General features: G+C 41.5%; 1 protein-coding gene across 1 annotated transcript; it reads right to left on the minus strand.

Annotated features, from left to right (window-relative positions):
- Positions 1-3,102: 3,102 nt before the first annotated feature.
- GRB2 (growth factor receptor bound protein 2) lies at positions 3,103-52,752 on the minus strand. Its single transcript, XM_081850911.1, has 6 exons — positions 52,599-52,752; positions 46,114-46,358; positions 12,914-13,011; positions 9,076-9,198; positions 6,935-7,103; positions 3,103-5,318 (listed from the first exon to the last, which is right to left on the minus strand). The coding sequence occupies exons 2-6, from the start codon at positions 46,324-46,326 to the stop codon at positions 5,133-5,135; spliced, it is 789 nt and encodes a 262-aa protein (XP_081707037.1). The 5' UTR covers positions 46,327-46,358; positions 52,599-52,752; the 3' UTR covers positions 3,103-5,132.
- Positions 52,753-54,034: the final 1,282 nt, after the last annotated feature.

The raw sequence follows: 54,034 nt of genomic DNA on the forward strand, positions 1-54,034 counted from the left end.
CGTAAAAATCCATATAAACTAATTTTTGCTCTCTGGTGCTATCTGGTATTATAACACATTCGAAACGTATTATTGTGACAAATATAGCTGAGTCCCTAATCTTTTTAGTATGGCAATCAACAAATCCAAAATTACCCAGTACGGTGACCCATCAATTTATTGTCAAATGAATTTTGGACCTTAGGCAGCCACATATTTCATGCATTTTAACTGCAAATGTTTGCCTGTTTTATAAGTGTCACTTGCATCCCTATTAATCTGTACTTGCATCCCTATTAATCTGTAATTTGGTGAAGTATTTATGCTACTTATAAAGTTGGTTTACAATTTTGTTTATGCAGTGGTTGCTGCTTTAGAGGCAAATATCCATCAAGGACAGCAATTTGAAAGTACCAATCCCTTCTCTAAATGGAGACAAAAAGATAAAATGCAAAGGATTTAATTTGTTCAGTAGTTATGCCGAGTGGTATCGTAGTCCTTTCGCCTAATCCTCAACCCCAACCAGCATGGCCAGTGGTGATAGCGGCATGAGGACAAATTCCCCTATCTCTGCTCTAATGTACATCCTCTCCCATTTTCAGTGCTTGTGCATTGTGAAAAACAACAACTTTGTGTTTAAAAATTTGTGATGTAGTAGTTAGTTTAGGTCCCTGCTGAACAGAAGCAGGATTTGTTACCTCCTAGTTATGTCAGTTTTCTATATGCCAATGTCATATTTTCCCAGAGCTCGTTAGATAGACATGTCCCCAGATACAGTAAATGATGTGGGTGGGGAGACTGCATATGGGAAAGTATAAAAAGGAACTAAAATGGAGTGTCAGCAATTCTGATCTGCGAAATGAAGAAGGTCTTATTCCCAGAGATTATTTCGTAAACACAGTATCTAAACAGGCATCAAACTGCATTTTAAATGCATAGCCCACGCAAGAAAGGTTAGCCCTCTGTGAGGGAACCTGTGTGTTTTAATACTGGATAAGGATATATAGCAAGTTTGTTGCTGTGGTTACTCGTTGGCTAAATTTAGAGCTTTTGAAGCGGAGGCTAACCGACAGCCAAGATTTAAAATTTGAGCCATATGTCTTCTGATGGCTGATGGTTTGCCAGCAATCAGCACAGCAGGCAAGTATGCAGATTTTCTTTCTTAAATAAAAGCTTGGATAGAATGTGACATCTAGAGAAATTGTATTTGCCTCAAAAAGGAGTTTTGAATGCAAAATTGAGCACCATTTACGAACGGAACAGAGGCAAAGATTACATCAGTAATAGGCGGGGGCAGGGGGAAGAGACAGGAAAAATGTGGTCAGACTATTTTTCTCTCTTCATCTGAGATCTTCTTCTTCTACCTTAGTGAACTTAGGTGGTCAGTAGCTCTGCTGGCTTTGGGTCAAATGTCCCTTGCAAAATTTCCTGAAGTTTTGGGGTTTTTTTAAAGACTGAAGTACAATACTAATTGTATCTACTCAGAAGTAGATCTTGTTGAATTCAATGGCACCTACGCTCAGGTAAGTGGGGTTAAGATTGCAGCCTAAATCAGAATACTTCTAAAAATAAACAATCCAAACTCAGTTTTGCAACACCAGCTTAAGTAGTCCAGGCTGTAACTCATACACTGCTCTGAGGATTTTTTTTACCGTCAGCAAAATGTGTGAAAAGTCTCCAAAAAAAAGTGCAAAAATGATTAAGACCCATACCATCCTGCCAAAGAACTTTTAACCCAACTTACAGGGGGAAAGCAGCCCCCAGGCAGTGGGATAGATAGAACATAATATTGTGTCGTACTTTGAAGACCTACAAGCAGGCAATACCGACATTGTACAAGCCTAGCCACTTTCTCCCCAACATGGCTCTTTGTGGCACATCCAGACTTCTGCTTGTCTGGCTGCGTTTCCCTGGGAAAACCCAATCTTTTAAGGTTTTCCATGGATTGACATTTGCTCCGATTCAGCACCAAGAGCGGGTTTTTCCAGGGGAAATAGAAAAACGCTCAACCCCATGCCTAGAAAGTACAGGACAAGCAGAAAACCGCTCAGACAAGCAGAAGTGTGGACCAGCCCTTAGGCAGGATGGTCTCGGTTCTGATAAACTCCATGCAGACAGCAGAACTGCCAAGTGCCCTCTTTCCAAAAGCAGCCCTCCCAGCTTTTGCACCCAAGTTATGCAAATACTAACGGAATTCCAGAATCAGCCTTTGACAGAGGAACTGTTCCAAATGAGAGCAAGAAGACTGCAGTACCAAGTGCCTAAGCACCAACACGAGTCCAAAAACCATGGCCTTACGAGATAAGTGGTTTATGTATTATTTTGTTACCAATGTTAGAGTCAGAAGTTCACGTGAATATGTAGATGATCTGGTTTGCTTTTAGCCTATAGGAAGTTTCAAATGGCGCACTGTCAAATTCTGAGTTCTTTCAGCTTGGCCCAGTCCAGGGGCAGTCTTGGCTGTCAGGGTTTCTCTGGCAAATCTTCTACAGTAAATATTGAACTAAACATTAAATGTTAAAATATTTGGCTGAATATAGCATTAAAAAAATTGCACCAGATGGTGAGTCAGAAAGTGTGCGGGCACATTTGGAGTGGGAGGGTTTGTGGTGTCCACCAGCTGAAACCATTATAAACAGAATACACATAGGCTCTGCAACTTGCATGTCTAGGATACAGCATCCTTCTCCTTTCCCCGTGCCCTATCTCAGTCTGAAGAATCTCACCTCAACCTCTTTAATACCTTCCCATCCATTATGACATATCAGCCCAGGATACAGTTTGAAAGTGTTACACGTGACTGTTTCTTCAGTAAGTGATGTGAGATTTAAGGTCCGTACTGTATGGTTCAAGGGAAGTATTGTGTTATTTTATGTTTCGTTTGTGGCGGATATTGAGCTTTTAGCTGTCACCAACCTTTGACCTCTAGTGTAACAGATATCTATGCTGAACAGGTGAGATTTTGGGTGGGTAGCAAATTATCTGAAGATGCAGAACCTTCCGTGGATCACTTTTTCAGGGTGCAATCCTAACCCCACTTACCTGCAGGAGTAGAGATGGTTAGGAGAACTGCAGCCCTAAATTAGCTGATGGTTCATTAAATGAACAGAAAAGACACTGATATTCAAGTGAAGAATTTGTTGTATATTTATTATTCACAGTTAATTACTAACTACCAAATGCTGCTGCTGAGTTAAAGGATTAAGTACATAGGCCTTTTTTTATTTAAACACTGATTTTTTTTAATATATATATACACACAAGACATTATGTCTGCAAGGCTGCATGATATACACCGATTCCAAAATAAGAAAACAATCAAATGGTCCAAGTGTAGAATGCCATAGATTCCTTTTCCAATCATTTTAGAAAGAAGAAAGTATGGGGGAGAGGGAAAGAAAAAGTCAGCTAGCAAGGAATGGGTGAGAAATCAATACGCTACAGGGTAGCTTTTTCTTTCATCTGCTGGGAGAAATGGAAGTGTAAGGCAGAGTCCATCTCAGGAGTAACACACTTGTAACACTTAGTATAAAAAGGCACCTGCCAACACAGGAATTTTCCCCATTTGGGCGGAAAAGAAGATATCTGTGGTAGCTTTGGGATCTGTTGTTGGGATGAAAGTTTCAGCCATGTGGCTCAGCAAAAGGAAATAAGGTGTGTATTGGCACAAAGAGCTCTGCAGGTTGCTCTTTCATGTCCAAGTCCATTCATAAAACTATGAATGGCTTTAGTGAATCTTATCTGGGGCCGCAAGATTGAAATACAACCCCCAACAGCCTGCTGTAAGTTGGAAGAAACACAACTCCTCCAACTATGGTAACACTGGCATGTGGAGACAGGGAAAATCTGAAGCATGAAGATACCAGATTCCTCTTTTCGAGAACAAGTCAACGACTCTAATCGAGACCCAGTCTCTCTCATATATATATATATAGTATGTATGTTTATAAAGGGGAACTGAACTGCTTATCACTAAGCATCATCTTTAATTATATACTTGGAAAGCACCCAATGTGTAATTAAGCACAATTTCTTGATGCCTCCCTGTAATATTTTTTTGGGGAAATGACAGTTTCACAGGACATCCCAGAATATTCAGTCTCCACCACATGGCAGTGTCATACAACATGCCACATTCTTCATAATGGTGCAATCTCTCTTTTCTCTCAAGGGCCCCTGGCTGCAGGTCCTAGCCCTGCCTCTTGTAAAACACTTTTATGTCTTTCCCCACCTGGTAATAAAGAATATCAGGTGCTTATACACATTTTAAAGCTCCATCTGGTTTATGGAAGGCTTCGTATTTAATAATAAAGCTACATCCCTCCCATTCAACCCCTTAAATATTTACATAAAAGCGGGGGGGGGGGGAATCTGAAAGCTCTGGACTGTCCTTTTAACTTAAAAAAGAATAAGGAAATGAGGGAAAGGCACTAATGGAAAAATAGAAGAATGTGCTCAACCACACACTTAAACAAATTTTAAAAGCTGTCATGGTTAATGAGAGCATGATCTAGCTGTAGCAGAAAATTTGTCATGACAGCCTGCAACCTGTGGTGGTAAAAGCCCCACCTTCTTCCCTTTGCTCTGAAGCAGCTGGGTTTTCAGATGGGAGGGTATGTAGGCGGAATTAAGACCCTATCTTACCCAGGCAAAATACTGAAGGCAAAAGTAAAGTTGGCATATGGCATGTGTGTGTTTTGCTTTTAAACTGGGTAGTGGATTTGGTTCCTTTCTCGGTCCCTTCATAAAGGCCGTTTGCATAAGTAGCAAACACCAGCAGAGCTTCTCCATCTTATCTTCCTTGAGTGGCATGGCATGGACTTCATATAGCATTAAAACTTCATGCACTGATGAACTGGTGTGTCAGCGTTGGGGGAGAAAGGACAAGCGAACGAAAGGGGCCACCCGGAAGTAACCGAAGAAATCTGTTAATATCTATTTAATTTAAAAGGTAAGTTTTGGCGCACAAGTTGGACCCTTCTCCTGTCCCCTCCCCACAAAGTTCCATACTGAGTGGGGGGAATAAAGTGTTCCCTCTCCGGCAGAGAGGTGACTCAGATTTATGGCCTGATGACTGGAGATCACTGGCTGCACTTAGATTCTGAATGTGTACTGTTTCTCCTGTTTCCTTAAATAATCTTTAATAATTTGCTCTAGATGTTCCGGTTCACTGGGGTCACGTAGTTGCGTGGAAACATGCCTGTTTGGTCGTGGCAGGCTCCCTTCCACCAGTTGGGATCAGAATTGTCAAGGACCCGGATAAAGTCTCCACGGCGAAAGCCCAGCTCACCTTCCTCTTGAGGGTCAAAATCAAAGAGAGCCTGAACATATGTGGGTTGCTGCAGACCAAAGAAAAGAAGGGTGAGTTATTATTGCTCTACACATCTCCAATTTTCATTTTCTGCTAATGGTGAGCCAGTTCTGGATCCGGCCCTGCCTAGATGCAGTTGCTCACCCCTTTGGTAAAGCTACCAATTTGGCTTCTACTGATTTTAAAAAATAGAGTACACCACATAAAATTAATATACACTTACGTTAATGCAAAAACTGTTTTGTTTTTCTTGAGTCCTGTTTTTTGCCTACCAATGAACCTGCATTGAAAGGGTACAGTGCTCACTAAAGAATCAGGTAAAAAGTCTGGCAGGTGTTGCCAAATCTGCATTGTCACTGGAGGACCAAGAAAAGTCTGTGGCATGCAGGGCCTTTCACTAGTTAAGCTTAATGGACTAGCTGTGAACCTTCATTGGCCGAGGCTCTAGCTAGTAGTGTTACCCATGTACTGGCAAGCTTGAGATTAGACTCCTGAAATACAACCCCCGTTATATTTGACCAATGGATTGGTGAGAGTTGCAGTTCAATGTCTGGAGGGTACCCTATTGGATTATTGCAATGCACTGTTGAGAGGCTGCCTTTGCAAACTTTTCAGAAACTGCAAACGGCAGATCTCAGTAGTACCAAGAGCAAGCTATACACAATTCCAAACCCTGGCTGTTTAAAGCCCTAAGTGACTTGAGAGCTGGTTATCTGAAGGACAACCTTCTACTTCCATGTGAGATTGTCCATATCCTGTGTTCACCTTCAGAGATGCAACTTTGCTTCCTACCATTCAGTTAGGTGGGTGGCGATACCACCTTATCGGCTGCAGCACTGCCTATTTGGAACAGCCTCCCCCCAGGAAGTTCACCTTGTGTCAACTTTTGATAATATGTGGTGGTGGTGGTTGTTTTTTCTTTTATTCATCCAAACATTTGAGCAAACTGAATTGTAGCCAGTGCTAATGAGAGCAAAATGAAGCCTCACATAAGGAAATTCTCTGCCCAGTTCTCACTACTGCAGCCTCTACCGTGGCAGAAGGCCATAGGCAATTGTGTGGGATGGGATATGGGGCACCCCACCACCCCATGGATCTTTTTATTTCAGTCTTCTGCTTGACAGTATTGACTGTGTTGTTGCTGCTAATTATTTTTAAAATTGAGTCTCTGTGTGCGTGTGTGTAATATGCACAACAGCCTGGAAGCCTTATATCAAAGGGAGGCTTGTACATTTTCTAAGTGTGGTATCCTTAGCCATGAAAGAAAGGCACTGTAGTAACAAACATTATAAACCGGCAGCCTCATACCCGGCCTTGCTCAGGAATTCTAAGAAACCAAAGTATCAGCGCAGTTTTGAAAAGTGGAGTCTACCATCTTGATTCAGAATGGTGCCCATTTGTATCCCAAAAGAGGTGCTCCTTGATCTCAGGAACCATCGTGCAAAATTTGCTTACAATATCTTAAGAGGTGGCTAAATACACAGTGGACAAAGAATGCTCCAAAATATATAGCAGGTATTAGAATTGCGCTTATACTCCAAACTGTAAAATCCCCTAAAACACAGATTTGCGTAAGGTTATTATTGAATAATATAGAACATTTGAAGATGGAAATGAGGCAGAACTCCACTCATGCTCCTTTACCTGAGGCACCTGCTCAATGTCTCGAAGAAATATCTGCTGATTCCTGGAGACAGAGGTCGATCTGTGATAGTCTACCAACTCATTCAGAGAATTGAACTTTACCACCCAGAGGAAATACTTGCCAGCCCCATCTCGAAGCACCTTGAAGTGCTGCACATCATTTCCAAATCTAAATAGAAAGAGAAGAACATGCCCAGGCTTTTATTTATTCTTCTAATGTGTATGCAAATGCATGACAGGTACTATTGTCTGCTGTTGCTAAAGCAAACATTTATTTGTACGTACACAGGCTAACAGTCAGAGAATTTAGTCTCAGACAAGGCACGAGTCCAAGGAAAGGACTCAGTTCCTTGGAGATATTTGGCCTGCTTCAGAATTCCAAGACAGACTGGATCAGAGATGGTCCAAGGTGAAGCAGGCTAGCTCCAAGGCTCTGGAATGTTGGGAGGGCTCCTAAGGCGTTCTTAATAACCTCGCTTAAGCCTTCCATAAATGGTAAACTCCAGGCGGAGAATAGAATAGGAGAGGAGGCAGAAGAGGAAGGGTGTCTGTAAGTGACAGTTCTAGCTTCAAGCAGGGAATGGCTTTACCAGGACTCTGCTCTTGTTTTCAATCTATATCCTTTTGATATAGGATACCAAAAGAACATAATAAACTTTGCACTTTCTGTAGCCTTGGTGCAAACTGAGAAGATTAAAAAAATAATAATATTGTTTTTCATTTGTAACTCCCTAACCCCTGCATCTATCCTTCTGAAATTTTGCAGGGAACGTATCTGGGGGCATTTCTACATTGTATATTATGTTCTTCCAAACACAAGCATATCAAACTCTTAACAAAAATTTCACACTTTAAAGGCATTTCTTATAGAAAGCCTTGCAGCTATGCCTGAAATTTGGCAGGATTTATCTTCTCAGAAGTGACCACTATGCCTGCAAATAATTCTGCTCAATAATAACTACAGGTTATAGGCGTTTGTTGCTTTCACCCTAATAGTCAAAAGACATCTGAGGCTTCAGATAATGAGGTGAGTTAGCTATTTTCCTTTGACATGAAGTGAGGCACAATGTTAATCCATGCCAGCGAGGCAGGTACTGAGTATTTTCTTTCTCTCTAAGCTAACAGGACCTATTGTTGGTTCTAGGCAAATATGGATTTCAGTGATCCTTGAACGATAGGTGGCAGTACTGTGCTATGAGAAGTCAGCATGTGTCACTGATTACCACTGCTAATAAATACATATGCTGGTTTTATAGTAAAGGTGTAATAAACTATTAGAATGAACATTCTATTAATATCTTGGTTTGATTATTCCCAACAGGTTTTCATTTGTACCAAAGCTGATCTATTACAATGTAGGAGAAGAAGACTGAAAGAAACACTTGAGGACTATTCACAGAGTCAAGAACAAAAACACCAAACTTCTACATACTTGGATAGTCAAGAAAGCCTCTCCCTTACAATATGAGCCTATCTGGGAGACTGCATGGTAGCATTTGGAAGGGCAAAGCTATGCAGAAGGACTCAGCAAGGTACACATGGTTTTCTATTTGTACAGTATCAATTCATGTAGCTAGAGTTTAATAATTATTTTTATTTGATTTAAAGGAAACAACAGAACCTATTTACAAAAGGCGATTAGCGCCAATGTGGCAACAGCACCTTATCTGGAAACATGCAAGTTGCTGAAGGATACCTTCAGAGATGAGAGATTCGGGTGATAAATCAATGAACACAAAGACCCTTAAAAAGTGTAGAATCCTGGAGTTAACAGTGATTTCCCTAGGGTATTATGAAGGATTCTATATATTTGAAAAGCATTTTACAACTTTACCAGCCCTAATTGCAAAATGCCTGAGATTTGAGAAGGAAAGCACTAAAAAGCAAGATGGGCAGGGGTGGAGGGAGAGACGAGAAAGCAGGACAACCAATAAGCGTCCCCATATATCACTTGCAGACAAGTGGTAGCCCACTTTTTAAAAAAACCATAGTCAAGTTACTGCACCAACATTTCCAAGTTTTGTAGTCAGGGAAACAAGGACTAGATTTTATGGCAGAAGTAAGAATAATTCAAATAGGCTTATTTCACCTGCAGTTTAAGTGCAGAACGTGTTTATCCACCAACTATCATGCACACTTACTTGACGGAGAGAGAAAAGTCCCCGGGAGCACTCTCACTCTCTCTTATGAGGAAGGCACCATCATGTCTCTGTTTGCCCAACATCTCCTCAGCTTTTGCTCGGGGGATCTTCCCAAAAAACCACCTGTGCAAACACAGTTGAAAATTAAGCATAATTCAAACTCCAAAAAGGCAAGTTTGGATATGTTCATAGCTGGGAAGTAATCTGACAGGCATAATCAATTGAACTGTTCCACGAGGCTGCACTTAAATAATGTTTTTAAAAAGTAATTTAAAAGATTGAAGTGATATAAAACTAGGGATTCCATAAATAACATCAAGTTCCAGTAAGTAATAGATACCACTTCATTTTTTAAAGAAGTCAATTTCCTCAACATCTCTTGATTTAGCAGTTTTTGCCATTTCCAAGGCTTTTAACCACTGCATTATAGGAACAGAGGCAAGAGAATTTGGCTGAAACAATGAGATTCAGGATTAACAAGTTATAGATTCTTAAGGAACTTCTCCCGTCCTTTAAAATTATTTGTAGTGATTTAATTTCTTTACTTCAGATTCCCAATAGCAAGCATTCCCATTAAAATAAACCACACACACTCTACTCCTAGCAAAACCAGAATAGTGACTATTAGGGCAGATAGGATTTTGCACCATTTTGCAACTCTGCTTTATGGGTGCCCACTGTAGTTGCTACCTAGGAAAGCTTTGTTTTGCATGTACTGAATCTAAGCCCCATGATTAACGGCATTTGGGGGAACATGGTTTAAGTTTACAAGTGCCTTAGGGCTATTCACACTAAAAACCATTTTGGAAGGTAGATCACACAAATCCATCTCAAACACTTAGAGACAATGTGGTATAGTGGCTAAAGGAGACTCTGCTACAAGTAAGGAAGTTTGAAATCAGAAAGGTTTGCCTCCATCATGAAGTCATTACTTGGATTTAGGCAAGCCTCTTTCTCAGCCTCAGTCCTCTGCCCCCCAAATGCAATATGGGGGATAATACTGACTATACAGAATTGTAAGGATTACTAGATAGCGCACGTTAAGTGCCTCAAACACTAGAAAGCACTTCACAAATGTTGCATTAATGCCTCTCTGTGCTTTCCATTGCAAGATCTGTCAATAACTTAAACATTTGTCACTGATACTTCTTAGTAGTTAGAAAAATCTGGCTCTTGCCAGAAGCAATGGGAAACACACAAGGTTGGTGGATTGATTATGTCATGAGAGCTGCATCTGTTCATCTTCTGATTCCAATTTCACATGTCAGATATAGTATTGGAATTGCCACAAAACCGACTTTGGTTTTATATTGGGGCTGCGTTATATGGCTTATTCTTCCAGAACTAGACAGAACTTTTCTGTAAGCATAGTAGTGATTCATACAAAAGAAGCATGATCTATAAGTTTACATTATGTGCAGATCTCTGCATGCATTCTAGACTGGCTGCATTGTCGGGTTTGGTCAGAAAACTACATCCCAAACAGTTAGCAACTTCTACAAGAAAACAAAAGCTGAGGTGCACTTGCAGGTCTGCGGGTCATGGCCAGTGTCTTAGGAAGGTTTCATTTCTCCCTTTCCATGTACGTACACGTTGCCCTGGGTTTCTGCCTCAGAAACTCAGCAACCACAATTTTGGCCTCTGAAAACATTTGCGGCCAGTCACCATGGAGCCATGTTATTGAGAGCTCAATTTGTTTCACATTCACATGTGAAACGTATCAATAGAATGTAATTGAAGCATGCTTCCTTATTACAGCAGTCAACCAATTCAAAACCAAACACTGCTGTTTACTAATGGACAAAGTAACCTGCACTGATTGTGTAATGTGTTCAGCTTCTTTTAACAGGGCAACTCTCTTTGCCAACTTGTAATGCCTAAAGGCCATTCCTCCTGATTACCAGAGCTATCCTGAGGTAAGGTGTTGGGGATCTGTAGCCCTTAAAAATATCAAGAGGCAATTGTTATAGATAACCATATAGATAACCATAAGAGGGGGAAACACAACTTCCAAAACAGAATAAATCCAGCAACAGCTTAACACCAAGGTGGAATCTACACACATATTAAAACACAGTGAAAATGGTTTTTTAAACTGTCGCTATCTAGTGACACATTTGTATAATGCACTTTACAACATATTTAAAACATTTTATTTGCAGCTGTGTAGCTGAGTCCCAAGATAAAATGAATGACGTTAAAACAAGTTTTTTTTTTAAAAAAAAGCAACCCAAAAATAAAACACTCAAATATTTTAAGATGAAAAGCAAGGGCAAATAAGGTCTTCACCTAGTGCCAATAGGAATACCAAAAAGGTGCCCAGTGAGCCTTTACAGAAAAGGCATTCTACAACTGGAGCACCAGCAGTGAAAAGGGCCTTAGAATATGACCCTAAAGTCTTGTTAGTTAGCAAAACTATGTGACCATGTGAATTCCTAGAGAGGAGCTTGCAGTCGCTTCACTCTTTTCCAGTTCTTTTTATTGATGCCCAATGCTGAGCTAAGCCAAGGTTTGGTGAAGCATGTTGTCCAAACTGGGACTCATGGTTAAGCTCTCTTGCTCACCAACCACAAGTTGTAGCCAAGATTTATTCTTGCTTGTTTGCTTCCTACATTTGTGAAATATCATTCAGTGTCTCAAAGGGACACCTGTACTGAAGTTTTGGAAAACATAAAAAAGTTCAAATCCAACCAATTAACTGCTTGAAACAGTGATGAGTAATAGAGTAAAATTCTTTAATTGGCTGGCAGCCTTAGAATGACCCTATATTGAAATTAAGCCTAAGTAACTATGACTAGTTTCGCACAAAGTCCTCTCCTATAAACCTTGCCCCTGTTTAGATTGTAAGCTCTTTAGGACAGGTTTTTGCTTATGTTATCTCTCTTCAAGAAGGCAGCAAGTGACAAAGTAGAAATGAGGGGAAAGGTCTGCATGGAAAGGACGACTAGAAGAATTAGAAGTATTTGTTGAGATGGAGCAAAACTGGAAAACTATAAGCAGCAAAACCTGAGAATGAATGGCAAAGGTGGGTTTCAAAATTAGATTTCAACTGGAATTATTGTTTAGTGAAAGGGTTTCAGGACTGAGATTTTACAAAGAATACTGTGTAAGTTTCTCGGCACCGGCCTTGTGCTGCTGGCAACAGAATGTGTATACACAGCTTAGTGAACAGGAATTGTCTTCCTTACATATCCTCAGTATTGAGACCATGTAGTACTTAATATAGTGAACGATTGCCTGATATCAATGGAAAGAAAGAACTAAACATTTAATAAGCTGTCAGCGGTAATATTTTACAGGAAATACTGACTAGTAAGGACCACACATCTAGTATAGAATATACAAAGATTTTTAGTAGGTTCACGAAGAAAAAGAGTATTTTTGGTGACAGGGAAAACAGGCAGGAAATAATTTTACACTAATGAAGTGTGTACCATTCGCAAAGGTTTCCTTTTGAACAGTTAAAGCCTGACCATTACTACAGCAGAATCAAATGTTATGTTGGGTGAAGCCTGTCTAGTTCAAACTGCAACAAAAGCCAACAACCTGGGCTTTACTGTTGATTTTGCAAGACTCACAGTGAGTGTACTGAGTGGGAATGCAGTTCACATGATCCACTTTGTTGCTGCCAATGTCAACAACTGGCACTACAACCCCTGCATTGATGGCATCCCTGCCATCCAAAATATGGTCAGAGGATTGATGGCTCTCATGGGAATGAAAAAGTTTTCCAGAGATATCCTTCCTGCATTGACAACTACCAGAACTGCAAGTGAGCTTGGCCAGAATTTGGCCCTAAGCATAATGTCACACACAGAAGTCATGGTACTTTACTTACGGATGTGGTTTCATTTCAATATAATTTTTGGGAATGAAGCCATCTTTGCCATTGAGTTCCGCCTTGTACCAATTTTGATCACATTCTTCGTTCAAAACCTGGGGGAGAGGGGATTAAAGAAACACAAATTTACATTTCAGGATAGCATGATGTTGATATACTCTGATTTAAGCCTACTTTATGAAAAGCCAGATAGTTTCAAAGCACTCTTACCCTACTGCAGTAGCTGAAAAGTAAATTAGACCAAGTCAAACTACATTCTGTAGACATTTCAAAGTCAAGCCATATTCTGACACTCACTCTGAAATATGGAATTAATTGTGTTAAACAGAGCATGTATTTTGTCTCCTAGGAGGACCAGGCAGTGGTATGTCAGTCCAATACCAAGCTCTATTACATTTAAAAATCCATCACATGATCTACATAAAGCTATTTTATAGCCTATTACAGCCATTGTTGAATCGTACTGTGTACTTCAAATCTGAAAGCCTATAACTGGTTTCTTTTTAAATTTACCCTTCAATCAGCTTTGTATTTGATCCCCTTCTTCCATTAAGATTGTCTTAGAGCTCTTTCAAGTCTTAAAGCAGCTCACACTTCTGCTTTTCATTGGGGGTCTGTATCATCCAAAAAGGAACATGGGCGTTTCCGCAGATGAAGCAGAACTCCACACACATTTGTGGCCCTCATCTCATCCCCATGAAGTCCAACCTTGACTCTATACCTGTGGCAAGCTCTTCCCAAATCAATGTACTCCAGCTGAAGGGATAGTGACATCCAATTAAGATGCTTTGTTTATCAGCTAATTTGCTTCCATGGAGTAAGAAACACAATATATTTCTATGAAAATTTAAAGAGGGCCTTTTTATTGAACAGCCACATAATAAGAGTAGCGATGAACACAGATAGTAAACTATTAAGACATAAACCCTAAATGCAACTTCACAGGGCACAACTCTAAAGTCCTCTTAATATGCTCATTTTAAATCTGGTAAGTTTAGCTGATTGCAGTAATTTATTAATGATTTCAGACCTCCTGTTAACATTCACGTGGTATAGCAAACACTGGTGTCCACACATGCCATACTCTATACCATTTCTCCCTATATAAGCTTCCCTATATAAAAATGCACTGCATCAAAAGAAATCTGGAAGCCAAACATTTTCATCAATCTAGGAAGAGAACTTCTCTTTGTAGACACTAGACGTGAAGTGAAAATTCCTACAGAGCTGAAAGCCAAGTCAGTAATTAATCTAACCAAATTGATGGGAAGTAAAGCAACTGTTTCTTTTATGCTAGAACATTTGTGCTTGAGAGGAAGGATATTTTTAGCAGCCACACATGAACCAATGGCCTTAAGTCTGTATCTAGCCTCCTATTACAGTAATAGTAAGGGAGTTCTGGACTGCAGCCTGTCAGATTCCTAGTTTGATAAGAGAACTCTTATCAATTCACACCCAGCTGTCTCCATGGAAACAGAAAAGACAGCTTTTTCTGCAATAGCTTGAAAATTCACAAGAGGTTCTCAGGCCAAACTAGACAATGGCCCAATTTCCACACCACATTAAATAACAGTTTTACACTAACTATGGTTTCATGTAAACAAGCACTGTGCTGGTGCACCCTACTAAAGGGTTCTGAGAGCATTCTTCCCCTGTTCCTGCATAACCAAGTGGTGGCTTGTTCTTCAAATCAACCTTTTTGCTGCAAAGATCACCAAAACCTCCAAAGCATAATATATTTTCTGCATTGACCAGATTCACCACATTGAGATCATCTGATTAAATGTGTTATCATTCAGACAACATCAAAAACACACTAATTCAGTTAATTTTAGGCCCAAAGGCTTTGATTATGTAGTGTTGCTCGTGTGAACATGAAGGCTGGCAATATCAACCCCAATCCCCGCTGTGTGGGAACCCCTTGCAGACCACCACAGCACCTGGAGAGACAGACAGGTTGTGCATCCATAGCAACAACCAGAGGAGGACTGACTGCTGGGAGGAGCACAGAGAGAAGAAATGCCATGGTGCACTTGCAGCAGCACAACTGGATGCCTTCCTCTGCCCCAGCTGCAACAAAACATGTTGCTCCCGTATTGGTCTCTACAGCCATAGCAGGCACTTAACCTTTCAACAAATAGTTTGACTTCACCTCCAAAGAAGCACTCCTCTATTGTCTCCTGAGACAGACGGGTGTGAACATATAATATTTTTCCTACATGGAAATATTACCAACGCTGAAAATATTTAGGGAATCTCAAAGCTGCCTCTGAAACATCACAATAACGTTTAATGGTGTACACTATATTCTGTCAGTAGTTTCTCTACTTCATTAACGATCAGAGTAAATGGTTTGTTGGGACTAAGCTAGACAAAAAGCTGAAATGCACAGAATATCCTTGCTTACACTACAGAACTTGAGAATGTATTAGGGGATAGTAACAGAAAAGAAATTTACAATTAAATATTTAGCTACTACCCCTTGGGGAAAATCAGAACCAGTCATTTAGCTTCTGACTGCTTCTCTTTAGAGTCATGCATTGTCCTGGATATTACAAACCAAACCAAAAAGCCATTCACTGTTTCATTTCTGTCTGCTCCTTTCACTCACATGTGCCACTTTATTAATCTTTTAGTGCAGCCAGTCGTTCTTTTAAGCAGCTCAGCCCTCATCATAGATGCATGCTAACTCCCATGAGCTTCCACCCCAAAAGAAAAAAAAAATTCTTAAAAAGAGGAAGCAGAACATTCTAAGAGACAAAGAGCTGAGTTTACTGTGAGTGCAGTGAGCAGTCTGAGAGCACCATCCTCTTCTAACTAGCTACAGCACTCAGGATGTTATCAAGGAAACAGAAGACTGAACATCCTTCCTTATTTGCAGCTCAATCTACATTTAACAGTGAAACTGAGGAATACAGCATTTATTCAGGGAACATACATATCAGTCCATACTTAGGTACATCCTAGTAATATATATACAGCAGCTCTACATTTCCAATTCTGAATGTCTGCTCAGGGCCCAAACTTGCAACTACCTTACAGCTTAGTAAGTACATACTGTATTTTTGAGTTATTTACTGATACGGAAAGGGGGGGGGCATGTCTTCTTCACCTTCTTCTTCGCTACAATATATCCATTTATTTCCAATTGTCAATGTAAATAGGGACTAAAATCTATATAATTCATAGAAAACCAACGTGCCAATTTGCTCAATTTCTCTAGGACTCCATGACACCTCCCCTGTCCTCCATAATCCCTCAAGCAAGGTGTCAAGACCCTAATCCTGTCAAATCACTCTGCCAAGCCTTTCCTCCGGGCAATGCCAGGTGGCAGACTATGCGTGGCAGACTATGCAATGCCTGGTGACAGACTATGCATAACCCCCTCCCTCCTCCATATGTTAATCCTGTGTAACCCAACCTCTTCTTAATGTATTCATGATGTAACTGGGATGTATTTTGCACTGTATTGTGGGACATGGAGGGAAGTTTCAAAAGTTCATGTCACCCCTTTCTCGCTGTTCAATCTCGCCTTGAACCTGTTGCGCAATAAACTTGGATCTTCTGCAGTTTGCTCCTGTCTCCGGCTGAGCTCATTTTCCTCCGCAGGGACCCACGGACTTAGTCCGACGAGCTGGGTGGCAGAGCAGCCTCGCACCCAGATTTTACCATAACATTTACCATGGGTAGTTTTTCTTTACTCTTCAAATTGTACGTGTTATATCCTGGTATATTCTTGTTCCCTCCCACCTCTGAGCACCATTTAGCAGCAAACTGCCGCTACTTATACAGTGGTACCTTGGGTTAAGAACTTAATGTGTTCTGGAGGTCTGTTCTTAACCTGAAATTGTTCTTAACCTGAAGCACCACTTTAGCTAATGGGGCCTCCTGCTGCCACTGCACAATTTCTGTTCTCATCATGAAGCAAAGTTCTTAACCCAAGGTACTATTTCTGGGTTAGCAGAGTCTGTAACCTGAAGCGTCTGTAACCCGAGGTACCACTGTATTAAAAACCCAACAGCCTGCCTTTTTGTTTACATCAACCTAAGATGTGTGCACAAGCTTCCAGTCTATTTTGTAAAAACCTCAAGAACTTTCTCATGACACAAAATTAGGCCAGAGGTGGTCTAAATTTAATCGAAACCTAACTTGTGCTTACATTGGTATCTGCTAAAAGCATTCCAAGTGTCAGAGTGAGAGGTTTAAAGTAGAAGTGTTAGCCCCTTTCCTTTTCACCTGGGTGGCTGGCCTGGCATATCTTCTTGTTCACCTCAATCTCTTACTGCTGCTCTTCCTAAGTTCCTGCTGGGAAAATAAATGAACATGCCAGACCACTGTGATTGTCAATTGTTTGGTTGCTAGAAACTTAACAAAGTCTGCAGCTGGGATGTACAAAGCTGGTGCTTTCCCCCCAGGCAGCTGACTTACAGACCACATAAATTCATTATAATGTAGAATGGCACAGCCCCTTCATAAACCAAGGTGATGTGGACCCCCCGGCCCTGCAGAACATGCTTCTATTATGCTTTCTACGCAATATAGTGAGAGCTGGACCATAAAGAAGGCTGATCGCCAAATAATTGATGCTTTTGAATTATGGTGCTGGAGGAGACTCTTGAGAATCCCATGGACTGCAAGAAGATCAAACCTATCCATTCTTAAGGAAATCAGCCCTGAGTGCTCACTGGAAGGACAGATCCTGAAGCTGAGGCTCCAATACTTTGGCCACCTCATGAGAAGACTCCCTGGAAAAGACCCTGATGTTGGGAAAGATTGAGGGCACAAGGAGAAGGGGACGACAGAGGATGAGATGGCTGGACAGTGTTCTCAAAGCTACCAGCATAAGTTTGACCAAACTGCAGGAGGCAGTGGAAGACAGGAGTGCCGGGCGTGCTCTGGTCCATGGGGTCACGAAGAGTCGGACATGACACAACAACAACAACAACAACAACAACAACAACAACAACAACAACGCAATGTAAGTGTTAGCCATGCATTACAAATGGACCCAACTAGAACTTAAGGATAAATACAGGTATTAAGAAAGTCATCAGTTTCTATTATCTTTAAAGTTCTTAAACCTTTGTTTTAAACTCAGTACACAAATTCTTAAAATTCATTCCCACCACTGCCTTCTCCCCCTTCCCTTTCCTTCCTACTAGAATTACTATCATAGTATTGCATTAGGGGGATTACCACTTCTGCTCAACATTAATGAGGTTGAGAATTCTCAGCAAAAACACCGTGCACTTAAAACCAAGATACCATCACCACACTCGGCTTCCTGTAACCGAATCAGGAATTGACACTGATCAAATATCTAAGAATGTGATAATGGAACTAATGTAGCTCTACCTACCTTCTCAGCACCTTCAGAACTCTTAGGTGGGGTTGGGAACTGGATCTGGCCAACGGACTGATACTTGCCTTCCCCATCAATATGGGTCAACTTTGATTGGGGCGGGGAGCACCATGGTTGAGGATTTATAGAAGCTGTATTTAGTGGACACATGTAGAAAAGAGTAAAGATATACATTAACTGACATCATGTGCCACCTTCAAAGAGGCGAGCTGCAACTGCTGATCAGCTGATACACTGAACCTCTATGAAGAAGGTGTGCTGTCAATGCTAATCAGTTGAGAAGGAAGCTTCAAAAGGTGCTTGTTTGGCTCTTTTGGAGCTGTGTTCTGTCCCACACCCAGTGTCACATATTCTGGGACCTGGGCCAGGACTAATTGGGCCCACAGGCCAGAGGTTCCCCATCCCTGCTCTTATGTCTTTTCCATATGCTTTGGCACATCTTTTGAAATTGGTCATGCCAATATAAGTGACTTTGATCTGAATAGTCTTTCAGATGACATTGATGATAATCTTCTTTGCACAACCACGTGAAGAGCTTGTTTATCCATCGACTAATTTATGTGTTCTTTCTATATCCATGCCTCTTTCCAGCCATTTCCCCTTAATGTCACCAAGCAACTACCAAAGACAATTCATGCTTTGCCACTAAATGCAGCTTCTGTAAACCCTCAAATATGGCTCTAAAGAGCCATTGCTCAAGAGGCATGGGACTATATTGCTGACCTAGTTTTAACTGTGAAACAAAACTGTATGAAGTAAACAACTCTTTGGTCATGAAAATGACTTACATGTAACGCTTCAAAGACATGCATGCGGAAAAAACTACTGATGCTTCTGTTTTCTCCTTTGATCTTTTTTTTTTTTTAAGACAAGGGTGGCAAATCCACAAGCAAGAGCAAACTCACCAAGCCATTTTAAATGGACCACCAAACCAACTGATACCTTCTGAAAGGCATCTCTTCCTGACCTTGCAAAAAGCTCCTCTTCTTCCCGTTGTGTGCTGATGTGCTAGTGCACAAAAAGGGAAGGAACACATTTGCAAGGAAAGGAAGAAGGAAGTATCTTCCTCCCTACTGCAACAATGCAATGGAGAGGAGTGGAAATGCTGCCTTTTACTCTTCACCAAAAGATCTGTGAACAACAAAATACAGTGCCCTTCATCACACCACTGCAATGGTCGGAAGCAGGGAGCTGTTTTTGTGACAGAGGGCATAAGTCCCTCATTGGAGTGGTCAACTTTCAATGCGGTCCTCAGGCTGAAAAAAAGTTCACCTTCCCTGCTTTATAAGGGCTCAGTCAAAATACTGCATTTTACAAACTTAGGAAAATCTAAAGATTTGTATATTTGACCAAGACAGACTAATAATAATACTAATGATAATATTTTTATTGTTTATACCCTGTCCACCTGGCTGGGTTTCCCCAGCCACTCTGGGCAGCTTCTGGCAAAACATAAAAAATAATAAAATGTCAGACATTTAAAACTTCCCTGACCTGAACAGGACTGCCTTCAGATGTCTTCTAAAAGTTGTGTAATTCTTTATTTCCCTGACCTCTGATGAGAGGACATTCCACAGAGAGGGCACCACTGCTGAGAAGGCCTCTGCCTGGCTCCCTGTAACTTTACTTCTTGCAGTGAGGGAACCACCAGAAGACCCTTAGAAGTGGACCTCTGTGTTCGGGCCAAATGATGGAGGTGGAGACGCTCCTTCAGGTATACTGGGCCGAAACCAGTAATAAAAAGAGTATGCTCAAGCTTCCTCCCTACTCTTCAAAAATCAGGACACATACTTGAGCTCAAACATTTTGGCTTACATAGTCTTATGATTTAGAAAGCAATATAAAATGCTCCATCGGAACTGCATTAACAGAATATTCCAACAGATATCCAACATCGCTCAATATGAGGTTTCTCCATATTAACTGTTAGATTTCTTTTAGCTAACACAACTTACAAAGGACGTAAAAAAGAGCTTACCAAAAAAGGGAGACTGGCTTACCAGTCTGTATTTTGAAAAAGCAAGCGTACCCTAATTTTGTTATTTCCAGCTATCACTATTTTCACAGCTATTGAAGAAGGGGTTAAAGCAGGGAGTTCTCTCTAAACCTAGAACACTTAACTGAATGAGATGAGAATAATACGATTACCATAATCTACCTCACACATATACAGCTGGGGTCTTGCCTAATCACTCCATTCCAAGACAACTGGAGAAGCTTGACAGGGATAACAGGCCAATTTCCGAGAATAAGCAGCTTTTCAAGGTTTACTGCCCCCCACCCGACCCGCAAAAGCAAGTAAACATGTTTTGCCAGCTCCTTGGTCAAAAAGGCAATCTGCAACAGCGTGCATTGTCTGACATTAAACTAGGAGGACCCCACTGACACTGATAAATCTTACAATGTTTAAACAACATAAATTTACATTTCTTCTTGGCCGAATATCATATCATATATTTCAATGCAGACTTTCCTTCCGGAAATCAAGCAGAAGTGGTATTCATTACAAGTGACTGGCTGATACACCCAACCCTAAGCTTGCATCCAAGCACAAAATCATGCCATATGGTCATCAACAAAGATCAAGTATGCCATGGAATTGCAGCTCAAGGAAAGGAGTCTAAATACTGCTTTATGTAAATCCTTTTTTTTCAGAGGTTTGCTATACTGTAGCTAAACAAGAGGACAGAGAATTCTTTGGTGGGGGGGGGAGGAAAGGGGGAATGGGGTTCTTATATGTAGTGAAAAGATGGCTGAACTACGTTTGGCATTGTTTATTTAACAAACAGCTACAAAACAGTGTTAACTGTACAAGTGCAAAGCCAACAAGGAAGAATTCATGAACGTGATTAATCTGTTACTTTTCCAAAGGGACAGACAAAAACCTCAATTTTATTGCAAATCCACCTGCACAACTGGATCAGTACAGAAGGCCAAGATACTCACCATGTGTAAGTTTTGTCTCTTCCCATTTTATTACATGAAGAGCAGTTGCAATGAGATTTCTACATATACAGTGGTGCCTCGCAAGACGAAATTAATTCGTTCCGCAAGTTTTTTCTTCTTGCGAGTTTTTCGTCTTGCGAAGCACGGTTTCCCATAGGAATGCATTGAAAATCAATTAATGTGTTCCTATGGAGACCGCTTGCCAGGCTGGCAGTGCGGAGAAGGGCTTTTCTCCCCACCGCAAGCCTTCAGGACAGGTACGGGAACAGAGGGGAAGGCGCGCAGAGCTTCTCCTCTGTTCCCGGGGCTTGCGGTGGGAGGACGGTTTTTCCTCCCCACGCCAACATTCAGAACAGCATTCTGGAAGTTGGCGGTGGGAAGGAAAACCCAAGTCTTCAGGACAGCCACCCGAAGGCTGGCGGCGGGAGGAGGTCTCTCCGCCCCACCGCCAGCCTTCGGAGCAGCCTTCCGAAGGCTGCCGGTGGGGCGGAGAGACCTCCTCCCGCCGCCAGCCTTCGGAGCAGCCTTCTGAAGGCTGCCGGTGGGGCGGAGAGACCTCCTCCCGCTGCCAGCCTTCGGAGCAGCCTTCTGAAGGCTGCCGGTGGGGCGGAGAGACCTCCTCCCGCCACCAGCCTTCGGAGCAGCCTTTGGAGGAGGTCCGAGGACAGTGGGGAAGACGCACTGCGCTTCCCCGCTGTCCCGGAGATTTCCCTATGGGCTTTCGTCTTGCGAAGGAAGCCCATAGGGAAATTCGTTTTGCGAAGCGCCTCCAAAATGGAAAACCCTTTCGTCTAGCGGGTTTTCCGTCTTGCGAGGCGTTCGTCTTGCGGGGCACCACTGTAGCCGTATAAAGTAGGATCTCACTTATGTTGCAGGTATAAAAGTCTGTGGCACACAAAATTAACTACCTGCCTATACTCCAGCACTAAGAAAAGAATTATTATCAGTCTTCTATTCTTTGGAGCCAAAATATAAACTAAGCTTTTTCTTAGTTTAAAAGAGCAATGCTATCTGTATTCTGATGAAAATTAATTTTCATTTTAAAGCCACATTAATCATTTACTAATTGACTTGTCACACAAATATCAATGAGTAACTTGGGCCTATCTATTTAAATGGGCCTACTCTGAGTAGGACTTGGTTGGAGAAAACATTTGATTATTATTATTTTTGTTCTGTTTTTGTGTGTGTTGATTTTGTTGCCCCACAGGGAAATAAGTGCCGTAATATTGTTTCTATTTTCTTCAAAGTTACTCCTAAGAAAAGTTGTCTTATACATTAAAATTATATTGCCATCATTTTACAACCCAGTAGTAAATTCAGAACTGTAGTTCACGCAATCTAAATATGAATCCTAATATTAGATGCTATAAAATCATATTAAATAAAGGACCATGCATATAGAAGCAAATCAGACCACAAGTAAGAGAAGATTACATATACCCACTTTACCAAAGTGTAGAATTTGCATATCCACTTCTAATTGAAGTTCATTACTGTATTTTAAAATAATTGTTGCTAAAGCCCACCAATGCTTTAGTCTGCATCTCAGCTTCTTCACTTTTTCTCTGACCTTCTCCAGCTACCTCTTCCACCACATGGACAACACCAAGCCAACAATTAACTGGGGATGTAAACAAATCAGAGAAGTTCATTTCTTGCTCAAGGGCTTAAACAAATGGGACTGATGGCTATCCACAACACTGCAGCAAAGGAGGCTTTCAAAGCAGCCAGCGACAGCTTTCTCTATTAAAATGCATGTGAAATGTAGGTCAACAGCAGCACTAGCCCATTTTCAGCCAAGGACAGGCTGCATTCTGTTTTGAGATTTGTGGCTCATCATAACATGCAGAGGCACTTTACATCTATAATGGACAATAAGATGGACACAGTAAGATTTTTTTAATTCCCTCAAGAAATGGAAGGAAGGATGATGATGGGTAGCTGAATAAACTGTTCCAAAAGTATGACAAAAACAAGGATACAACTTAAAGAGATTTATAGTAAACAGATATGTCCAGAGCAAGCAATTTCTATCACAAGACTCCTTCTTTGCCCACAAAGCCCTTGTTCATATTATCTCTACAACCATTATGGTACATCAGTTGATTAAAAGGATGGTCACAAGTAATATGATTTTGTATGCCCCCTCACAGGAGTTTCTTTATTACAATTTTATCATTGCATCTTTATGTCCATGCTATCCAGCTTCCTAGAACTTACAGTTCTACTTACTTTTAAGGACCACCTCCTTCTATTCAGAGTCACTGAGTACTCCTATGTGGAAACTGCTTGATGCGGCAAACTACTTCCGATGTACTAAGATAAAATGCAGTGAGGCTCCCACTGTGAAGTTCTGTCATGCTGCAGGCCAATTCAGGGGACATGGAACAGCTAACAGTTGGAAGGTAGTTTTAAATAGCTGCCATGGGGAGGCTGCATTATGAAAGGCATTCGGGACTGGGAAAGTGTTTTTTTTGGGGGGGGGGGTTATGGAAAATCAGAATAAGCCCCTCTCAACGCCAGCAGTGCTTTTACAATGAGAACCATCTGACAAGCAGAACTGGCCTTACCAAGAGGAAAACGCAAGACTCAGTTTCCATTTATTTAGAAATGCTACTTGGGATATGATCCATCAAAGGCTGCAGGAGAAAAAGCACACAGGTGTGGGAAGAGGAGAGTGGGAGTGAGAAAAGGAAATGGTGCTTTAACAGCTCCAGACATGGTCAGGTTGCAAAGGAACTGTCTAAGAACAAACGCAGACCTCTAGATTTACAGTTCTAGGCAAATTTACCAAATTCTTCCTCTAAGCAGCAGAGAACACCTTGTATATGGTTCCCATGTGATTCCCCAACCAGGAAGCTTAAAGTGTCAGTCCTGCAGCAGTCCTGTGTGTGTTCAGGCCATTTTCTGGGCAACCATCTTAATTTTATGCTGGGTATCTGTGCTGTGCAATCCACTTTATAACTTGCCTTCATTCTATTATGATTTTATATAAGGTGAGAAGCATGACAGCCAGTCAAACTTTATAAAAGCTCATATAGAAACTTTTCACACATTGCAAGAGAAGTAAAAAAAATACAGATATAGAAAGTTGACCAAGTTGCTGGCTTGATTTCTTACACTCTTGGAACAGTGTCAAGCCAAGAAACTTTCCTCGTATAGGATTTTATTTTTTAACCCTACTTTTTTAAAAAAGCATATATTTATGAACCTTCTATCATTCTGGTATACCACGGTGCTTTTCCTTCCAAAGTTGGTAAGAAATAATTTAGCATTCTTCAAATGTTATGAATTTTTATTCATATGTTATGAATGTTTCAAAGTAAAGTCTTGTTATACATGTGCTAATGCCCAAAAGCAACCCAGATTTTTTTACTAACACGACATTCCTAGCTGGTGCATGGCAGCTCACAGGAACTGCCTGAAGCACGAATGCCTCAAAAGTAGCTCTCTGGTGACTTATGTCTGGGCTGCAATAACTCAAGCTACAGAAAGAATTTAGTAACTAACGCAATCAACTTTGACACGATAATAGCTAAGATTCACTGTCTATTTTGCCCATATTATAGGTGCATTCCCAATTTCACTATAACGGGAAGAACACAAAGAATTTATTCCAAAGTTGTCCAACAGATTTGTATTACTACAGATGGCGCAGAAGCTTCTAATACTACTGAGAAGTTTTTTAAAAGACACCTTTCGGGCCTTGTGAGAAGCAGGATTATAATGATTCAAGGAAGAGTTATTTTCTGATCTTATTTGTGTCCTCCTCTCTCTAGCTCTCCCTTAAATCATAAAGCGCCGCCCAGAAACTTGTCCTTCACATTGGTCTTGAAAGTGCCCATCATGAATTTTACGTGAATTATGCAATAACTTAGTTTTCAGGGTTGAATTAATATATGCCACAGTAACCTTTCCTGGGTTGGGTACATCTTCACTCATTCCACTCTATTTGTTATCAACATTTGATCAAAATACCATCTCCAGCCAACCCGTTATATACACATCTGCTCTGCAAAGTACTTCTGCAATAAATAAAAATGCCCTGTGTGTACAAGCACACAAGTGGCGCTCACTGTCAAGCCTATCCTGTGTAGGCTTTAACGGCTGCTCATATTTTGTTAGGGCCAACACAAAGAAACACCAACATGCTTTTCTTATGCTATTCCAAAACTTTTTCCAGCTCTTTCAACTCAATCATTTCCCAAAATTAGTGTTTTTCCCTCCTTAGTTATGGAAATGCTGTAATGCTCTAAGTGAGGTAGCCCATTTTTTCCTTTAATTCCATAGTGCTGCTTTGGCAGAGAAACTGGATTATTAAAGGAACTTTCGTATTCAAATATGGATACAACTGCCAAATAACAAACTAGTACAATATGAATTGGCAGGTTACTAACCCTGCAGATCAACAGTGCGGTTCAATGTAGTGCAGTTCAATGTAGCACTACGGAGATCGTTCTGTCAGCACTAGGATTTCTGCTTGCCCAATGGAAAAATCTCCCCTCCCCTCTCTGTGTATGCAGAATGGGCAGTTGAATCTGGCCCTATATATTGCTACTCACAAGCCTCCAAGGATGAAACCCTAGCTAAACATTTTTGTGTTCTAGGTCAAGTATCAACTCAGCATACAGAATTCTGGTGTGCTAATGAAGGGAGCAGTAATTATGCATTTTCAAGTGTTTGAAATAAATGAATGTTTCCTGAAGGGAACCAGCAAAAATAAAGCATGTACCTTTACCAAGAAAGATTAGCATTATTGAGAAATGGAACTATTTTGATAAGGCACCATCAGTATAAATACTGCACTACAGAATTAATCTAAGCAGAAGGCAGGCCTGTGTCCTAAGAAGCCTATAATCTAAATTCATTTTGGAAAGGGAGAAAGGAAAGGAGAGACATGTAATAAGAGATCAATGCAAGTGAATGTGTTGTCCATAACTATTTGCACCAGGGAGAGGGCTATGAATGCCCTAGATTATGTATAACAGAACGAGCCTGTTGGTTATTTTCTTTTTTAATCACAGGTATGGAAAGCTACATGCAACATTATGCTATTGCTTATGGACTACAGCAGGTGCTTGCACTAGAAAACTATCACGAAGACTCTAAAACAGTAAACACTCCTAATAAGAGAACAAATGTATAGGCAATAGCAGCTTTTAAACATATTTTTAAAAATCTCTCATTCTGAAATCACACACATCAATTTACTCTTAAACTCAGTGAAGCTGTACTACCAACTGGTGTGCAGCTAGAATCAGGCTATGAGATCATGTCACTTTTTTAAAAAAAGTAAAACATATAACCCACATTTTCCTCTTCAAGTTGAGACATACAAAGCAGCTAAGAAAATCATAGAAAAAAGTGTAACAATGCACATTCTGCTGTTCCCTAGCTCCTCCGCTTACTTGTGAATTTCCACTTAAACCCATGTTCAGCATTGTATGCCATAATTTCTAGTCCACTTACCGGTTTATCTGTAGCAGGCCTTAAAAGTCAGAAAGACCCCTGTCTTTCACCACACCCCCATAATACAGGGAATAGTAAAAATTACTGATGTGATTCATATCCCCAGTATCTAGTTCTGAACACCAAGCTGATCTCCAGATTTTATGCTTTTAAAAATTAATCTTGCAAGTTAATGAGTGTGAAGAAAAGCTGAGGATCTAAATTAAGCATAAATTAACTGAACATTTATCAACAAACAGCATGAGGAAGGCAGCCCCAAGTGAGAAGTGCTTAATTAATCTCACGCTGCCAACTCAAAAGCTAAAGGGGGAAATACTGTTGATATTTTAGCATAACTAATGTCCTTATCCTAGCTTACTACTTGCCTAGCCAGTAGCCAAAATATATCTTCATATTGTCAACAGCTTTGAAGATGTAGCTGTATATTAATAAGTCTTTCAAGTGATTGAAATGCATAGTACAAATTATTAATTTAAAATATGCATCAAGGCTATTACAGTGGTCTATCTTAACATAGTCATTAAGAGATATCTTACTTTTAAATGAAGCTGAAATAAAAGTTTCTGGACCATAAAAAACAGGGTTCTATAAAAGATTTCAGCTTGCCCTGGTTTTCTATACCTCTATCCCAAACAGAAGTCAGATGTAAGATTCTGCTGCTATTCCTGGTATTTGCAGGTATTAGAATAAAGGACCATCGTTAGAAACTACACCCTGCTTCCTGCCTGCAAGCACTCCAGTGTGTTTTGTATTTCTTTTAGAACATTTATGGTGCATACTATGATCCATGGTTGAGCCTACATACATGAAGAAAGAAATTGGGAGTGGAGAGACACAACCAAATTGCTTATGTAGCTTGCTAAGATGGCACAGTGAAATATTTTGTTTTCCATGAGGAAAAAAGCCTGGAAACTTTAAGTTAGAATTCCAATGTTGACAGGAAAGTTGACCTTTATACTTTGAATAAGTTACTCATAAGGCTAATTCACAAGATGCTCATATAAATGTCCATATACTTCTTTCTCAGTCCTGTGCAAAGTGCTATTTACATCTGCACTCTAGCACTGATACTTTTAGTTACATGGTATGATAGTTATACATTTTGTTGAGACTTCCCCGGCATGTGAAGACAGGCTGAGACCAGTAATGGGTCCAACGGTCAAGAAGGCGGTTTCTGCACCTGCTGTCGAGGGAACTGAGAGGCAAATGGGTCTTGCCAACCTAAGAGGGTAGCCCATCCGGGAGAAGGAAAGCTCTGGTCCTAAACCGTCACTGCCTTGTGGGATATCGTTGGGAGAAGATAAGGCTAAGTAGTAAACCCTACACATATCTGGAGCAGAGTCCCTAAGATGGTTGGATGGCACCTTGCATGAGTCCTCCTTCCAACAAATCTTGCAGCCAAGCTGGCATTGCTCTGGTTCCTCTTGGACCACATCAGTGAGGCCGAAAGGGTGTCTTGTCATCTTCGCAGCCCAGGATCTCCATACACAATGCCCAGGCGTGAGCCTTGGGGAGCTCACTTCGGTGTTGCTAACACAGCAGTTTGACTTCACCCTATTGTCTCTTGAGACAGATGGATGCTAACAACATGTACATGTGAAATGATGGCCAGAAGATTGCCTGATACCAAATTAGTTCCCCTTTCAGGACTCTTTTACCCAACCCAGGCTTTCCAGCTAGTTTGAGTCTACTGCTACTGCTCTCCCACACCACTCTGCTTATAAGTTTACTTTTTCCTGTTTTACCTTCTCTCTCAATCTTGGTAGAATTTTTATGACCATTGTGAGCTGTCCTGGTAACTCTGTTAAATTAAATGGGGGCATAAAATGTTTAAATTAATAAATAAAGCAACCACTACCAGAGCAAAGTGGCAGTGCTTCTTTTCAATGTAAGTCTGCACTGTTCTGTTTGTCATTAAAAACAACAACAATGTAGCTGCTCTTCCTTTTACTACCTGCTTGCAGTGCACTTCTGCCCACACTACGGGACTTCCATTTTTATTTCTTCTCCCATGTAGCACTCCAAAATCTGCTCTAAGGAGTTGAGAGTAATGTCCCATTACATAACCAGAAGTCCAGCTGGAATCCTTTCCTTGTTCTGGGCATGGTGTGCATATAATTAGCATTCATTATATTAAGATGGGGACGCGGGTTAAACCAGAGAGCCTAGGGCTTGCTGATCAGAAGGTCGCGGTTCGAATCCCTGCGATGGGGTGAGCTCCCATTGCTTGGTCCCTGCTCCTGCCAACCTAGCCGTTCGAAAGCACATCAAAGTGCAAGTAGATAAATAGGTACCGCTCCAGTGGGAAGGTAAACGGCGTTTCTGTGTGCTGCTCTGGTTCGCCAGAAGTGGCTTAGTCATGCTGGCCACATGACCCGGAGGCTGTATGCCGGCTCCCTCGGCCAGTAAAGCGAGATGAGTGCTGCAACCCCAGAGCCGTCTGCGACTGGACCTAATGGTCAGGGGTCCCTTTACCTTTATATTAAGATGCATTGTCAGGTAAGATATTTAAATAGATTTAAAAGTCAAGGTTTAGCACTGTGAAATGTCAGAGATTTTCTGGGTAACTATTTTGTATAATTGGGACACTTTTGCAACCCTCCTTCTATGGATCTCCAGGAAGTGCCTATGTGATATCTTATTTGACTCCTACAACCACTATTTGAAGTAAAAGGTAAAGGTAAAGGACCCCTAGACGGTTAAGTCCAGTCAATGGCGACTATGGGGTTGAGGCGCTCATCTTGCTTTCAGGCCGAGGGAACCGGCGTTTGTCCACAGACAGCTTTCCAGGTCATGTGGCCAGCATGACTAATCCACTTCTGGAGCAATGGGACACCGTGACGGAAATCAGAGTGCACAGAAACGCCATTTACCTTCCCACCATAGCAGTACCTATTTTTCTACTTGCACTGGGGTGCTTTCGAACTGCTAGGTTGGCAGGAGCTCGGACAGAGCAAAGGGAGCTCACCCCGTCGCAGGATTCACACCGCCAACCTTCCGATCGACAAGCCCAAGAGGCACAGTGGTTTAGACCACAGCACCACCCGCATTTGAAGTAGGCGAAACTGAATGACAAGAGGCTCACCCAAAGCAGGTCAGCAAGATTTATGACTGAATGTGAATTAAAATGCAAGTATTCCCTGTCTAAAAACAGCACTTTATCTACTATAGTACCCTGACTCGTGTCTAATCAGAAACATGACTGAAAGAAGCAAAGATTAGCACATGATCTAGTTACCGTATTTTTCGTTCTATAGGACGCACATTTTCCCCTCCAAAAATTAAGGGGAAATGTGTGTGCGTCCTATAGAGCAAATGCAGGCTGCGCCGCTAAGCCCAAAGCCAGAACAGGAAGACGGAGCACTGCGGAGCGCTCCGTCTTGCTGCTCTAGCTTGGGGACGGCTGCGCGCACAGCCTCTCCAGGGCAGCGGGGTGCCTTCACCCCGCTGTCCTGTAGAAGCTAGCAAGGCTGTTCCCAAGCCAGAACAGCGAGACTGAGGGCTCCATCTTGCTGCTCTAGCTTGGGGACGGCTGCGTGCACAGCCTCTCCAGGGCAGCGGGGTGCCTTCACCCCGCTGTCCTGCAGAAGCTAGCAAGGCTGTTCCCAAGCCAGAACAGCGAGATGGAGGGCTCCGTCTTGCTGCTCTAGCTTGGGGACGGCTCCGCGCAAAGCCTCTGCAGGGCAGCGGGGCGCTGCGCTCCAAAGGCTTCAGGGATCTTTGAGGCTGGCGGCCCCACAAGCTCTGGTGAATGTACCTTGAACGCACCTTGTTTTAGAGGGGGAGAACAAGAAAAAAAATTTTCCCCTGTTCTCCCCCTCCTATGGTCCTGTGCGTCCTATGGTCCGGTGCGTCCAATGGAGCGAAAAATAAGGTAGTCAAAAGCTACTTTCCTGCATAACACCTTCATTTTTCATGTCACCAAAACTGTCCCAGACAGAGACGAAGCAGTAAATCCGCTGGCAATGTAAATTTTCAAGTACAAGAGTGTCGTACGCTAAATACTAGAAACAAAAAGCACTGGATCTAAAACAGTGACATATTACAATATGAAAACTTGCAAAACTAAGTAAGATTACTTTGACCCTATGGGTAAGAGAAGGGATACAAAATATTAATAGATTTGAACAAGAATGGAAATTTCAGATTTTTTGGAACAAGTATGGGTTGTTTGAGCAACCCCTTTTCTATAAGATTTAGCACTAAGATGATTAACAATTAATATGGCATTTATTTTAATCAAGGCCCACTCTAGTCTTGTTTTCCTTTCTCTGGGTTTTTATTTGTACTGGCATGTTATTGTTAAGGTACACTTCACTTGCCTGTTTACTTACTGAGTGACTATTTCTTTACTTTACAGCTTTATTTATGTTTTAATGTTTGCTTGTTTTTTTAAAAAAAGAATACTAAATACAGCAGAAGCTTCTGACCCAATGTTTCCTGCACATTGAGTTCCTCTTTCACTGTAACAAGCAATGGAATAAAAAGGTAGACAAACAGCCTATCAGGAAGTTCATATTCATATGCAACATACCCACACACTGAGCTTACATTAAAAGCACACAGCTATTTACTGAACCAATCATCATCACCACTGACTTTGTGAGGCTAAGTAAAATCACCTCCAAGAGATACTGTTTCCATGACACAAGCTAGAAGAGTAAATAACACAAGGAAGCATAATGTAAGAGGGTGCGGTAAAGATCTAAAATTAAAAAGCCACACTCTCTCAGTGTTAGGGGAACAATGAAATTAATTGCAGGCAAGAGCTAATACATAAGGTATTAGCTGTCATACATGCATATACTATATATCGTATATGCTGTCATGTCCCACAAAACCTTTAGGGAACCTACTATTTTGCTAAACCTTCAAATTCCAAAAATACAGGAGAATGCTCTCAGATGAATGATATAGTAACACAGGCACTAAATACACAATAGAAATGACAAGGCACAGACTATGCAATCATACATAGGATCAAGAAAATTCTTGCAGAATATAGTCTTAGACACATCCCTGATATTTCAATGAATTAGGTACCAACTCTCTGGAACCTGTCAGAGGGGTGTGACTGCTTGCTGTGGGCACTGATGGTGGTCAAATGCTTAAACTTCAGTTCTGGAAGGAGAGATCATATCCCCCAATTGTGCACTGGGACATGATGCAACTCGTCACCTACAAGGAAGTGCCTTTTTGATAAGTATAAAAAGGATGTAAAAGTCAATGCTATATGGGCCCCCTATGCTGACTTGTTTGTGTAAATAATGAATACCTAACTATTTTGGGCAACCAACTGAATCTTGTACTCTATACCCTGCGTCCTCCACCCCCTTCAGTCTCCTCCATACACACAAGTACACAGTGATCGTTTGTTGCCATTCTTTATTGCTATCTTTTTTATTTCTGTATAAAACATCAAATAGCCAATTTTTGAAAGTTCTTGGAGACTAAGTCAATGCAACATCTATGCAGCAGTAGGATATTTCACTCTCCTTGGTGGAACATTCTAATCAGGAGACCACCACAATTCCTTCACTCATATTTTCATGCAAAGGTCAAGACAGGTTCACAGTAGCAGTCCAACAAAGTACCAGTAAATATTCTAGGTAAGTAGTGGCAAATCTATTGTCTACAGACTGTAGCTCACATGAATGGCCGAAGAGATGCATTTTCTCAATCCCAAGACTCTAAATCAGGGTCAGCAAACTTTTTCAGCAGGGGGCCAGTCCAATGTCCCTCAGACTTTGGGGGGGGGGGCTGGACTATATTTTTGTTGGGGGGGGGATGAACGAATTCCAATGCCCCACAAATAACTCAGAGATGCATTTTAAATAAAAGGGCACATTCTACTCATGTAAAAACACGCTGATTCCCGGACCATCCGCAGGCCAGATTTAGAAGGCGACTGGGCCAGATCCAGCCCCCGGGCCTTAGTTTGCCTACCCATGCCCTAAATGCTCCTTGATACACATACTCTCCCCACCTCCTGGCGTATAAATCTCATGGCCCCCACTACTTTAGAATCATAGAATTGGAAGGGACCATGAGGGTCATCCAGACCAACCCCCTGCAATGCAGGAATTTTTTGCCCAATGTGGGGCTCAAACCCGCAACCCTGAGATTAAAAGTCTCATGCTCTACTGACTGAGCTATCCCTCAGTCCTGGTCAGGAAATCATGAAAAAATATATGCACAGAACGGCATTAACTTAAGCATGTGTAATATGGAAAAGTAATTAATGAACAATGGCTTCTACTGCCAATTTAAGCAACAACTGGATGCTTGCTTTTAACCATCCCACTACCACGAAGCCAACATTCTGTCTAACCTAGTGTAAAGGATCAGATATACCTAAAAAGCTCTCCCAAGGTTTTTAAGAGTAAGCATTTGTTTCATATCACTGTAGCTTTGTAATGAAGTGATATCACCTTATCTGAAAGTGTTAAAAAAGGCATTTATATTTGGCATTATGACAAGACACCAGTTGGGCCCAGCTGGTTTATCACAACACTGCTAATATATAACCATAAAGCCTCATTAGAAGTACAGCTATTCAATTAACAGAGCGTCAAACAGCTGTCTGGAAGCCAGTTACTCTAGTACAGCTTCATTTCAAGTGCTTAATCACCAATTCTTTTCTGTAACAGTTAGCTTTATGCAAAAAACAAAACCTTTAGGTAAGCAAGGCATTTAACACCAGCTTCCCATATTTAAAATATGCTAGTGATGTCAGACCACTAGTCTATCTAATCTACTAGTATTCCACCTCCAGCAGTAAATTTATAGAGATTTTTCAGGTTTTAAGAATGATCTATATAACGCAGGTAAGTCCTAATGTGTGGAGACTGGGAGGGGGAAGGGGTGGCAGAAGCCTAAGGCTTTCTGATCCATTTTGTATACAAATGTGCTGATTTTTCAACGGCATATGCATTTTAACAGGACAAGATCTTGCTGGAAAAACAGCCTTTTAAAAGTAGTCCAGAGGAAACAAAGCCTGTATAGTTCTGCACTACAGAACCAAGCAGGACACATTTTCCTGCACATATTGAGTCTGACGTGTAAGAGGAAAGACAGAATTATCTTATAATCTTTACCTTCTCATGGGAAAATGTAATACATGGGGGGGTAGAAATCTTAATTTATAGACTTACCATTGGGAGAATACATAATGGATTCAGTAGCTTTTTGCTATATCATCATAAGCCTTAAACTATCTACACTGTGGTATTTTTTGAAGAAGATAAATGTTTAAGAATATCTTTTAAAACCCAAGTCTACACATACATTCTTGGAGACTGCATGAAGTCTATTTGTGCTTTAATGAAGAGCAACAAGAGACTGGTTAGTATTCCGTGTTTCAAATACATGGATCAAAGTTTTGTGACTTAGCACTATGAGCCACGAGGCACCAGAGGCTAGAGAGGAACACGGAGAAGTACACAGAAGATATAGTATAGAAATTCTGTTTGCGCCTGGAGGAGAACAGTAGGGCTTGTGTGTATGCATTTGGACTCGATTCCATCTTAAGTACTGCTGGATAATGAAGTACTGGATGTGTACGGTAGCTGTTTTTAATGGTCATGCTACAAGATGCAAAATAGCATATAAAAAATTCACAGATTACATGGCTCATCCATATACGGACTTCCTTCCTCAGTGATTCCAGAGGTTGGGGGAGGGGAGCAGAAAGAAAGTAAAGAAATAACTAAAGGGAGGACCACTTTTGCTTGCAGCATCAGACATGATATGCCATCTGTAGTTTGCCTACACACTGTTACATTTAAAGGCGGTCATGTTCAAAGCAGCACAATGAATTGATACAGCTAGTTCAGATGTCACTATTCCAGTTCCGACTCAATAAAGGTGAGTGATAATAGCAACCTACCTTTGGGGTCAATGGCCAGGGATGAGGGGAGCTGTAAACTCAGCAACATCTGGAGGGCCAAAGGTTCCCCACATCTGTGCTAAAATACCTACTCCTGCCTTAAAGGTATAATCTGGCTTGTTTTATTTTCTCCATTTTATTATCACCACCTGGAGGACTGATAGACCGCAGTTAGTTTTCTGCATGCACACAGGTCAAATCTAACTCTGAGCTATGGTTATCACTAAAGAGAACAGGTTTCCTATGAAGACAGTTCTACTTGATTCATTCCTGATATGCTTTGAAACTAAAACTAATTTGAGAGTCTAATCAAGCTGTTCAGATATAGTTATCTATTTTGAGCACGCAGAACTGAGTAATTCCTCTGTCGTGTTATTACTCAGAGGGAAAGTTAATTGGGAATTCTTACAGAACACCCTTTAAAAAAGAAACCAGTGTTCAGCAACTGAACTTCAGACATGTTGCTTTTGAAAACTGAACATAATAACATCAAATTAAATTGGCATTGCTGAATTTAGGTCCTGCTATCAAGACAAATGATATCTGATTGGTTCAGATCTCAATCAGAAACCCAAATCATCCACTATAATTACTGAGATCTGTTGGCTCCTATATAACTCAAGAGTAACCTTCCCTGCCCCCAAGAAAAATACCTGATGAGCAAGTTTCTATACACACATCACACTCAAACTAGTAACATTCTAGTGCAAATGATGAAAGTATCAAGCTGGACTCCCACTGAAACTGAATTCATAATTTTAATCAAGAAGTGTGTAATACTAACAGTACAACTGTAGCATAATTGGATTGAAAGAAATAGTTTTCTAAAATTGCTTTAGTTGTTGCCATAGTATAAATACATACTGCAGTTTGTCCATTAAGATACTGTACATTTTAAGGGCCGATGGAAGCACTGATGCAATGATAGTATTTTAAATATACTGTCAATTGTTTGGAAACACCTGTTTTATTTTATAGTACTTCAGAGCATATCAAAGTTGTTCAGTCACTGCTAGTCAAGTGTCAGGGTCAAGCGCCCTGAAGATGAGCGCCAGTATTTTACAGACATTTTATGAGTCAGCTTACTTTATTATATACATGCAAATGAATAAAGTTAGCTGCAGGCCAGAAATGTAGTTTCAGTTCTTAGGCCCCTGTGCAATTTCATGAAGCTTTGCTCATGAAGCATATTGCTCCTGTTTAAATAATTTATTCAATCACACAAAAATGTTCTCTGAGCTAAACTGCTCATGTTTCTAGGTATGTGGAGAAACTGCAAATGACTGACTTTATCCTTATGTTTACAGCTGCCACTGTTCACTCTCTTTTCAGATAATGCTAGCTGCAGAGCAGCCAAGGAAATAAAAGAGCAAAGACCCCTACAGAACAGAGATGTAGGTTAAAGTATGTGCACCAAGTTACTTTGATCTCTGAAGCAACACAGCAAGCATGCAAAGCACCCAGTCTCTGGAAGTTCCCATTCTAAAAAAGGAATGTAATGAAGAAAAAGAAAAACTAAAGTGAGACTACGCAACAATTAGGTTCACAGAAGAGGGAACTTCTACTCGCTTATAACATTAAATTCAGAGGAATACAAAGTCATGGTGTCTTTCTTGGTGAACTTCAGCAGTAACTTGCATTTACCAATACAAAGTTATGGCCTGCAAGACCACCACAGGAGCTCCAACATACAAATGCTTTGCCTACATCATCAAAACACCACACACAATAATTTTGCACTTGGATAAAATGGTCTCTGTATGAAGAAGGAATACGGAACTTCTGGGATGGGGGCCAAATGTGGCCCTCCAGGCTTCTTCACCCGGCCACAGCTCTCCACAGGCCACATATCTTTTTAAGCCACATCCCACACCAATATTGCTTTGCACCCTCCTCAAGTCTGGCTGAAACATGTCCTTGGAATTGTGACAATGCTTCTTGCCTGCCTAGATGGAGGATCAAGAGTAATGTGCAAATGAGAAGAAACCAGCTTAATGCACAAAAGGTAAAATTCACATTAACTGTTCTGCCCGCTTTTGGCTCTGGCCCTGCTCAGCAATGGCATGGGGCTGCGGGAAAGTTGCCCAGAAGGGGATGCAGTCAAGTTTCCCAACACCAGGTACGAATGTTTTCCAGGCTCATCCCAGATGAGTGCAGCCTTGTGCTGATTTTACTTTGGCCTGCCTGATCCTGTCTGTCAGGAGTCTGGCAAATACATTCTGGAAAGGGTGGTTGAATGTAGAGAAGGAATGAGAGGAGACAGGAAAGCTGGAGAAGGATGATCACGAGAAGGGTCCCAGTGGTCTGAGGGAGCAGTAGCTGGGCACCCACAGGCTCTTTCATCCTGCTGAGGAGCCCAGTGGGTTGGGAGATAGAGATGCAGATCCTAGAGAGGCATCTGAAAGCACGTCTAATTTACTTGTTATACAGAACACCCTTATTGTTTAAATACTCCCCAACCACTTGGCATTCAAACTCCCATTTATCATAATCCATCATTCAAATGATAACTTAACATGGGAATATGTAACTGGCAGATCAGGAAACTTAATCAGGCACTTGTTTGTAGTCTCCAATCCAAAGGACTCAGCTACTTTCCCACGCAGAGGAGGAGACATAGCTCTTCAAGCTTCCCCCACCCCAAGTGTGAGTAGCAACGAAGCTCTGGTTGAATCCACCCTGCTTTCTTCCCTAGATGAAGGGAATTTACAAAGGGGAGTCTACAAACATGGGATTCTGCTGTCGTCTAAAGTAGGACTTAAGTGAGCACTTTGCCACTTTATTCTACTGATTGTATAACCTAGTCTTCTGACACAAAGAGCGAAGGTGCCTAGTAAGTTTGAAGGGGAGGGTGAGAAATGCAGGTTAGCGTGCCCTTTGTATCTTCTCTGTTCCTACTGGTGACTGTCAGTGGACAGAGTGAATTTGTGGCACTTTAAGCCAAAGAATTTCATATCAATTGCCATTTGAACTATGCATACACATTGCTGTGCATCCTGAATTGTTAAGGCTAACCTTTGATCATAGCCAAGAATGCACCTCACATTACTCCTACCTAACATTCCTGTCTTTAAGGTATAGAGTAGATTAGGTGCTAGTTTGTCCAGCTGAAGCCAAATATAATCTTTTTGTTTTCAGTTATAGACCTTAAGGACTAATATAGTTGTTGACCAATAAAGTCACAAAATAACTATTTTCCAAGGGGCTATGAACAGAAACCTTCTCCTGTAAGATTGCTTTATACCTGAATCTCAAAAACACTAAATCCAAGTCTTGCTCTCCACTTAGGAAGTCTTTTTCAGATTTTTTGCCTCGTTCAAATGTTCTTTTCAGGGGTTTAGCTGAATTGTGGACTGAATATTATTTATCTTTGCTTTTTTTGGTATTCATTAAATTTTAAGAAGGTATATTTTACTGATGCAGGAGTCCTATTCCAAGGAAGATACTTAAAATGCTTTCTCTAACTGTCATGAAGATATTTAAAGAAAAACCAATACACAAGTGTGCGTGTCCGGCTAAAAAAAAAAATCCAACTCAAATTTCATTCTTACATCTATAGTACATTTTTGAGATGAAGACCATCGTAAAATATTTTGCTATTCTGGTATTCTGGTATTTGCTATTCTGTCCTAAAAACACTGGGCAGGATTCACCCAACATCACTCATCAATGGAAGGATGTAAGTCTGCAACATGGAAAACACATTAGTTTTGCCTTAATGAATGTAATCTGTTAGAATGGGTGTAATTGGCTGCTAATCTAAACATGAATCTGCAGCAACTAATGGAGGTCATATTGTGGAAGGGGTGGGAGAAGTTTGATAGATGGGAAGCCCTACTGCCCTTTGCTCACCACATCCATCTCACATCACACAAATATGTAACCCTAAAAGAAGCTTCAGAAATGCTTTTAAGCAGGAACTGAAAATGCAGCATCAGCATCAGCTCTTTGGAAACAAGACAGTTCTATCTGACGTCTAATCTAAAGGGAAGGAGAACAAACTTAGTGGAAAAACTGTCACGTGAACACCATTTGACTGTAAAGTTTAAAAGATTAGCTGACATCAGTACAGAAGAGTAAGAAGCCTTAAGGACTCAATTAAATCAACCAAGGGGTCAATATGGCACAATTGCATCTAGTTTCTCTTCAGGAATTGACAAGGAATTGACTTATACTCACTAAAACACAGTGCAAAGGAATGGAGTCTCTATCAGTTAATTGAACAGTGTCACTTGCAAGAAGTCTCCAACAACACATATTCCTAAATATCTTTTGACAATCATTGTCCAGCTTTCATCAGCTGTCATGGTAGATGATCATAAACCTTCAACTCCTCCACATCAGCAATCTTCTAATTACTCTCCATAATTTTATCACTACAGTATTGTTATTTTGTAGGGTAGTGAAAATGTGGTGCGTTATTTAGATGCCTGTTCATATTACAAGTGTTCTCTCATATTACTGCATGATGGCACACCGTATTAAAAAGAGGGGAGATGGGGATAGACTCATGCCCTTATCAGTCGATGGAATCAGCATGTTCATTCTCTCTTCCTACACCATATGCCACACCAAAAGTATCAGCACACTTTCCACTTGGAAAGTTGCCAGCTGGCACAGAGACCAAAAAGACAAAAATCTGCCAGAAATATATTACAGTTTCTCAGGAATAGCATCTTGTAACCTTATAGAGAACACAGATATAGAGCAAACCCAATTACAGCAGGCAGGAACCCCAGGGTAAGCAGAGAACCCTAAATGTATAATGAAAAATACCCCTCATTCAAATTATAAAATAGCTGTAACAGCATTGATAAAGGTGCAATCCACAGGCACTTTAATTTCGGCTCCTATAAAAGGAAGTACAACAAATATTCTTTATGAAATATAGCAACTTCTAAGATCTACACAGGAAATGAGCTGGAAGCTATGGAAGGGATATATTTACCTGTATCTAGTGCAGAGTGGGGAAATCTCTGTTTCTGCAGGCCAAATTAATTAATTAATTTTGTATGTGGCCATTTGTCAAATGATCTCAGGGTGGTTCACAACATAAAAATGCTCCCTTTGAAGCCCTGCCCTAAGCTGGCCCACACCTAATGTCATGTATGGCATCAGGTATTTGGCAGGTGGGCACAGCCTTCTCAAAATGGTGTTGCAGGCCAAGTTTGGCCCGCAGGTCAGAGGTTCCCCACCCCTGGTCTAGTGGATGATTACTGGTGTATCGGAGCACACTTGCAGCATAGATTTGCTCCTATTTTTCCAGGACTAGGCAAGGAGGCATTAGTGGCAACAACAGTGAAGGGCAAATTCAATTGGTACCTCTAGCAGGAGTTTGTGTCCCGTCTTAGGATATCATGGTGTCATCTCAGATAGTAGTAGTGAATGTACTTTGCTTTAGGTGCCTTAAAGATGACTCAGAAGCTTCAAATGCTCTATAAAACTTTGACTCACTTCCTTATATTGCAGGGAGATGGGAGCATATTCAACCAATATTGTGGGAAGTGCGCGGGCTCAATGCAAGGTGCTGGTTTAGAATTTGAGATTTTTGTGTGTCTCCCACAATCCACATCCCTTTCTCACCTCTTACATGTCTCATCATCAGTTAATATATTGCTTTCTAGACTGTCTTTGTCAGAGGTCAGAAAAACCTCTGCATAACACAGAGCTTTGTCAGTGGCTGCTGCAGTATTATAGGAAGGCTGGCAAAGCCAAGAACATCGCTGATGGCTTTGAGGAGAGATTTCCCTTCAGGAAAGCATTTGGAAACTGATGTGTGGGGAATCTGTATTTGAAACTGCTGCAGATTGGATTGTTTTTTTATGAGTGATTTTTTGAGGTTTAGTTACTGTGAACTATTCTGGCTGTAGGAGAGGCAGGAAAAAATTTTTAAAGTTATGAACGAGGACATTTACAGCTTAATGCAGTTTGGAGAAAACACAGAGCATGCTGCCTAAACAAGCGATAAATAAGTATCACTGCCATCTGTTAAGCAAAGAAGAAAATTCTGATTTCCTTGCCAGACAACATGGGACAGTACCACAGACCTTCCCAACGAAAGTGTACAAATCCTGCCTACTTTCTAAGAGAGAAACAAAACATTCTAACACACACACACACACACACACGTTACAAGCCAGTACTGAACTGGTTTACACAGTTTTGAGTCAAAGGTTAAATATCTTCATTCACTTTTGGAACACTGCCATAAGGTTACTAATGCACAAGCAGCTAATGGATGTAGTTCAAATGCTATTCAATCAAGTTCAGAATACAAGAGTATGTTGCAGTAATGGGAATATGACATCATAAGACAAGTTATCTCCTGAAAATCAGACTGGACTCATACAACATAGCACAGCAGTACCATAGACCTTCCTTCTCCCTCAAAGAACATGAAAGAACAATTCGTTTTTAGAAAAACAGAGAACCACCATTTCTGAATGTAGCAATTTAAGAATGCCATTGTTCTGTTTTATCAGACACCAATTATAAATTCACTGGTAATTATAATAATTTATCTAAGACAGTCAAATACACAGAAGTAGCATGTATTCACTTTTCCTGTGTGGCCAAATGAAGAATGATTTTCTTTTTTAAAAAAATGCAAACCTAGAATTTGTATTTCAAAACACTGTAAACAGCTTCATGAATTTCATCAAAAAGCAGAGTATAATTCATGAATTTCATCAAAAAGCAGAGTATAACTCTTAAAATAAATAAAATAATGTATTCATTTATACTATTCTCTATTCAGGGTTCAAAATTAGCAAGGCACCAGGCCCATTTTGCGCCAAAAGATTCTCCATTTTCAAGCACCTCAAAAAGCCTGGGTGCCATTTTTTGTTCCTGGCTGACACTCAAGGATTACAGAAATGTAACGTATATGTTAAAGCCTTAACGTATATGTTAAAGATAGACAATATGTTAAGGAGTTTAAGATTAAAGAGTGTCTTCGAAACTGAAGTACGGTACTAATATATTTATTGTAAACACCAAATTAAACATGCATTAAAAATTTCTGCTTAAAATGTGATATTAACAACGTGTCACTTATGTGAATAGCATATTAGTTCATGCTTATCAAAATAATAAATAAAAAGTGTTGGTGAGGGCCCCCCCGTGGCGACTAGACATTCTGTTTTGGCACCCACAACCCAGGTCCCAGAAGCTATTTGGCTCCTAGCTTTTATATCCCAGTTTCTAATACTGTCTCTATTTATTCCTCTTTGCAATTTCCATCTTCAGACTTAAGTTGCAAGGCATAAAGAGCAAAATTTGCAAAGGAGGAATATGTTAATGACCAGGTGTAGTATAACTCACACCACATACCCTCACAATCTAAAATCTCCTTCCTCCAGATGTACTCTCTAAGGAATTGTAAAACATCTTACTGTTCTCAGCAGACTGCAAGGGCATGCTTAAGAACAAGAGAATTGATTTTGGGGCGGTGGGAGTGTAATTATGATCACTACACAGATGACTACTTGTCAGGATCCAGAACTCTTGACTGAATTTTCAACCAACCTGAAACAGGAAAGTCTTTACTGAGGTATTATTTCACAGTTTTCACACGAATCAATAAGGCTAAATTGTTCTACTTCAACAGCCATTTCTTGCAAGAGGCAGTGAATGTAGGATGCAAACTCTTTCGCTGCACTACACAGGTTGATGTCCATTTTTTTTAGCACAGCTACATAGCTAAGCAAATGTGCTGTAAAGCATTAGTAGCTTTCACTTACCGGTAAATATAGCATCAAAATGATTTTCATTATGCAGGAGTAAATACTGAAAACTTTCTCTTAGTACTGCTAATAGTCTCGGTTTTATTACACTTTCTGGGCCTGGTATGTTAAAAACAGCAAATAAGCAATGCTTAAAATATTTCTCTCTCATGTGCCAGTGGGGTTTAGCTTAAAATGAGAGATTGCAATACTTGCTTGGTCATAAAGCCCTGGCTTTTAACCAAGTTGTTATATCCGAGCCGAACCTACTTAGGTTATTGTAAGGCCAAGCCATGGCTGAGTCAGGATTTTAACTTAGGTCATCTTAATCCAAGTCTACCACTACTCACTACACCAGCTCTTGGATCCACATAATGCTTATTTTCACATTCCATGCAGCAGAGGCCAAATTCATATTCACAGCAGAATGAAATAGATGCAGTCAAGCAATGAAATTGTGAGACTTCAATGCATTGTCTTCAGCTAAGCAACTTTACCATGGAAGCCAATACAGAAGCAGAAATCACATTAACGTGAAACCTGAAAAGAATCTTACTCTTCAACACAATGCCTATTTTTCTACCATTTTCTAACATTTTGTTCCATTTCCTCCAAAAACGTAATAATGTATATTGGTCATCATAGCCCACATTTCAAAGGAATATGATGAATCAGGTTACTAACATTTAGAATTTGTAAAGCTTTTAACTTAAGGTAAAAGGTAAAGGACCCCTGACAGTTAAGTCCAGTTGCAGACGACTCTGGGGTTGTGACGCTCATATGGCTTTACAGGCCGAGGGAGCCAGTATTTGTCCGCAGAGTTTTTCCGGGTCATTTGGCCAGCATGACCAAGCAGCTTCTGTCGCAACGGAACACCGAAACCAGAGCAGCACATGGAAACGCTGTTTACCTTCCCACCGGAGCGGTACCTATTTGTCTACTTGCACTTTGTGGCGTGTTTTCGAACTGCTAGGTTGGTAGGAGCTGGGACACAGCAACGGGAGCTCACCCCGTCGCAGGGATTCGAACCGCCGACCTTCTGATCAACAAGGCCAAGAGGCTCAGTGGTTTAGACCACTGCGCCACCCGCGTCCCACTTAAAAAATTGTTTAAATTAAATAAAGTTTTTGTATTTCATTGGTAAGAAAGACAAGAAAATTATGAATATAATTCATGGCTGAAATATTCAAAATACCAATATTTATTATTCACCCTGCCAAGAAGACAAAAAGCCTGTGAACAAGAGGTAAGTGAAGGCAAGTGACAAGCCAGCTTGACTTATTCTGTCTGCGTCCAACCTCATGTCTTGTCCTTCAAGCACAACATCAAATGACTGTATTCCTAATATTTAGCCAATGTTAATTTATTTGGTAGAGCAATTTAATAAAAGCTGGAACAGTGGGCTTTTTACATTGTCCCCCAATGCCTTCCTCAGTCACCCTTGCATCTAAATATATTCTTACAGTGCATTCGTTTTTACTTCTCAGCAGCTGCTGTGGAGGTCTGATAGACAGAAAGGCCGGGTGTAAATATTTCTAAATTATTTAAATAAATACGACTTTTGTCAGGTTCCTACAAAATTATGTACTGCTATTCTGTTATCTATAAGTCTTTACAGAAGGATTCGGGTCTTCCTGTGTTAGTACATTTGCCTGCTGTATTTCAGAATTGGGGGGTGCCAGTCACCCCCCACCCCAGCTTGGTGTTGTCATTGCTACATGCCAGGTCTATCTAGAATAAAACGTCTATCATCCATTTGATGTTGGTGCAGGAGCAGAGTTGATATGTACAACTGAGACCCGGATAGATGGGCTGGGTGGCCCTATGTTAGTCCAGCTGTGTCATAAAATTCCATCTCGCTCACCAGGAAACCAATCCACATCATGTTTGGGTTGAAGAAAATGTTTCTGGTGCAGGACCAGGGAGGGAGGGAAAGAGAATGGGTGTGTTGCTATTGTACCATCCACCTCATTGATCTACAACCTCCCTGACCAAGGTAATTTCAGATGTGGTGCTGGAGGACTCCTTCATGGTGGTGTTGGGGAGCTTCAATATTTATGCCGAGGCTGAATGGACTAGCTCAGCACTTCATTACCTCCATGGCAAACATGGGGCTGTCTCAGAACATCAATGGTCCAGCATATAACTGGGAACACCTTTCACCTGGTCTTTGCCCAAGAGAGGACTGGTAATACTTGATTGATAGAAGGGCTTGCTGTGAGTCTGTTGTCATGGTCAGACCAATCCCTGGTGAGGTTTGGGCTGTATGTAGCTACTCTACCCTGAAATGTGCAAGAGACCCATTGAGTTGGTCCACGTTTGGAGACTGATGGAATCTGATTTCTGAATGCTTTGGGGGATTTTCAAGCTGGCATGGCTGATGCTCCTGTCAAGGCTCTTGGCTCACTGCGGGATGGTGAGATGTGTAGAGTAACTGACACAATCACTCCTGCTTGCCTTTACTATACACCCATTGATGCCCTCCTTCCCCACAGACCCCCTTGGGTGTTAAAATCAACAGAGGAGGCTCCATTGCTCCACAGTGCTCAGAAACTCAGGGGGATGGTGGCCCAGGAGACAGCATGTTCTATGGCATTGCTGAAGTTGTGGAACATTTCCACAGAGGTGTGCCTGCATCTTCACTATACAGCTTTCAGCAAATGCTGAAGACATATCTCTTTACCTTAGCTTTTGACACTTGAAATGTGCATTTTTGGAACCATTTTATTTATGTGATTGTCCATCCTGGGACCTCAGGGTGAAGGGCAGTAACTAATAATAGTAATAATAACAACTGTGGACTACATGCCATACAAAGGTCAAACATACCATAATCTAAATCCACCTAGTTTTTCAACTGAAACATCCCAGACGAAGCCAATATAATTCAATGTAACCCAATGCCAAGGTAACAAAATCTTTACTTTTAAATAAAATGAACATAAGAACTGATTCTGAGAACCATTACTACTGATTTTTAAGACGTCTAAGTCTTCTCAGACCCTGTAATTCCAAACCAAGAGTTCAGACCAAACGGTGACATACAGAACTCTACAGGATAGCTCAGTTACTCTGTTGTAGCAAAAGAATCCTGTGGTACCTTAAAACAGATTACTGTGGTATAAGATCTCATAGATTGCAGCCTGCTTTACCTTCAGCTGGCAGGTGTAGTATGTACATATGTGTGCACCCAGCCAAATAAATAAATAATGAAACTAGAGTACCGTGAACTGCGTACGGTAAAATATATCTATGCAGACTCAAGGTATACAAGGTAGAATCAGAGCAAGCTTTTTAAACAGTACTAACTCATGACAAAACAATCTTTTTAGATATTTGACACCCATCCAAATAAATAAATAATGAAACTAGAGTACCGTGAACTGCATAAGGTAGAATATATATATATGCAGACTCAAGGTATACAAGGTAGAATCAGAGCAAGCTTTTTAAACAGTACTAACTCATGACAAAACAATATTTCTAGATATTTGGCACCAGCAAACCTAGAAGAGGGAAACGGGGGTTTAAATATGGCAAGGGAATAACTGAGGACTAGGCAGTAACATATACAATCATAAACCAAGTTACACTCCATTTACAACGTTAGAACAGCTGTGCCATCAAAAAAAAAATGCCTCTCTATGAGCAGAACAGAGCAGACAAATTTAGAAGGGTGTGGGAAGAGATAAAAGAGTGTTGCCTATTATGCGATAGAGCTTCGGGGCGGGGGGGGGGGGGCGGAGAGACTCATATCAGGGAAAGCCTCAAGAGGGCAATCTCTGCTCCTTTGTGCATCACTTACCTTAAGGATATCCCCCCGTTTGAAGCTGAGCTCATCGTCTGCGGTGGCTTTGAAATCGTATTTGGCGACGGCTTCCATGCTCGTGGACAGCAATGATGATGAAGGCGGATAGGAACGGAGTTCTCCCTGAAGCTTCTCCGGGGGCTCCCGGTCCAGCCTTCCCTCTCGTCCGTGCTGCCCTTCCTGCTCAACTTCTGGCTCCGTCTTTCGCATAGGCAGGGGGAGTCAGCGAGGGCCAATCCGCCCTAGGAAGGGAGGAAGAGACGGGAGCATTGAGGGAAGTAGCCCGGATCAATGACAGGGGCCGCGCCCTGAGCCTCCCTCTCCCTCCTCTTCTCAGCTCAACTCCGCTTTGCCGCTTCCTCTTTCTGCAGCCTCGCTCGCTCGCTCGGCACACCGAGGGCTGCCAGGAAGCACCGAGTGGCATTCGCTGCGGCCAATAGCAGAGCCCGGAAAAAGGACTCCCCGCCCCGCACTCCCAGCCGGCGAAGCAAATTAAATAATTAAAAAAGCGCAAGTGGGGGAGGGAGGGAGGGAGAGAGAAAAAAGACCGGCCCCCGCACGCCCCCTAGCCAAGCCAAGCCAGCCTTCCTCAGAGCCCTAGAGCGGCTCCTGCTGCTTGCTGCTGAGCGCTCGTCCTTTCTCTTGAAGGCGAGGCGCGCATCACACAAAGCCTGGCTTCTATGCCTTACCGCAGGCAGCACGGCGCTCCTCCTTGCAAGGAGAAAGCACTTATTACCCGAAAAAATCCGACAACCCCCCACCCCCAAGTCAAAGATCAGGAGGATTCCCCTATCCGATTACTGACGAGGAGAAACGTGTAAGTCACCCAGTAATGTGGGTTTCCCCTGTTCGGGAGGAACTCCCAAGCACTGGTCAACTACCCACTTGGTTTTGCAGTGAGGGTTAAAACACACACACACGAACGACACTCTCACACACGACACTTCCTATGGTATTATTCATGGCTGGTTTTCCCCCGATTTCTTTTGGAATGTAGCGTTCCATGAATACTTAGGTTTTAAAATTCGGGTGGGGGGAGGGAACTTATTTCCGAGTAAACTTAGCGTCGGGCTGAAACTTTTATTAACTAGTAAAATACGAGTCGAAAGGGTTCAGGAAAGTTTCATCGACAATGAGGGGAAGATACGGTAATCTGTCCCTATCTCGCTATCAGCTATATCGTGCCCCTGCTGGCTGTTGAAAGAGAAAATAGTTTTTGCTTCTGATTTCACAGCAGAGTCGCAAGTCATTCATCCTTATATACTAAGCTTTGGAGAAACAGAACTGCTGTGGAGGAAACACTCTTTAAACAGGCGCATATTCTATAAAAGTAATGACTGATTAAAGCCAGTGCAGTCCAATTCTTTCCATGTTTGCTCTGAACAAAGGCACACTACTTTCAGCTGAATATGAACGCCAGTTTCTTGATGTCAAGTGTCCTTAAATGAAAAAAAACCCCAAGTGATCACTAAGTGCACACCATGAAGAAGCCACACTACTTCTTCCAATAATTAAAGCAGTATTGTTTCCCCCCCAATAGTTATACATTCATATTTAGCAATGAATCCAACTGCATTAAAATTTGACTCTTGCCCAACTAAACTAAAACCAAACAAGGCAACCAAAAGAAACAATAATCCCCTGAATCATGACATTCCAATACAATACGCATATAGACTCTCAAAATCATGTATTTCTTAAAACACATATTAAGTGCCATCTCACACATGCTGGGTTGGATCCAGACTTAGTAATATTTAGTGTATACCCACTGAAATAAATTGAACTTAGTGATTGATTTAACTTGATGATTTCAATGGATGATTAAGTCTGGATCTAACCCACATCAAACTATAATCCCAGTCACATTTATTTGTAAGCAAGCCCCATGAATTTTCTTGAAAAAGCATGCTTGGGATTATAACCCAAGCCTCATTTATTTCAATAAATCTTAACTAAATGCATGAATCACCAGCACTGTTTATACACACACCAGATAGGAGAAGGATATGAAAAAGAACCACCTTGTTTTGCAGACCTCCAACACTGAATTGGAGTTTAAAACCTATACAGTCCAAGCAAGCACATTCTTATAGGAAAATCATTTGTAACTCTTCTATATTACCATTTGTCTACAAATCCATGCACCAGATTGTAGCGGAAGGTGCCCTCAACCCTCTGGTGAGCAGTAAATCTGACACCAGACCACACAGATCCCTACTCTGGAGGACCAATGCAGTTTTCAAGCAAGAAACAACAGAAATACCTTATAATGAAATGAAGAAACTCTCACTGCTTTTTACCTTCTCTGAATCCTCTACAAATGAAAGAAGGCCCCCACCACTTTCCCAGTCCCTCAGTGCAAGGCAGAGGATACTAGGGATGAGACCACTGATAAATACAAATAAATGCCTGGGTAGAAAGCCAAGCCAAAATTTGTGCCCCCCGTTTATGAAAAAAACAAAGACCCTTGAAAGTCACCTGTCCACAAATCTTGTCTGGCCTGCGCAGCCATATATTATATGTGGTGGTCACTGATCTCCCTCTCCAACTTATTGTACACTTATTCCCTCTGAATGTCTCCAAAACTTACTGTGAAATGAAATTCTGACTCCTTTCCTCCACCTCCACTCCACCAGTTAATCTATGCATGACAAATAACTTGGAAGGATCTTTCTTGCACAACATGGCAAGACCACTCTTATGCTTTTGTGGTACACAGAGAACTTGGGGAAGAAAATGAGTTTTTCCCGGCACTTGAGACAGGGAGATTGCCAGAAATATGTGGTTGCCACTGGCCATCAAGCAGCTTCATTCAGGGAAATTGAATGCATTGGATAATTATGCACGTAGCATAATGCTTGAAAAATATCTATACAAGACAATCAGAGCCCAAACAAAATTGTTGATGACTGTCCTACAAGCAGTAACACAACAGCAGCCCAAACTACTTAAGTCAAAATGCTTAAATTCAATGGGAGTGTCCTGCAAAACAGCAATCCAAATTAATCCTAGCTGTTTTATACTTACTATACATAGCAATAAGGAAAGAACAGCAGCATACTTAGAGGAAGAGTTGACTTGCAAGAACTATGTTACAGCAACTAAGAAAAAAATGAAGAAAGTAATCGGGGGGGGGGGGAATCTCACTCTTAATTTCAGATGGACATTTACAATTAACACTGCACCCAACAGGACAACTATTACAGCAATACTAGAAAAACCAAACTATGAGTGTGGTTATTGTGGCAACTTTAAATACAGTGGTGCCCCGCAAGACGAAAAACTCGCTAGACGAAAGAGTTTTCCGTCTTTTGAGGTGCTTTGCAAGACGAATTTCCCTATGGGCTTGCTTCGCAAGACGAAACGTCGGGCGAGTTTTTCCCCTTCCCCCCCCTTTTTCTAAGCCGCTAAGCCGCTAATAGCTGTGCTTCGCAAGATGAAAAAACTGCAAGACGAAGAGACTCGTGGAACGAATTAATTTCGTCTTGCGAGGCACCACTGTACATGACAGAAATTCACAAAGTTGCTGCAGCAAGTAAAGTCACACTTGTATTCACACCTGTCACTCTTTGGTTTTATTCACTTAGGACTGAAATGATGACATTTTAAAAGAAACAAGAACTGATTAAGACATCACGTTACAAGAATTAACAGATCACTTCATAAAATTTTGCTCAAGTATTTCATTAATGCAAAGCTGGGAAAGCCACTATACTCTGTATCTTAAAACTGGGAGGTGAAGAGGACATTATCCTGAAATACCTCCTCCCCAAAATGGTCTTAGTTATTAGCCACTCACTTGGAACAAGTAATGTTTTATAAAGCTAACTTCCCATTTATAAGCCAGCATCACTTCATATATAGATGGGTAGTAAATGTATTTATTTAGAGGTGGAAGGGGCTAGATGAAATGCAGAGCTAAAGTAGTACTGGGGCAAGCATAACCCCATCTCCATCCCTAAAAAGGTAAAGGGACATGCCCACAGGGATCATAGAATAGTACAGCCCCCAAAGTTACTAGCCTGTTTTTTTTTTTTTTTTTTTGTTCCCCTACTTTTAACTCATACAAGGGGATGGTAGAGGATGGACGTAGAACTCTGTATTTCTTTTCCCAGCCCCTCATATTGCAAATAAAAATCGTTTGCAGGGTAGAAATGTAGCAGGCTGAAAGAGGAGGAAAAGCCACCTCTGCTGGCTGGCCTTGTTTCTATGCTTAAGTGTGCTGGAAGATGCTTTGCCTCTTCTGTGGTCAGCCCAGAAGCATAGTGAACTAGCAGTGAAGGGATGGCCCCATTGCTAGTCTGCTTGATTTATGTGCTGAATGAACAGGACAGGCATCCCTTCTCCACCAGCCTGCTGTGTTTCTGCACTAGATGTGCAGGAGGTGAAGTCCCATCCAGTTCATCTACCTTAAAGCCAAGCTTTGAAGTCAAGTTTTTAAATTATGGAATTTGTTTTCTCTTTTAATTATGTAACTTGTTCTTAATGTTCTTTACTGGTATTTTTAATTAATATTTTAGATTGTCTTTTGTAAACTGCTTAGAAGTATTTAGTTTGAGTAAGTGGTATATAAAATTTGTTAAATAAAAATAAATGAATAAGCAAGCTGGGCGGTTGCCACCATCACACTTCATTTATGTACTGGAGACACAGGAGGCAAAACTTCTGCCTGTGTGTCCAAAACGCGGTGGTTGGGAAGACAAATTGTTCTGCTACCAACCCATTATGTTAGATGCACAGGAGGTTCACCTGCCCATTGCCTACTGCAGAAACCCAGCAGGCTGGCAGCATAGGAAAAGGATGCTCCTTCCCTCCACCACCCACCTTATTTGCTTCCATGTTACAAGTGTAGGAGGTAACTTCATCTCCTACACACCCAATATTGCAAAACAGTGGGTTGCTGAAGGAAGGATGAAGTGCTTCATGGCTTCACCAGCGGCTTGTTTGAAAGGGAGGAGGAAAGACCTTCTGGTAGTCTGCTCAGTTGCCTGAATGAAATCCTTAAATGGTTACATTGACCAGGCAAGTGGTTAAATATGGGGTTAGCAGATAAAGGTAGCTCAAGTAAGCCCCGTTCGTGGCCGAGGGAGCCGGTGTACAGCTTCCGGGTCATGTGGCCAGCATGACTAAGCCACTTCTGGCGAACCAGAGCAGCGCACAGAAACGCCGTTTACCTTCCCGCTGGAGTGGTACCTATTTATCTACTTGCACTTTGACATGCATTTGAACTGCTAGGTTGGCAGGAACAGGGACCGAGCAACGGGAGCTCACCCTGTCGCGGGGATTTGAATTGCTGAACTTCTGGATCTGCAAGTCCTAGGCTCTGTGGTTTAACCCACAGTGCCACTTGTGTCCTGGGGTTAGTAGAGCACCCTCAATATTAATAACATATGTTTGTCCCACAAAGGCTTCAGACGCTAAAAGTGACAGCTGCCTTGATTTATCAAATAGTTTCCAGTTTTGTTTCACAGAAGAAGTTGGGTTTGTATTCATTTTCACCATTTGTATGCATGAAGCACTCTGAACAGTTGAAAAATTACTTATACTGCTTATACCATCTACCATATCCTAGAAACTGCTACAGGGAGAACTGGTCTCAAGAGGTGGTAAAGTCAATCAACTTTTTCTAAGGAACCAGCCTGTCATCATTATATTTGGGGAAGTTCTGTGAAATCTTCAGCAGCAAAAACTACTGTTCATTTCCTCCTTGTGCCAGTAACAGAATATATATATTTAGTCATAGTTCATGAATAACTATCTGTTCTCTTTCACGCTATCAGACATCTGCAAAACATATGCACGGGCAATAATGTCAAATTACAATTTGCTAGTAATATTTGTGGATTTATTTGCTTGGCACCATTTTATTTCTTTTTGCCCAAAAGCTGTTTCCCAACATAACACAGCAATCCTAATGCACACCTGTTCGGGAGAACAGGTCGGGCTTCAGGAATCAGAATCCCATTTAAGTCAATGCTTACACTTATCACTCTAAAGATAAGCTTAAGCATTTATTGCAACTTCCGTTTTTGTATAAGGTGCACGTTATTAACATTCATCCGCAGCAAAAAACCAACACAAGAAACAATGAATTCAGCAAAATGCCCCCTTTCGAATCCCCACTCCTCAAAATACAGTCATTGACTGGGGGGGGGGGACCTTGGCCCCCTTGGCAAGTGAATCATTACTGGGCTAAGGAGGGAAAGGATTCATTCGCCCGCCTCCCTCAGCTCGAGTTATTTTTCTTAGAATCTTAAGGGGCGCGCACCAAACTCTTCCCTCCCTCCCCCCCATGCAAGTGGTAGGCTGGCAAGCGCGCGCGCCAGGGCCCCCTTGACAGGCAGGGGCGGAACAAGAGGGGAAAGGGGCCGCCCGCCCGCCTTGTCAGCCTCAAGGCAGAGGCTCCAGGGCGTCTCCGGCTTCTTGCTGGGGCTCTTCCCCGTCTCTCCCGCCGCCCTCGCCCCGGAGCTTCGACTCACCGCAAGCCCGCCAGGGTTCCGCTCCGAGCGGCCCCCTCTTCTTCCCCCCTGCGAAGCCTTCTTCCTCCTCAGTAGGAGTGTCCGGGAGAGCTTCCGCTACTGCCCTCACGAGCCGCTCTCGCGAGGCTACTACTACTACTACGCGCGAGGGAACGAGAAGTAACCCCCGCCGGAAGAAAAAGCGCAAGCGCCAACCTCCGTAACAGGGCGAACCAGAGGCTCAGGAAGAGGCGGGGAGGAGCTAATGATTCGCCCAGGGCGCATGCGCGCGAAGGGGTATAGATGCCGGACGCGCCCCGGCCGAGCCTCCAAAGCGTTAGTGCGCTCGGGCTTTTGCGGCTGAACAGGAACTGAGTGTATTAGCATCACCTCGCATGTTTAGCGGCCACATAGGATTGCAACATTACAGTTTTATTTGTCTGTTTGACGCCTGTCCTGGGAGAAAACTGGACGAACGTTATTTATGAATCTGCCTTATAGGAAATATTATTATTAGTCATCTTGGCGACTTGCGGGGGGGGGGGGAGAATACAAATTTTAAAAATCAAGTCAAACCACCTAATAATAATTTGTCATCTTGGCTTGTAGGGGGGAAAAGTGCACATTTTAAAAATTGAGTCAAACCACCGATGATGATGATGATGATGATTATAATTATACCCACCAGGTATATCAACAAAAATAGACATCACGGTATAGGGCACCAAAGAGGGCACCTTTAAAAGCCAGGGAGAAGATGGAGGTATTAACTTGCCATTGGAAATAATGTTTAATGTGGGTGCAAGGTGGGCCTCGCTGAGGGGGATATTCCATTTGGCAGCACACAGCAACTGAAAAGCTTATCACCCTCCAAACAATCACTTTAATCCATTTAGCTCAGCATTATCTCTACTAGATACCGACATGCATCAGTTCTCCAGGCTTCAGACTGGAATCTTTCCCAGCCCTTCCTGGGGAGTGAACCTGGGACCTTCTGCAAGTGCAGCATATGCTCTTCTACAGTATTGAGTTGGAGCCCTTCCTTACAGCAATCTAAAGAAAGCCTGGGTATAACACTGAATACAAGGTTCTCTTGGAGTGATTCAGAGCTAAATTGGATCTTGTCCACTTGCTAAATCATTGTTCAATTAGAAAAATATATGTATGTTCCTTCCAGAGTGAGATTATAGGCAGAACAAGTTCTATAATAAAGAGTGGAACTGGCCAGTGAAAATAGAAGTTTGCCTATCCTATCACATGCTCTTCTTTAATTGAAAAAAATGTCATCATGATCATTATGGACTATGGAATACCAACACAATCTCAAAATGGCTAAGTCATTTCACTTGAATCAGTCCTATTTCACTTGAATGTTTACTTCCACTTAATGGGTACAACAAATAAGTATTCTGCCATTTCCAGGGCAAGGCAATTCAACTTTACTTAGAACAGCATGA

The sequence above is a fragment of the Podarcis erhardii genome (genome assembly GCF_964252035.2).
Source record: "Podarcis erhardii genome assembly, chromosome: 2".
NCBI lineage: Eukaryota > Metazoa > Chordata > Lepidosauria > Squamata > Lacertidae > Podarcis > Podarcis erhardii.

What these genes read in the sequence shown, in the direction of transcription:
- GRB2 (XM_081850911.1), bottom strand. Translation starts at nt 46,326, where the DNA reads ATGCGAAAGACGGAGCCAGAAGTTGAGCAGGAAGGGCAGCACGGACGA. An exon ending in AACGGGGGGATATCCTTAAG is followed by an intron (nt 13,012 to 46,113) that starts GTAAGTGATGCA and finishes CCTCTCCCCCAG; the next exon opens with GTTTTGAACGAAGAATGTGA. An exon ending in ACATTGAGCAGGTGCCTCAG is followed by an intron (nt 5,319 to 6,934) that starts GTAAAGGAGCAT and finishes TTTGGTCTGCAG; the next exon opens with CAACCCACATATGTTCAGGC.